General features: G+C 44.4%; 1 protein-coding gene and 1 long non-coding RNA gene across 2 annotated transcripts; one reads left to right on the top strand and one right to left on the bottom strand.

Moving 5' to 3' along the window:
* Positions 1-12,299: 12,299 nt before the first annotated feature.
* Positions 12,300-40,178, bottom strand: LOC122940075. Its single transcript, XR_006390239.1, has 5 exons — positions 40,111-40,178; positions 35,524-35,669; positions 35,264-35,420; positions 13,751-13,835; positions 12,300-12,606 (listed from the first exon to the last, which is right to left on the bottom strand). It is a non-coding gene; the product is annotated as an uncharacterized LOC122940075 (long non-coding RNA).
* Positions 40,150-50,440, top strand: LOC122940059 (oocyte zinc finger protein XlCOF8.4-like). Its single transcript, XM_044296378.1, has 8 exons — positions 40,150-40,285; positions 44,837-44,976; positions 45,324-45,515; positions 45,719-45,794; positions 45,875-45,984; positions 46,061-46,184; positions 47,930-48,039; positions 48,530-50,440. Exons 1-8 carry the CDS (start codon positions 40,231-40,233, stop codon positions 49,505-49,507), a joined length of 1,785 nt encoding a protein of 594 aa, XP_044152313.1. The 5' UTR covers positions 40,150-40,230; the 3' UTR covers positions 49,508-50,440.
* Positions 50,441-58,281: the final 7,841 nt, after the last annotated feature.

Raw genomic sequence — 58,281 nt, 5'->3', positions numbered from 1 at the left:
GCCATATTTGAACCCATTGCGGTTCCCCGCTGTTGTAAGTAATACCCATCCTGAAATGCAAAATAGTTGTACCTTAAGACTACACCGAGCAGGTCCAATATGAACTCCCTACATTCATCAGTGTATGGGGATTGAGCCAGAAACCTTCTGACTGCCTCCACACCTCTATCATGGTTGATAGAGGTGTAGAGGCTCACCACATCAAAAGAAACCAGCAGCGTATGTGTCGTCACTTGTACATTAGCAATCTTATTCAGAAAATCACCAGTGTCTCGTACATATGATTTTGCCCCAACAGCATAACATCTCAGTATCTTATCTAAGAAGATGGCCAAATTTGAGAACACTGACTCCCTCCCGGACACTATGGGTCTCCCAGGGGGATTCTGTAAGCTTTTATGAACTTTAGGTAACACATATATCAATGGTGTCTTTGGCTGTGTAATCAGTAGATATTTGTACAGGGCTTCATCAATCAGACACCTTGACAGGGCTCCATCCAGTAATCCTGTGATGACCTTAATAACCTCAAACTTGGGGTCATGATTGAGTTTCCTATATACCAGGGAGTCTCCTAATTGTCTCAATATCTCAGAGATGTACCATTGGGTGTCCATCACAACCACGGCTCCCCCCTTATCGGCCGGTTTGACCGTGAGGGAGCCGTTGTTGCAAAGTTCACCCAACGCACACATCTCCGCAGACGTCATGTTAGGATGTCTGAGGCCTCCCACAGTTATAGACTCCTTCAGTGCCTCAATGTCAGCCCTCACTGCATTGATATATGTGTCAATGGCTGGATTCTTAATCTGTGGTGTGAAGTCCCCCTTGGCGTATAAGCCTACACCGCGAAGGGAGAGTTCACACCCACGCTGGGTATCAACATTATTCATATGTCTATCGGTTTCAGAAAACCACACCTTTAACTTAAGACTTCTAAAAAATTTTTGCAGGTCTACTTCCAATTGGAACCAGTCCACTCCCACCGCGGGACAAAAAGATAGACCTTTAGATAGAAGATCGGTCTGTGCACTGGTCAGTTCATGGGAGGATATATTTACCACTATGGATTCTTTCTCCTTGCTGGCCGACTCCTTACACTCCGTTGTTCTTTTTCTCCATTTGAATTGTCTCCGCCCACCACGTCTGGTCCTTTTGGATCCATAGCAGGGCCTAAAAAATCATGCTGCTGTGTGACTTGAATGGCTCCTTCATCATTGGTAGGTACCATTTTCCTCCTAGGATTGGAGTTATTCCATTTGTTATTATTGGAATTACCAGAGAATGGTTGACGTCTCTGTACTTTAGGTTCCTGCCAGGTATAGACATTGCCTCGTCTATAGTCCTCTTCATCCCGCTGCCATTTGCGTCGTTTGATCGCTTCTTGTTCTTTCTTGTATTTATCCAAATAAGTGGAGCAACTGGTCAAATATGTGTCAAAGTCCTGTATAGGGAGGGCTTCCTTGAGCCTAATCAGAGCTCCTTCAAAGTGCTCACGTACCGTGCCCAATTCATATTGCAGAAACTCCAAATTCAATAGTATCACATCAAGGGCGTATTTGTTTGAAATTAGTGTAAATTTATGCGCAAACTTACTGTCCGCTGGAAACAGACTTGGTTTCAATTGGGAGCGCATACCCCTTGGGATTCTGTGCGACTTATAGTATTCCGCTAAAGTCGCCAGATGCAGCTCCATAGATGCCAGTCGTTTACCATCCGCCTCATAGCCTTTTTTCAGCTCTGTAACTGACGGGGTGGACAAAAACGTGCAGTCGCTCACCAAATCGTGGAGGATCCTCTCTTCATCCTGCCTGGTGTAGGAGAACACATCAGCGGGGTCTCTCTCAGTAGTTTCCATGTTCAGGTCAATACAGTGCTAAGCTGCCAAGTCCTTATATACAAAACACAAATAGTGCAGCAGCACAGTCAGAGCCAATGGACTGGGTGCAAATCCCCACAGAGGCAGGCCGCTCCTCCACGGTATATAGTAGACGAAATAACGAGGCAGCACTTCCAGCTTCTAGTGTACGGGTGAAGACCCCAAACTTTAATCCAAGCGACGTTTCGGCCTACTCAATGACGGCGGGGTCCCGCCTGCGACGTGACATGCGCTGAACCACATGGTCTGGCCTCCCTCCCCCAGCAGCTGCGGCTCCTGCGTGCGTGCCGGTGGATGACGCTGCGGTCCATTGGAACGTGACGTGGGGGCGTGGCGCCGTCGGGGGCGCGGCCAGAGCTGTCGGGTCCGGCGCATGCGCACTGCCGACTAGGGGACGCTAACGCTGAAGGCATGGCGATGTTGACAAGCATAATGTGCGTAGATGGTGAGCTCCCTCCAATTTTTAATATGGTTCAGCTGCAACTGCAGCATATGATTTTAACTCTGTGTGTACTGCACTGTATAATGGTCACTGTATAATAGGGGCTTGGATCCTCTATACATTACGTATTGTATATGCACTATAACTGCTGTACACATCACTTATGTTTTTATGAATAAGATGTACACTTTTGATGCACGTAAATGTGTGAAAGTATTATGTTTACTATATCTGGACAGCATGTGACTATGCAGTCCCAGGTCATGTGACTTGATTGTTAACAGGTGTAATCACTGAATGTCACTTATTTGTCTATGTAGTGTGGGTATATATACCCAGTCATTTGCACTGTTATGTAGCTTGATAAAGGCCTCATTGAGTAGGCCGAAACGTCGCTTGGATTAAAGTTTGGGGTCTTCACCCGTACACTAGAAGCTGGAAGTGCTGCCTCGTTATTTCGTCTACTATATACCGTGGAGGAGCGGCCTGCCTCTGTGGGGATTTGCACCCAGTCCATTGGCTCTGACTGTGCTGCTGCACTATTTGTGTTTTGTATATAAGGACTTGGCAGCTTAGCACTGTATTGACCTGAACATGGAAACTACTGAGAGAGACCCCGCTGATGTGTTCTCCTACACCAGGCAGGATGAAGAGAGGATCCTCCACGATTTGGTGAGCGACTGCACGTTTTTGTCCACCCCGTCAGTTACAGAGCTGAAAAAAGGCTATGAGGCGGATGGTAAACGACTGGCATCTATGGAGCTGCATCTGGCGACTTTAGCGGAATACTATAAGTCGCACAGAATCCCAAGGGGTATGCGCTCCCAATTGAAACCAAGTCTGTTTCCAGCGGACAGTAAGTTTGCGCATAAATTTACACTAATTTCAAACAAATACGCCCTTGATGTGATACTATTGAATTTGGAGTTTCTGCAATATGAATTGGGCACGGTACGTGAGCACTTTGAAGGAGCTCTGATTAGGCTCAAGGAAGCCCTCCCTATACAGGACTTTGACACATATTTGACCAGTTGCTCCACTTATTTGGATAAATACAAGAAAGAACAAGAAGCGATCAAACGACGCAAATGGCAGCGGGATGAAGAGGACTATAGACGAGGCAATGTCTATACCTGGCAGGAACCTAAAGTACAGAGACGTCAACCATTCTCTGGTAATTCCAATAATAACAAATGGAATAACTCCAATCCTAGGAGGAAAATGGTACCTACCAATGATGAAGGAGCCATTCAAGTCACACAGCAGCATGATTTTTTAGGCCCTGCTATGGATCCAAAAGGACCAGACGTGGTGGGCGGAGACAATTCAAATGGAGAAAAAGAACAACGGAGTGTAAGGAGTCGGCCAGCAAGGAGAAAGAATCCATAGTGGTAAATATATCCTCCCATGAACTGACCAGTGCACAGACCGATCTTCTATCTAAAGGTCTATCTTTTTGTCCCGCGGTGGGAGTGGACTGGTTCCAATTGGAAGTAGACCTGCAAAAAATTTTTAGAAGTCTTAAGTTAAAGGTGTGGTTTTCTGAAACCGATAGACATATGAATAATGTTGATACCCAGCGTGGGTGTGAACTCTCCCTTCGCGGTGTAGGCTTATACGCCAAGGGGGACTTCACACCACAGATTAAGAATCCAGCCATTGACACATATATCAATGCAGTGAGGGCTGACATTGAGGCACTGAAGGAGTCTATAACTGTGGGAGGCCTCAGACATCCTAACATGACGTCTGCGGAGATGTGTGCGTTGGGTGAACTTTGCAACAACGGCTCCCTCACGGTCAAACCGGCCGATAAGGGGGGAGCCGTGGTTGTGATGGACACCCAATGGTACATCTCTGAGATATTGAGACAATTAGGAGACTCCCTGGTATATAGGAAACTCAATCATGACCCCAAGTTTGAGGTTATTAAGGTCATCACAGGATTACTGGATGGAGCCCTGTCAAGGTGTCTGATTGATGAAGCCCTGTACAAATATCTACTGATTACACAGCCAAAGACACCATTGATATACAGACGTGGACAAAATTGTTGGTACCCTTTGGTCAATGAAAGAAAAAGTCACAATGGTCACAGAAATAACTTTAATCTGACAAAAGTAATAATAAATTAAAATTCTATAAATGTTAACCAATGAAAGTCAGACATTGTTTTTCAACCATGCTTCAACAGAATTATGTAAAAAAATAAACTCATGAAACAGGCATGGACAAAAATGATGGTACCCCTAACTTAATATTTTGTTGCGCAACCTTTTGAGGCAATCACTGCAATCAAACGCTTCCTGTAACTGTCAATGAGACATCTGCACCTCTCAGCAGGTATTTTGGCCCACTCCTCATGAGCAAACTGCTCCAGTTGTGTCCGGTTTGAAGGGTGCCTTTTCCAGACTGCATGTTTCAGCTCCTTCCAAAGATGCTCAATAGGATTGAGGTCAGGGCTCATAGAAGGCCACTTTAGAATAGTCCAATTTTTTCCTCTTAGCCATTCTTGGGTGTTTTTAGCGGTGTGTTTTGGGTCATTGTCCTGTTGCAAGACCCATGACCTGCGACTGAGACCAAGCTTTCTGACACTGGCTAGTACATTTCTCTCTAGAATTCCTTGATAGTCTTGAGATTTCATTGTACCCTGCACAGATTCAAGACACCCTGTGCCAGACGCAGCAAAGCAGCCCCAGAACATAACAGAGCCTCCTCCATGTTTCACAGTAGGGACAGTGTTCTTTTCTTGATATGCTTCATTTTTTCGTCTGTGAACATACAGCTGATGTGCCTTGGCAAAAACTTCGATTTTTGTCTCATCTGTCCACAGGACATTCTCCCAGAAGCTTTGTGGCTTGTCAACATGTAGTTTGGCATATTCCAGTCTTGCTTTTTTATGATTCGTTTTCAACAATGGTGTCCTCCTTGGTCGTCTCCCATGTAGTCCACTTTGGCTCAAACAACGACGGATGGTGCGATCTGACACTGATGTTCCTTGAGCATGAAGTTCACCTTGAATCTCTTTAGAAGTCTTTCTAGGCTCTTTTGTTACCATTCGGATTATCCGTCTCTTAGATTTGTCATCAATTTTCCTCCTGCGGCCACGTCCAGGGAGGTTGGCTACAGTCCCATGGATCTTAAACTTATGAATAATATGTGCAACTGTACTCACAGGAACATCTAGTTGCTTGGAGATGGTCTTATAGCCTTTACCTTTAACATGCTTGTCTATAATTTTCTTTCTGATCTCTTGAGACAGCTCTTTCCTTTGCTTCCTCTGGTCCATGTCGAGTGTGGTACACACCATATCACCAAACAACACAGTGATTACCTGGAGCCATATATATAGGCCCAATGGCTGATTACAAGGTTGTAGACACCTGTGATGCTAATTAGTGGACACACCTTGAATTAACATGTCCCTTTGGTCACATTATGTTCTGTGTTTTCTAGGGGTACCATCATTTTTGTCCATGCCTGTTTCATGAGTTTATTTTTTTACATAATTCTGTTGAAGCATGGTTGAAAAACAATGTCTGACTTTCATTGGTTAACATTTATAGAATTTTAATTTATTATTACTTTTGTCAGATTAAAGTTATTTCTGTGACCATTGTGACTTTTTCTTTCATTGACCAAAGGGTACCAACAATTTTGTCCACGTCTGTATGTGTTACCTAAAGTTCATAAAAGCTTACAGAATCCCCCTGGGAGACCCATAGTGTCCGGGAGGGAGTCAGTGTTCTCAAATTTGGCCATCTTCTTAGATAAGATACTGAGATGTTATGCTGTTGGGGCAAAATCATATGTACGAGACACTGGTGATTTTCTGAATAAGATTGCTAATGTACAAGTGACGACACATACGCTGCTGGTTTCTTTTGATGTGGTGAGCCTCTACACCTCTATCAACCATGATAGAGGTGTGGAGGCAGTCAGAAGGTTTCTGGCTCAATCCCCATACACTGATGAATGTAGGGAGTTCATATTGGACCTGCTCGGTGTAGTCTTAAGGTACAACTATTTTGCATTTCAGGATGGGTATTACTTACAACAGCGGGGAACCGCAATGGGTTCAAATATGGCGCCTACTTATGCCAACATGTTCATGTCTGCCCTAGAGGCTGAACACGTCTATGTATCCCACCACTACAGCCGAGTGCGGGGGTGGTGGAGATACATAGATGATGTTTTTGTCATCTGGGAGGGCACTGAGGATGAGTTGGCAGAGTTTCACACGTTTCTGAACAATATGGATCCTGAGATCCAGTTCACGCTTGTATACTCCACCGAGCAGGTCCAATTTTTGGATACCATGGTAAGAAAACAGGGTACCTCACTGGTCACTGACCTTTACATAAAGCCAACAGACCGTAACAAGCTATTGAGGTTTGAGAGCTGCCATCCGAGATCTATGGTTAAGACTTTGCCACGGAGTCAGTTTCTCCGTGTGCAACGCATAGTGAAAGATCCAACATTGTGTAAGATCAGGTTGTTGCAGATGGCAGACAAATTCACCCAGAGAGGATATCCGAGGAGTTTGGTATGTAGACAGTTGGATGGGATCGGAATTAGGAGGACTAGTGAGGTTACCAAACAGAGTAGGGTGCCTTTCATTTCCACATATAATGAGGGCAGCTACCAGATAGCAGGGAGCCATTAAGAAACATTGGCCGATATTGAACAATAGCTTCAAAAAGGTGAAGGAGTTTGCTGTGCCCCCCTTGATGTCGTACAGGAGAGCGGATAGTCTGAGGGACAAATTGGTGAGGGCTGATGTTATCGGGGGTAAGGCCCCAGTTCAAACCTACATAGGCCGCAAGAAAAATGGGTGCTACCCATGTTTAAATTGTGTTAACTGCAACTATATGTTGAAAGGGGATAAATTTGTACATCCGGTATTGAACACCCGGTTTGAAATCAGACATTTTCTGACCTGTGATAGTTCATTCGTGGTATACCTCCTGTCTTGCCCCTGCAATCTACTTTATGTGGGGGAGACAATTTGCGAGGTCAAGACCAGGATGAACTATCACAGGTATTCGATCCGACAGAAGAGGAGAGATCTTCCGGTGCCCAAACACTTTGTGGAAGCAGGACACAAAGAAAAGGACCTCAAATTCAGGGTCATAGACCACATCCCCCCACTTAAAAGGGGAGGCAATAGGGAGAAATTGTTGAAACAACGTGAGATCCTGTGGATACACAGACTACACACACTGAAGCCAGATGGCCTTAATGCGGAGTGTAGATGGGAATTATATGGATAAAGGAAATATGTGTATAGCTCATCAACGTGGGGGTTTCTTGTTCGTTCAGTCTGGTGTAGGAGAAACGTAACAGTGCACGCCCTTTTGAACATACTAATATGATATACTGACACTGTATTTTTTCTATTCCAGGATGTTTTGATTAACTTGATGAACTTTTATCTTGGTATTGGATGGAGCCACCCTAGTCCTTGGATAAGGATCTGATTTTGAAATTACATGTGGACGCATATGGGACGACGTCAGACGGCCTGGGATCAGTACATGATTGCACTATTTGTCCAACACTATTTTATATTGTACTTGTAGACTGCTGATGTATGCGCGTCTCTGACCACACATTTGATGGTCAGTGACTTGACATACACGCTATCTTGAATCTGTGTATGCTGATGGGATGAGTGTGTCCCATGACAGCCACACTATATGAAGTTATTGGTGATGGCAAAGGGAGACGATACAATCGCCTGAGCTAATGGCTGGGCTTGATTCTCCTCCCCCTTGGCCATCTCCAATTATACTGTTATTCTGGATTTGTGCGCATGTAGTTGCCCTGGCCGTGCTGGGCTCGTCCGCTGGTCTAGGCTTGTTTGCGTCGCCATGGTGACGGCGGGGTCCCGCCTGCGACGTGACATGCGCTGAACCACATGGTCTGGCCTCCCTCCCCCAGCAGCTGCGGCTCCTGCGTGCGTGCCGGTGGATGACGCTGCGGTCCATTGGAACGTGACGTGGGGGCGTGGCGCCGTCGGGGGCGCGGCCAGAGCTGTCGGGTCCGGCGCATGCGCACTGCCGACTAGGGGACGCTAACGCTGAAGGCATGGCGATGTTGACAAGCATAATGTGCGTAGATGGTGAGCTCCCTCCAATTTTTAATATGGTTCAGCTGCAACTGCAGCATATGATTTTAACTCTGTGTGTACTGCACTGTATAATGGTCACTGTATAATAGGGGCTTGGATCCTCTATACATTACGTATTGTATATGCACTATAACTGCTGTACACATCACTTATGTTTTTATGAATAAGATGTACACTTTTGATGCACGTAAATGTGTGAAAGTATTATGTTTACTATATCTGGACATCATGTGACTATGCAGTCCCAGGTCATGTGACTTGATTGTTAACAGGTGTAATCACTGAATGTCACTTATTTGTCTATGTAGTGTGGGTATATACCCAGTCATTTGCACTGTTATGTAGCTTGATAAAGGCCTCATTGAGTAGGCCGAAACGTCGCTTGGATTAAAGTTTGGGGTCTTCACCCGTACACTAGAAGCTGGAAGTGCTGCCTCGTTATTTCGTCTACTATATACCGTGGAGGAGCGGCCTGCCTCTGTGGGGATTTGCACCCAGTCCATTGGCTCTGACTGTGCTGCTGCACTATTTGTGTTTTGTATATATATATATATATATATATATGTACACACACACACACACATATATATACACATATATTACATTCAAATATCCACTACTATGGGTCTTGGAACACAGATGTCTTTCTTAAAAATTACCAATCAGGCCTTTTTATGTATTATGTGAACGATCTTATTGAGATTATTGTCCTGATGAAGAGGGTGCTCCGCCCTTGAAACGCGTCGACTGAAAATAAAAATTACTATCTGGTTTTACCAATACTCACCTGGTATCTGACTCCTGCTGACAGAACTGACATAAAGGTTCCTTTTTCTTCTTCTCCCTCCTCACAGATTAATTCATCCCGACGACCGCATCCACGGCACGGCTAGGAACCAAGGCAGCAGTGCAGCCATCCTGTTGGTTGATCTGGCAATATCAGCCGAGCTCAACATGGCCTTTGTGACTTTATCACAACAAAAGCTGGTAAGTGCAACTTATCTTATGTCATCTCTCTAAATCAAACAGCACCACACATGAGGCGCTGCCTCCTTCTTCTTTTTACATATGAACGATCTCACCACATACGGACACCAGGCAATGTCTCCCATTGAGCTTGAAATGCAGCACAGATTGCAAGCTGAAACACAGTCTTGGAATCTGTAAATGCATCGGGTCCAGGGCTCGAGTCCTGCAGGAACGTGTGGGAACAGCGTACAATGTTACAGGGATTAAGGTAGCAACTAGGCCAGGAAACCGGGATCAGGGAGCAGGTCACCTCCTATTGCGTCCCTAATCCTCTCCCTAACTCCTAACCGTATGAGCGGACCCTGATAGTGGGACGGCTCATACCCTGGATACCTAAAATCCTGAGTCGCCCTGGAAATCCCTCACTTAGAAGCGGGGGAGAGACCACCTGTTCATCCACAACATGGAGGAACAGGAGTCTCTAAAGGCCTAGAAGCCGGGAAAAGGGAAGCCCATACACAGCTAGAGGATCGGCAGGTAAGAAAGACTTACCTGCCGAAGCCTCCACAACTTCAACCCGTGCATCAGTACAGGAGCCCGAACACACAGCTGGTCACAGTACAAACAACCACACAGGAATCCAGCATACCAACTCTGCCAGAGCCCCCCATGCTCACACAGTGCATGGCAGCCCCAAGTAGCGCGGCAAGCAGGCTTCAACATACAGGGGAAACGTCAAACATACATGTAGGGACAAACACCAACAACAGCCCAGACATGTAACAACCATGAAGACGTACAACACACCCTGAACATAAACCCACACCTAACAAATAACAAGTGAGGTAAGGAACCAGGAGAAAACATAAGGAAAGACAATTTTTGTCCAATAATGTGGCCCTCAAGGACTGGGAAGAATCGCCCAGGCAAGGAGCAGAGCTCCATCACCAAACAAGGCTGTAGAACAACTGCCCCAGCCTGCAAGCCACAGGTATATAACAAGCTTGCGGCCACACCCAGGACACACCATAATCCCCACTAGCTAGAAGATTAACCCCTAGCACACAAAACAGCAGGGAGGCACACCTTAAGGGGGAATTGCATTTGCAAACCAAAAACTACACGTTGCCAACAGAAGCGAGTCTGCACAGCAACCGTGTCATGGTCAAACAGCAATATGGCCGTGACACAGGGCAATCTTTAACGCTAGGCAAAAGGACCAGGAAGCGGTGAAGGCTTTGTACTCATCGCTTCCAGGTCCTCGGCTGTGCAGGGCTGCGCACAGGCATGAGGGCTGAGGCGCTCTGTGACGTCACGCTGTGCGCAGCCTTCACAGCACAGCCGACAGCAGGATGCAGATCGCGTAGGAGGAGAGGAGTGGTGGCGTTCAGGAGCAGGAGAGGGTAAGTGGATTTTTTATTTTGTATTTTATGAGGCTGATGGAGAGGCACTGGGGGGCCACTGTTGATAGGCGCTGGGGGAGAGGCTCTGGGGCCTGATGGAGAGGCACTGGGGCCTGATGGAGAGGCACTGGGGCCTGATGGAGAGGCACTGGGGCCTGATGGAGAGGCACTGGGGCCTGATGGAGAGGCACTGGGGCCTGATGGAGAGGCACTGGGGCCTGATGGAGAGGCACTGGGGGCTGATGGAGAGGCACTGGGGGCTGATGGAGAGGCACTGGGGGCTGATGGAGAGGCACTGGGGGCTGGTGAGAGGCTACTAGGGGCTAGTGAGAGGCTACTAGGGGCTAGTGAGAGGCTACTAGGTGCTAGTGAGAGGCTACTAGGTGCTAGTGAGAGGCACTGGGGGCTGATGGAGAGGCACTAAGGGCTGATGGAGAGCCACTGGGGGCTAATGGAGAAGCTACTGGGGGCTGCTATAAGGCTAATGGGGGCTGCTATAAGGCTACTGGGGGCTACTATGAGGCTACTGGGGGCTACTATGAGGCTACTGGGGGCTGCTATGAGGTATGGGGCTCTTATCTGAGGTTTGATTGAGGGTCATTCATAATGGGGTCTGAGCTGAGGTGTGATCTGAGATCTTATTGGGGTCTTATTAACCTGGGGATTTTATTGGGGCTGTTAGCTGAGGTCTGATTAACATTAGGGGTCTGATTGGTGGTCTGACCTGAGGTGTAAAGAAAAATATTTTTTTTCCAGAGCAGCTTGGAGAAAAAAGGCCTCACAGTCTCCCACACTCCTTCTGCCCGGCTAAGCCTGTCAGCACCCCTGAGGCCAAGCCAACCACCACCCCTGAGTCTTCAGAACTGTAAGTAAATTATATATAAGGGGAGCTTATAATATGAAAGACACAAATTACGCCTCAACAAACATATAGCGCAAATTCCAGATTTTGTTTGTTTTGTTTCGGTCACAACGTGCACATTTGGCTCAGTCCTTAACCCTTTGAGGACCAAGGGACGTATTTGTCCCATTTTTTTCTTTGCCTGTATTGTCTGATTAAGACCTTAAAATACATTTTTTTTGTTTGAGTCAAAATATAAGTTCTTATCAACAAATGGATCTAGCTTTTTGCCAGTTATTTCATGAAATGGCTTAGTTACAGCAACTGAAGTGTACGAACTTCAGTTGCCGTAACAAAAAAATTTAGCTTCTTTTGGATTTCCATTAAAAGTAACCTAAATAGTCACATTTGTCCTGTGTCATAACTCCTCCCCCAAAAATGACACAAGTTTGGAAATGGTTTTATTTATTGTTCAAATACATTCTTAAATGGAAAAAAATATTATTTTTATATTGATGACGGTAGTCTTATGGTCCTCAAAGGGTTAAGGGGTTAAAAACACAGTCACTAAAGGGTGGCAAACAGAATCACAAACCATTTGTAATTAAAGGGAATAATGACGGATTTTTTATTTATTTTTTGGGTGGGGGGTCGGGGTGGCAGTGGATCTTGGGTGAGTTCCCACACTTCTTTTTCCCAGGACTTGACCCCTGGTCCGGTCGCCACATGGTTTCTATGCTCCCATAAATTCCATGTAGTTCCTTTGGACGGTGACTGATAACCTTATGGTGCACTTAGAAAGACAGACAATAAAAAGCACCCTTGCTAAGATCCACAAAACATAGGAAACAGCCCCCCTTACTCACTAAATAAAACGTCTTAAAAGGCATTAAAAGGTTTCTTTCTCTCTTGCATACCCAACCAGTTTCGCCTTCACGGCTTTCTCAAGAATATATTGGATAAATAAGAAGAAAAAGAAGAAGAAAAAAAAATCACTATATAAACTACACTTACCCGAAATACACACTGTATAGACTGCACTTACTCTACACACATAGACAGAATAGACTACAATTACCACTACACACACTATATAGACTACACTTATCCTACACAAACTATATGGACTACACTTACTGTCTATAAACCCACTATATAAACTACATTTGACCGATATACACACTATATAGAATACACTTACCCTATATACACACTATATAGAATACACTTATCCTATACACACTATACTTACTCTATACACAGCATAGACTACACTTACCCTATATACAAACTATATAGACTATACTTACCCTATATACACACTATATAGACTATACTTACTCTATACACACACACAATATATAGACTACATTTACCAAATACACACAATATATAGACTACACTTACCCTATATGCACACTATATAGACTATACTTACCGTATACACACTATATAGTCTACACTTACTCTATATGCACACTATATAGACTATACTTACCCTATATACACATTATATAGACTACAATTACCCTATACACACTATATAGACTATACTTACTCTATACACACACACAATATATAGACTACATTTACCAAATACACACAATATATAGACTACACTTACCCTATATGCACACTATATAGACTATACTTACTGTATACACACTATATAGTCTACACTTACTCTATATGCACACTATATAGACTATACTTACCCTATATACACATTATATAGACTATAATTACTCTACACACACTATATAGACTACAATTACCCTATACACACTATATAGACTATACTTACGCTATACATACACTATATAGACTACACTTACCCTATATACACACACTATATAGACTACGCTTACCCTATACACAAACTTTATAGACAACACCTACTCTATAGAAACAACATACAAACTATACTTAACCTTTACACACACTACATAGACTACATTTAACCTATACACACTACAAAGACTATACTTACTCTATACACACACTATATAGACTTCACTTACCCTATATACACACTATATAGACTACACTTACCCTATATACACACTATATAGACTATACTTACCCTATATACACACTTTCTTCTTCGTCCTACAGCAGCACAGAATGGATATTTTCCATCCCAGTTACTCCATTCTAGGACCGCCTACCTAGAAATAAATTAAACAATCAAACAATTAACAAAATTGAATACACATTAGGTAATCCTTTATGAGGAGCCAGAGTACTGCACCAATTGTGTTTTTTCCAGTCCTTTACTCTGGCAGGTGTTTTTTCACCTGACTGCCCACCTGGAAAAGGACTTGAGCCTTGTGTTGTTCAGGCTCCATCGGTTTGGCTAGTGTGTTCCTGGCCCAGACCTGCTATAGTGCATTGTGGCTTTGCCAACCAGTGCGTTTGCCTGGTAATGCCTGTAACGGATCGCCTGTCTGTGTTTAGTGCTTTTGCCTGGCTGACCTAGGTCCCAATATGCAGACTATTTTGACAGTGTTGGTAAGTATTTAAATGTGCTGTCTGCCAGTGCTTTGCCTGGCTCATGTGTGTTTCTGCCAGACCAAGTAGTAAGTAGGAGATGTACTCTTACATGTCCCCATTAGTTGAGGTGCTCTGCCGGCTCCTGTCAGTATGTTAATAGGGTGCGCGCAGCTTCTTATTCCCTCCGTGCCTACAGAGGTTCTTGCGCTTGCGCCCTCCTCTCCCCATCGCGGCGCGTGGAGGATGCGCATTACGTCACTACGTTGGGGGCATGGCTTACGCAGGAAATTCAAATTTATTATGTAAAGACTCAGTGGCTGTGTGCACACGGCTGTAGTGCCAGGCAGCTGAGTTCTGAGTTATTTAAGGTATTTCCTGCTCTAGTTGAGCTTTTTTGGGCTCTACTGCACTTGTTATTATGCTCAAATAAAAAAAAAAAATTCTTATTACAGATGTCGAGCCAAAAGAGCCACAAAAAGAGAAAACAGAAGTCTAAGCACCATGTTTGTGCAGGTTGTAAATTGCCGATTCCAGAGGATTTACAAGAGGACATCTGTGATCTGTGTGCAGAGAAGTTACGCACGTCTGTTCCGCAGCCTGCGAGATCTAATTTATGTATCACTTGTCTACAGCCCTTATCGCCGGAAGCGGTATCTAACATTTGTAATGATCGGAACCCGCAAGATGCATTAGCAGAAGAAGCGAAAATGTTTTTTTGCTTGGTTTCGAGAGAATATGCAGAATGTTGCCTCTACTTCTGGTAGCAAGAAAGAAAAGAGCCATCATCATCATCCAGAAACAGATGATATGTCACATTCCTCAGATACTTATTCTCAGTTAAGAGTTTTTCCTATTGAAAAAGGACTCCGCTGAGAAGCTCATAAGACGAGTGAAGCGTTGTCTTGAAACTAATGATGAAGAGGAATCGGTACAAGATAAAGGAAACTTGTATTACTTCCCCAAGAAGAAATCCAGAGTTTTTCCCGCTCATCCAGTTTTAAAAACTATTATGGAAAGAGAATGGAAGAGATGCAACAAACGCCTGGACTTAGGTCCTCGCCTCAATTCGCTGTAAAAGTTAGATCCAGCAGCTTCAGAAGAATGGAAATTGTCAGCAAAAGTTGATCCAGCTGTTACACGTCTGTCAAAAAGATCCGTCTTTCCCTCAGACGATTCTTCCCTATTAAAAGATCTGATGGATCGGAAAGCTGACACCTTCCTTAAAAGATCTCATTGTAATCTCGCTTCCCTGCAAAAAGGAGCAATGTCTTTGGTTCCAGTTGTGATTTCGTAGTAAAGAGATCACAGAGAGGCACGCAGCATTATCAGTCATGTTAATGCTCCGTGCCTCTGCAGTCTGCATCGGGTCTTGGCACTCGTTCACGGAGCGGATGTCACGCACGGCATCCGCTCGTGTGAAAAAGCCCTAAGAGTCTGGCTCAGTGAGCTATCAAGAGATATCCAGACGGGTGTATCAAGACATGAATTATTAGATCAAGTATCGAAGACAGCTGCAGAGTTTCTTTGAGATTTTCCTCTGGATGTTATAAAGATTTCCGCTAAAAACATGGCATTAGCAAATTCAACCAGAAGAGCAATATAGTTAAAGCCTTGGATGGGAGATTCTGCCTCCAAATCTAATTTTTGATCTCTTCCTTTTGAACCGGGTAAATTAATAGGTTCTTAATTGGATAACATCCTAGAAGAGAATAGAAAGGAGAAAGCTATATGAACCTACCATATCATTCCTACAATTGAAGAAATACTGCAAAGTCTATTAATATACGGGACTATAGGTGTTCTTATATATATGGAGTGACTCTGTGACTTTTTACTATATATTTTACTATATATCCTATTATACATCTGGGTAAACCCACCCACACACATGTTTTTAGTTTGTATATTTTAGTATTGTTTTAAAGTAGTTTTTTACATATATATATATATATATATATATATATATTAGATTTTTAATACTTTAATAAATATATGGTACATCCACAGTGTATCCATGTGAATCACCTATGTTAGAGTGCCAGTCCATTCAATATTTATATTACCTACCATTGGAAGGGTGATTCAATTGGACTAGAACACCAATCCTTGTATATGGGAAAGTGAGCCATTGCCTTATTCTAGCAAAAAGGGGAAAGCGTTGGCATTCCCGCAGACTTTTAGATCCAGATCTACAAGATTTAGAGCCCAAAGAGGAAGATCTTCCTTTCAGGGACATAATATGCAAGAGCAAGGAAGAAAGTTTTGTTCCCGCTACCAGAACAAAGGAAAGAAGAAACCCTCTGAGGCCCCTGTCTCCAGTTCAAAATTCTGACGTCATGCCTGCTCTCGCTGTAGGCGCAAGGTTAAGAAACTTTTATGCGATATGGGAAGGTGTCACTTCAGACAGTTGGGTTTTGAATCTCATCAAGAACGGTTACTCTCTCGAGTTCAATCATCATCCAAGAGAAAGGTTCATGTTAAACACTACAGAAGATCTAAGAATTATGCCTCTTCTTCCGAAGTTTCTATATATGGGCGCTCTACAGAAGAAGAGAAGTTTTCAGGAGTCTATATGAGAGTCTTTCCTGTACCAAAACCAGACGGCAAGTGGCGCCTCATCATAGACTTAAGGTTTCTAAACAACCATTTAAAGAAGGTGAAATTCAAAATGGACACCATAAAATCCGTCTTAAGCATCCTGCAACCCGGAGAAGTAATGGCATCTATAGATTTAAAGGATGCGTACCTCCATATACCAATCCACAGAGAATCAAGAAGATTTCTCAGAGTAGCAATCAAGGCACAGCATCAGACGTGGCATTATCAATTCAAAGACCTCCCATTCGGCCTATCTCCGGCCCCCCGTATTTTTACGAAGATTGTGGTTGTCCTGGTAGCGGCGCTGAGAGTTCAAGGTATAAGGATAGTTCCATATCTGGATGACTGGCTATTTATAGCAGCTTCCCCGCAGAGTCTGAAGTCAGATCTACACACTGCCTTGAGTTTACTTCAGCAAGCAGGATTTATTATCAACCTAAAGAAGTCTCAGCTTATCCCTACTACGAGAATCCAGTTCCTTGGCTTTTTAATAGACTCAGAATTGTTGAAGGTGTTTCTCCCTCCACTCAAAGTGGCTCAGATCATTCAAATAATTCAGTCATTGATCTCTACAATGAGAACATCTATCCGGACAGAGAAGAGCACCCTAGGATTGTTAACGGCTGCAATAGAAGCGGTTCCATGGGCAAAAGCTCATATGAGAGATCTGCAGAAAGAGATTCTCTACTGTTGGGACAGGAATCCCAAGTCCTTAACATCCATGATGAAAATATCTTATGCAACTCGCAGAAGTCTTCTTTGGTGGACAAAAGAAAATAATCTGGTAAAAGGAAGAGAATTTTGCTGTGTGGAAAAAGTGGTGATAACCACAGATGCTTCCCGCAAAGGTTGGGGTTCGCACATGGGAGAGCAGTGGATTCAAGGGGAGTGGTCGTCAGCCACAATGAAGAGATCCTTAAACTTCAGGGAACTGAAAGCTATCCAACTAGCCCTGCAGCATTTCAAACCTTATCTCTACAACAGAGCAGTTCTCTTGAAGACAGACAACGCAACGGAAGCATATTATGTGAACAAGCAAGGTGGACGCATTGTCACTCTCTACAGTTTATTTGCAGCAGAATGATGACTTGGGCAGAGCCAGTCCTACACAGTCTAGTAGCAGTTCACATCAAAGGTACCGAAAATGTTATGGCAGATTGTCTCAGTCGAGAGAAGGTGTGTCCGGGAGAATGGGAGTTAAACCCAAAATACTTCAGTCAAATAGTGGAGAAATGGGGTTGTCCAGAATGGGATCTGTTTGCAACGAGAAGCAACAAGAAAGTTTTGAAGTTTTGTTCACTCAGGGAAACAGACAGACCCGACTCTCAATTGGAGCCACAAGTTTGTGTACCTGTTTCCTCCCATACCATTATTGCCTCAGGTCATAACCAAACTGCTCACAGAAGCCCAGGAAGCAATACTAGTAGCCCCATTTTTATCCCTGCAGGGCTTTGTTTCCTGTCGTGTCTCAGCTATCGAAAAACGATAACTGGACTCTGCCTCTGTACCCGGATTTACTTCTACAGGGAGACCTCTACCATCCTCAACTGAACAAGCTACATTTAACAGTTTGGTACCTGAGAAGGAAATATTGAAAGAAAAAGGCCTATCAGATAAAGTCATTACCACATTGTTATCTTCCAGAAAGCAATCCACAAATTCAGTTTACAACAAGTTATGGAGAAAATTTTCATCATGGTTACAAGAGAAAGAATTACAGGTGTCTGTCAATTCGATTTTACAATTCTTTCAAAAAGGACACCAAAAGGGTCTAAAGCCTAATACTTTGAGAGTTCACATGACTGCTATTAATGCATGGGCAGATGGCCAATATGCAGGAGATGCTCTGATAGCGAGATTCTTTAAAGCCTTGAAGAGGTTGAGGCCATCCATTAGACCACCTTATACCCATCTGGGACTTTTCAATGGTTCTAGACTTACGGTTCCTCCCTTTGAACCTATTTCCAACATAGATCTCAGCTGGTTGTCCTACAAAATACTTTTTCTCATTGCCATCACTTGTGCAAAAAGACTAGGGGAGTTACAAGCATTGTCCTCTAGAGAACCGTATCTAAAAATGTTACCAAATGGTGTCCGAATTAGAACTGTACCATCATTCAGACCAAAAGTTGCTTCTTCTAGTAACATCAATAGAGAATTGGTTCTTCCAGTGTTCTACCCTGACCCAAAGTCAAACGAAGAAATAAGATTCCATACTCTGGATATTCGTAGAACATTAATTTGCTATCTTGAAAGAGTAAAAGACTTCTGAAAGGAAGAAACTGTATTCATTTTGTTTGCTGGCTCAAGGAAGGGCATAAAGGCTTCTAAAGATACTTTGGGTCTCGGAAGCCTATATATTAGAAGGTAAAGAACCACCTCAACCTTCAAGAGCGCATTCCACCAGCGTGGCTTCAACATCCTGGGCAGAAAGACAACAAGTTGACCTATTGGACATTTGCAATGCAGCCTCCTGGACATCATCTTCTACGTTTGTTCGACATTATAGGCTCGACAATGGAACTGAGAACTCAGCCTTCAGCACAGCAGTATTGTCAGCAGTAAAAGAAAGCGCCCCCAGCCCTTTGATTTCTATGTTATATCCCTTCTGTGCTGCTGTAGGACGAAGAAGAAAGTGGGAATTTTACTTACGTAATTGTACTGTCTTCGAGTCCGAAGGCAGCACACTAACCCTCCCAATAAATTTTACTTGCATGAGTTGGTCTATGTTATTACACAATTGGTGCAGTACTCTGGCTCCTCATATAGTTTGATTTATTTCTAGGTGGGCGGTCCTAGAATGGCGTAAGTGGGACGGGAAATATCCCTACTGTGCTGCCTGCCGACTCGAAGAAAGTACAATTACGTAAGTAAAATTCCCACTATATAGACTATTCTTACCCCATACACAAACGTTATAGACTAACCCTACTCTATAGAAACAATATATAGACTATACTTACTCTATACACACACTATATAGACTGCATTTACCAGATACACACAATATATAGACTACACTTACCCTAAATACACACTATACACACTAATACACACTATATAGTCTACATTACCTTATACACACTATATAGACTACACTTACCCTACACTACATTTTGCAGCATTGAGTGTTCACTGCGGCATGATCAAATGGTTGAGGTGAGTTTTATTTGTTTTTTGCACAAGAGTGGGAAAAGGTGCATTAACAATACTGGGACCACTGCTGGGGGCATTATTAATACTGGAAGCCACTAATGGAGGAAAAATAATACTAGGGGGCACTAAAGGGGGCATTACTTTCCTGGGAGACATGAATGGGGGCCTTATTAATACTGGGGGCCACTAATGGGAGCCTTATTTAAACTGGGGGCCACTAATTGGGCATTATTACTGGGGGATACTAATGGGGGCCTTATTAATACTTGGGGCTACTAATTGGGGCCTTAATATTGAGGGCCACTAATCGGCATTATTAATAATGTGAGCCAGTAATGGGGTGTTATTAATACTAGGGAAAACTAACAGAGGCTTTATTAAAAATGGGGGCCACTAATGGGGCATTATTATTATTAGGGGGTGCCAACGGGGGCATTCATTTTACTGGGTCCTGTCTTAAGCCACACCCCCACAGCTTAACTTAAATATTATTTGGCTAAATTGCTGTGTTGTCACTTTGGGCACTTGGTGTCTAAAGGTTTCGCCATCACTGCCCTATAAACACACTGAATGTATACTACACTTACTGTATACACTATACTTAACCTATAAACACAATAACTATACTACATTTACCCTATATACACACTGTATAGACTACACTTACTGTATACATACACAATGTAGACTACACTTACCCTATACACACACAATGTAAACTACACTTACCCTATACACACACTATATAGACTACACTTACCCTATACACACTATGTATACTACATTTACCCTATACATACACGTCTCACGTGACCTGACCTGGAGATGGTTTCCTGGTCGGTGATGTCATCCACCTGGGCTGATCGGAGTAGCGGAGATCGATGTACCCTCTCTCTACTCCGCAAATCCGCATAAGACCCATGAACCAGAGATTCATTTGCAATATTGACATCATTTTATTTTTCATATTTTATTTTTCATATTTTATTTTTTTTTACTTTTTTATTATTATTTTTTTGATATTATATTTACTGGTATGAAATTTTCATTTTATGTATTTTAATATTGTATATTGTATATCTATGGCCTACTAGTTATAGTATATGTATGCAATTACCTTTCTGGGTTTATGGAAAGGATCGGGTGAGTACAATTTACAAACGTTTTGCAATTGCAAAATCCGGAATCCAGACCGGATATTCCATTAAACCCAATAAGGGGATATAAAGACATGTTCAGCCTGTCTCCATTTAGCATTTCACATTTGCCTACTGAGGAAGGAACTACGGTTCCGAAACGCGTCTAGTGCGAACTAGTGTGAATTGGACCCAGCTAGTGGTGCGCTATTTCTGTCTCTGCTCAAAAAAGACTTTTGCTCATTTTCATTTGGAACCACTCTAAAAGAGTGAACACTGTACTGGCAGTGGTCTAATGCCATCAAAGTGGACTGATTTTACCACCGTTCAGCATCTCCATTGAAGGATAATTGAATCCTATACCGGCGTGGCTCTGCTACATCGATCTCCGCTACTCCGATCGGCCCAGGTGGACGACATCACTGACCAGGAAACCATCTCCAGGTCAGGTCACGTGAGACGCCGAGAAGGAGAAGCCAAGAGACTACCTCGTGGCAGGAGGTAGGAAACCAACGCCGATTCAAAAAGCACAAAGTATTCTTTGGACGTCAAGACCATGTAACGGTGACCACAAAGTGAACATTTCCGAACGACTCGTATGCAGATTATTGGTAAGTTAATACATAAGTATCTGAGCATTGGAAAAGTTTAAACATAATACGCTATAGACAGACACCGCGTAGCAAAATTAAGTGGTCATATTTTGGAGTACTCCTGTCATTTAGGTATATGCGTGAGCTCCGCATTTTAAGTACCTATATTATTATGCTAATGAGTTGACATGCAATCAGGAAATGTCTAATAATATTTAGTGGGCAATTTATTTTTATAATTTTTATAAATTGTCATTTTAATAACTGTAATTGTATTAATTGTAATAAATGCAAAAATACTGTGAGCCAGTCTGATTGTTTTTTTAATTCATTTGGTTTTCAGTTGGTACCTGAAAGACTGGGCTCCAGTAGGTTGCTGGTGAGCTTCTCTGAATTGTTTATTGTTACTTTGTATAAGGGACTTGTCTATGCAGATGTTTTGCTCAGGGGTATACAAATCTGCAAATTTGGTGTTAAAGTGGTCTATGAGGGGCCGAATTTTGTGGAGCCGGTCAAAAGCTGTGTGGCCTCTGGGACGAGAGGTGCTGTTGTGCAGGAAACGCAGGATGGTCTCAAATCGTTTCCTGGACATGGCAGCAGAGAACATGGGCATGTGATGAATTGGGTTTGTGGACCAATATGACCGCAATTTATTCTTTTTTGTTAGGCCCATGTTGAGGAGAAGGCCCAGAAAAGTTTTAAATTCGGAAACTTGGACAGGTTTCCACCGGAAAGACTGGGCATAAAAGCTTCCCGGGTTGGCGGCTATAAATTGAGTGGCATACCGATTTGTTTCTGCCATGACTAAGGCTACTTTCACACTAGCGTTCGTCGGTCCGCTCGTGAGCTCCGTTTGAAGGGGCTCACGAGCGGACCCGAACGCAGCCGTCCAGCCCTGATGCAGTCTGAATGGAGCGGATCCGCTCAGACTGCATCAGTCTGGCGGCGTTCAGCCTCCGCTCCGCTCGCCTCCGCACGGACAGGCGGACAGCTGAACGCTGCTTGCAGCGTTCGGGTGTCCGCCTGGCCGTGCGGATCCGTGCGGATCCGTCCAGACTTACAATGTAAGTCAATGGGGACGGATCCGTTTGAAGATGCCACAATGTGGCTCAATCTTCAAGCGGATCCGTCCCCCATTGACTTTACATTGAAAGTCTGGACGGATCCGTCCGAGGCTATTTTCACACTTAGCTTTTTTTTTGCCATTTTAATGCAGACGGATCCGTTCTGAACGGAGCCTCCGTCTGCATTATTATGAGCGGATCCGTTCAGAACGGATCCGCCCGAACGCTAGTGTGAAAGTAGCCTAAGTCCAAGAGCTCCGCACTCAAGAACAGCTAAAAAAAAAAACAGTGCCGATCCGATCTGAGCTGTCTCAACCCGAACTCCAGACTGGGCTGTGAAAGGGGGAACTACTGGTGCGGCTGAAGTTGGGGGCTGCCAATCAGGGTTTGCCAGCACCTCCGGGACTCTATGGGCCTGTCTGTGCGGTGGCTGCGACGGGGAAACTACTGCACGTGCCACCTTACCAGCTTCAACTGCCCTTCTGGTGCTCGCCACTTCACCATGTTGTACGGCAGTGCTGGTACTAGGTCCAGGATGGGCTGCACTGCTGGTGTATGCCTCACCACGTAATCCGACAGCGTCAGCCCCACTCTGCTGCCCTTGAAGCGGATCCTGCGCAATCTGTGGTCTAGCAACACGGGGCCGGGTACGCCTGGGGGTATCAGGGACCTCAACATCATCGTCCGAACTTTGGGTCAGACTGCCACTGCTTTCTACAGGTTTGTATTCTGACCCGCTGGATTCGTCAGATGAGGGTTCCCATTCCTTATCCAACTGGGTCAGAAGCCTGTAGGCCTCTTCAGAAGAATACCCCTTATTTGCCATTTGGTCAACTAAATTTAGGTGGTATTCCCTGAGACTACCCAAGAAAAAAAGCAAGCCTGTCTTACAAATGGGAGGCTAGCGAAGTACCGGAAGCCGCTGCGATTGATAAAAAATATCGCCGCATCACTTGTAAAATGATTGTGCAGTGATAAAAAAAAAATATATATTTTTTGTCACTGCGGCGGGGCGGGGCACGTGTGGGCGACCGATCAGGCCTGATCGGGCAAACACTGCGTTTTGGGTGGAGGGCGAGGTAAGGTGACACTAATACTATTATAGATCTGACTGTGACTTAGATACAGATCATTTATAAGCTGGGAATGTGATATTTTCTTACCGTCAGCTGTGGTGAAACCCCTATGTTGCCAGATTACCCCATGGTCCCACACAACCCCGTGTGCATATCTGCTGTCTGTGTATATTGTGACAGGTTTGTTTTTGTGTATGTGACATGCCCTTGTAAGTGCTATTAATTCTGCAGCTTGGGCTGATTGCACATGAACGGATCGTGATTCAAGGATAATATCTGGCAGCATCACTACTGCATATGCTGCACAGTAGACGGTGTCGAGTGGACGTGAACATGAACCGTCTACAAACACTTCTGGTGCATCTGGTATGGGGGTGGCTGACAAGTCTAGTCTGGGAGAGGTTTCGTATTCAAGTACTTTGAGACAGTCATGTTCGTCTGGTAAAAAGTCTTCTGTCCCTTTTAGTCCTAGTAATGCATTTAGTATAGGTGCTGGCCCTGCCGTATGTGAGGCATATTTAATCTGTAATGATGGATCACTGAGTAAAAGGACTTCATATCCTGACAATCTTTGTGCTGACATGTGCTGTGTATGAATACCTCTGAGTAGTCCCACTACGTCATGGGTAGTATGCAAGACAGTGTGGTGTCCCAGTGTAAAGGTTGTGGCCAAGTCCACCATCATTGCACAGGCCGCAAGAGTACGTAGACATGTCGGCATCCCTTGTACAGGGACAGGCATTACCTTTGAGAAAAAGGCACAAGGACATAACTTTCCCCCATGTTCTTGAGTGAGTACCCCCGCCATGGTTTTACAGTTTTGTCGTGCAAACATGTGGAATGGCAGGCTATAATCCTGGGCTACACATCAATGAACATTTCAGAGTATCGAAAGCATTTAACATTTCTTTTGACCATCTTATTAACTCTGGGGATTCTTCCACAGTGGCTTGCCTCAAAATATTGTCATAATAAGAACAGTCAGGGATCCATTGTCTACAGTAGTTTATCATACCAAGAAAGGACAACATTTCCTTCTTGGTGCGCGGGGTGACCATGCCCGCAATAGACTGGATTCTCCCGGGACTGATTCTTCTTTCCCCCTGTGTGAGGACAAAGCCCAAGTATTCAACTTGCTGTTTGCACCACTGTAGTTTCTTTAACGACACTTTATGACCACATTCTGACAACCATTTCAACAAGGATATACCATCATGTACACTTGCCTCCACTGACATGCTGCACAACAGTAAATCATCAACATACTGTATCAGGATGGAACCTTGGGGGGGGGGGGGGGTGCCAGGGTTTCAAAGTGGCTTGGAGGACAATGCTGTACACAACTGGTGAATCAGCATACCCCTGTGGCATTCAGCCCCAGGTCAGTTGGCGTCCCTCAAAGGAAAAAGCAAAAAGGAGTCGGGTACTCTTATTAACTGGGACTGAGAAGAAAGCATTCTTCAAATCAATCACGCTAAAACAGACGGCTTCTGCAGGGATGGAGGAAAGGAGAGTTGTGACATCAGGAACTACCGGGGCTATGGGCACAATGAGATTGTTGATTGCCCTTAAATCCTGGACAAAGCGGGTAGTACCATCTGCCTTTGTCACAGGATTGATAGGGGTGGAGTAAGGTGAAATCACCTCCTCGAGGATTCCCTTTTTTCAGAAATTCTTCTATCATTGGCTGTAGCCCCTCAATCTTTTCCTTGGACAATGGGTATTGCTTTTGATACACCGGTGTGACACCGGGTTTAAGATTGGCTTGATAAGGTGTGCAATCAACCAAGCCTGTGTCATAGTCGCCCTGTGACCATAGTGCAGGGTTTAGGTCTCCTAGCTCAGGGTGGTCCTGTAAACTAACAAAAGTACATATAGCCGGGGTCACTATGGGCATAGGGGCTGAGTGAATACTTAGTCCTTCATTTTTCACTGTCACCCCCAAGTCCAACCTCACAAACAGGTCCCTTCCTAATAAACCTTCAGGGCAATCCGGTATGATGCTGAAAGTATGGTCAGTGATGTATTCACCGTCCACTGTCTCTATCAGGAGGGCACTTGTTTTATATGTTTTGTGTCATGGGCTGTTGTTGGCTATGTGCTCCCCGATTCTGCGTGTCTCTCCTGGGCATTGTGCACTGTCTAGCCCAATGTCCCTCCTGTCCGCAGTTATAACAGCGGTTATTCATAGTTTGGAAGTCTTGGTTTCTATCATTTGATTTATGAAAGTTTCCTGCTGTCTTTCGCTTATTTCTCCCTCTCCCTCTGTTCCCTGCATACGCATGTGTGAGGGCAGTGGATCTACTAATGTCAAAACACCCTGCGGCTTCCTTTTCATAAAGGTGTTTTTCAAATTGATCTATGCTGTCTGAAGTCTATGTGGAGACGCTCTGTTTTACTGTATTAGTCTGTCAGATAGATTGTTAATAAATGTGGAAATAATTAAACTGTCATTCTGAAGAACCGGTAGCCCTGCCTCCAATTTCCAGCAATCCAGAAATCTCCTCCAGAAATCAGTAACGCTTTCTGGGGGTTTTTGCTTACATGCTACGGCTACTGGGAGTGAAGACTTTTGTTTAAATACCTCTATCATGTGTTCTTCTATCTCTTTCCATATTAACTGTTGTCCGTGCTCAGTGTTACAAATATAGTCCTTTGTGTTCGTATTAGGGTCTATTTCTGATACTGTTATTACCTTTTTCCAATCCCATGAACTGTGGGAACCCACTATTCCATCAATTATGAGTCTAAGGTCTTCTTGGGTAAAATTCCTCCCCTTACAGGCTTTTTTTAAATAAGCCACTGTGCCAGACGGAGCCACAGTAGGCTTGGGGCAGTTTTTTATAATTTTATTAAAGTCATCTATGTCCAAAGCCTTTTTTATTACGGTTGATTACCAACCGTCAAAAAAGGCATGGATGTCTCAGGTTCCCTGGTCTCACTATCTTTTTCCTCCTTTTCTTTCTTCCTTAAATTATATCTCGATACAAATGGGGGTGTGGGTTGTTTACCTGCTATTAAATCCTCTTCTTCATCATTTTTATATTGCTGTACGGACAGGTAGGCAGGGAGCGGTGTGTGTGTGTGTGGGGGGGGGGGGGGGTGGTAGGGGCGCTGAACAGTTCATTTTACGTACATACGATGGTGGGGGATATATCTGATGCTTTTTATCATTTTCCTTCTTAGTCTGTATCTCATGTAATTTTCTATCGTCTTTTGATCTTTTTAAACTTGTTGTCTTGCACATGTTGGGGTCATACCAGTGGGGAGCTATTTCTAGCCATTGTTCTCCTCCTTTCTGCATATAATCCATATCCCATGAAGGATCAGGTTCAAAATATGGCCAGGCGACTGTGTCGCCTAAGCATTGACCCTTGACCATGTCCATGTGATATATGCTATTGTCTCCTTCCCTGGGAAAGGGGTCTACCGCTTCCATTGCCTTCGTCCACCCTGCCAAATTATCTACCCATGAGTTAACAAGGTAATATTTTGTAGGACTGACTCGGGCAACATATTGTTTACATGTTTCTCCTGGTTCTGGTTTAGGGTACTCTGTCTTAGATGTTTGACTACCCATTATCAAAACTTATTTTCTTACAAAAAGAATTCAAAACAGTAATAGCAAAAAACAAAACAGAATGTTAGTCTTGGGACGACAGCTGTACACTTACGACCCAGCCTGTCACTTCCCCTTATATAACTGTGTTAGACAAAACAACTTATCATGCAAAACTTCTACAATTATCAAACTTATCATGCAAAACTTCTACAATTATATTTTTAAGAATCAAATCAAGCTGAAAAACCTTCTGTTCCCTGAACAGATCTTTTACGGGGCTCCCTGAACCCTCTGAAGTGCACTTTACTTATTACTGGACTCCCTGAGTCCTTTCTGTTCCTGGAACAGATCTTTTACGGGGCTCCCTGAGCCCTCTAAAGTGCACTTTTAGTTATGCTTACTGTATCCCTGACACAGTACATCGAAGTCTATCTAAGGGTCCCTTATTTACTTACTTGAATTGAGATGTGGCCAGTGCCCCCGGAATGGCCAGAGGACAAAAAATTGGTGTCTCTTCTTACCAAAACCTGGAGGATGACCTTCCCAATCCCGGACAAGAGCCCCCAAGTTGTTAGGAAATATTCTTTATGTTCCCCCCCTTATGTGTACCCCTGGTACAAGACTTCAGTATTCAGCTTGATTTGGTTCCTAAATCTGACGTCAGAGAGAGTGACAAGACACACTTCTGTGTAGTTCAAAATCACTCTGAGTTTTATTATTGATCTCATAAGACATATATAGTAGAACATGACATTATGTTTAAGTTAACCAGTAACAGGCGTCTTAGCCGGCTACACCTTTAAGTTATCTTATCGTTTATTAGAGTCCAAGGCTATATGTGACATGTGAGCAAAAAGAACTTTGACCGCTACGTGTTCGTGTGTGCGTAATGTATTAATGTATAGATGATGAAATATAAGCTTATATAAAAAATAGGCTTTGGACTGTAATAGAACCCTTCACTAGTGAAAAAAAAAAAGTGACAGTTTACACTGATCACTTTTTTCCCTTTCACTAGTGATTGACAGGGGTGATCAAGGGGTTAATTGGGGGGTGATGGGGGGTGATCTGGGGGCTAAGTGTAGTGTTTGGTGTGTACTTATAGTAATGTGTGCTCCTCTGCTGGGACCAACAGACGAAAAGGACCAGCAGAGGAGCACAGAAGCCATTTAACACCTTATATTTATAAATATAAAGTGTTAAATGGCTTCTGATTCGATTTTTTGAAAATCACCATTCTGCCAGCGATGATCATTGGCTGGCAGGCTGGTGACGAAATACTACTTGAACTTTTGCCGGCCCGCAATCCGCATGCGTGGGCCCGCTGTGTGCGCAATCTCGCGTCTCGTGAGATGACGCACAGATGCGTCGCCGAGGAATGAATCGACCGCCTCCGGACCGCGATCCTGCATTAGGCGGCCCGGAGGCGGTTAAAGGGGTTTTGCAGGTTTTTTAAACTAACGATCTATCCTCTGGATAGATAATCAGCATCTGATCGGCAGGGGTCCAACACCCGGGACCCCTGTCGATCAGCTGTTTGAGAAGGCAGCGGCGCTGACAGTAGCGCAGCGGCCTTCTCACTGTTTGCCTCAGGCCCAGTGACATCACGACTAGTATCAATGGCCTGGGCAGGGCTAAGCTCTGTTCACTTGAATGGAGCTTAGCCCCGCCCAGGCCATTGATACTAGTCGTGACGTCACTGGGCCTGCGGTAAACAGCGAGAAGGCCGCGGCACTACTGCCATCGCCGCTGCCTTCTCAAACAGGTGATCGGGTCCCGGGTATCGGACCCCTGCCGATCAGATGATCTATCCGGAGGATAAATCATCAGTTTAAAAAAACTGCCGAACCCCTTTAACTTTCCCTATTTATAGTTGTTTCTCCCACAATGCTATGCGGCTTATAGCTTCAGTTGGACCTGTGGATAGCTGGTGTTTGGATCTCAGCTGAGTTCCTGGTGCTGCCATAGCTGCTTGGAAATTAAGTGTTACCTTTCTCTTTTGTATTTTATTTAGACTTTTCTGTGTGTTGCATTTCCTTGTTGTTTTGTATTGGGCCTCAGGGAAACCAGGACTCCAGATGGCGACCAAAATGGTCGCCAATGCGACTTATAATTTACAAATGGCGATAGTTCTTTGCCCCGACGCCGATGTTCTTCTCAGCAGTGCAGTCGCCGCCAATAAGAAAAGTGACAGGAGGAGGAGGGGAGGGGCTGTGGCCACTGCGCCACCAATGAAGATAACTGACCTATTAATACAAATACAACACCCCAGTATGATAAACATTGGTGGCGCAGTGCCCCCCCCCCCCCCCACCCCAGTGTAATAAACATTGGTGGTGCAGTGCCAATGAGGGTTAAAAAATAAAAAATTAATTAACTCACCTCCTCCAATTGATCGCGTAGCTGCCGGTCTCCTGTTCTTTCTTCAAGACCTGTCAAAGGACCTGTGGTGACGTCACTGAGCTCATCACATGGTCCATTACCATGGTGATGGATCATGTGATGTACCATGTGATGAGCACAGTGATGTCACCACAGTGAATAGACTTTCATTCTAGCAACCATGCGTGAAAATCGCACCGCATGCGCACTTGCTTGCAGATGCTTGCTATTTTCACACAGTGAAAAACGCACAACATAGAGCACGCTGCGATTTTGAAAAATCACTGCTCATGTGCACAGCCACACAGAAGTGAATGGGTCCGGATTCAGTGCGGGTGCAATGCGTTCACCTCACGCATTGCACCCGTGCAGAAATCTTGCCCATGTGAAAGGGGCCTAAGGGTGAATGGGACAAGGGTTCCAGCCCCTAAGGGGGCTAACGGTAAGTAAAAACAAAAAACAAAAAAAACACTAAGGCTACTTTCACACTTGCGGCAGTGTGATCCGGAGGGCAGTTCCGTTGTCGTAACTGCCTGCCGGATCCGCCGATCTTGACGGATCTGGCATTCCGGTATTTTGAATGCCGGATCTGGCACTAATACATTCCTATGGGGAAAAATGACAGATCCGGCATTCAGGCAAGTCTTCCGTTTTTTTCGCCGGAGATAAAACCGTAGCATGCTACGGTTTTATCTTTTGCCTGATCAGTCAAAAAGACTGAACTGAAATTATTCTGATGCATCCTGAATGGATAACTCTCCATTTAGAATGCATGGGGATATGCCTGATCAGTTCTTTTCCAGTATAGAGCCCCTGTGACGGAACTCTATGCCGGAAATGAAAAACTCTAGTGTGAAAATACCCTAAAATATTAAGTTTAAATCCCTCCTTTCCCAATTTTACATATAAGATATATAAACAATAAATAAATATATTACATAGCACTGCGTCCAAAAAGTCCAAACTATTAAATTATAAAAAAATCTCTCCTATGCGGTGAGCGCTGTAACCGAAATAAATAAAAACCATGCGATTCGCCATTTTTTTGTCACCCCAAAAAATAGTATAGAACTGTTCTACTATGGGCCGAACGTTTCATGAAATGCACGCAGCTTTTTTTGGTGTTTTTTTTTTTTTTTTTGCGTGGTATTGAGTATCGTAATACTTTTTTATGGTGACGAAAGCGAATCAAAATTTTGGTATAGAAGCAACCCTACGCCGATCTGATCGGCGTAGCGTTGTCACGATACCAAAATTTTGATTCGGTTTCGATTTGGCGACTAAAAATTTAACTTGGCTCCTAAATTTTTCAGTTCAGGAACCAATGGCTACTAGGTATTTTTTTTAGTCTGGAGCACTGGAGACTCTTGTTCATCCTTCCTTTTGGAGGAACAGGTTGTCTTATTCCTGTCATTAGTACTAGGGTCCTTTAGGGCCGCTTCACACGAGCGGATGCCGTGCGTGGCATCCGCTCCGTGAAAGAGTGCCAAGACCCGCTGCAGACTGCAGAGGCACGGAGCAGTAACATGACTGTTACTGCTCCGTGCCTCCGCAGTCTGCAGCGGGTCTTGGCACTCTTTCACGGAGCGGATGCCACGCACGGCATCCGCTCGTGTGAAGCGGCCCTTAGGGTTAGATAGGACTTTAGGTATTCCTGTGTATGAACTAACCTACCTCTGGGGTCTGTTCATACTGGTAGTCAGTCAGGGCTTTGGTTAGGGTTTTTACTAGGAGGTGTCCATCTTCTTTCCCTAGTTTTCAGGCTTTTTTTCACTTTCCCCTTTCCCTCCTATGTTCGGTGTGGGGTTTCCCTCCCACACTAGAGCGTGACAATACATCCCCTACACCTATTTCAGTGCTGCCCCTATGCCCTATGCAGGAGTCCAGTTTGCCATATGGGTTTGTTTTGTAAAACTAATTGAATACTATCATTTATGGTGACAGTTCATGGGCATAAATGTACTTTCTGAGTGACAGAAACATTCTCCATCTGTCAGAAAAATATTAATGATAATGATTATCAATATCGCTGTAGCTTACCTGGTATCAGGTATGGACAGGAAAGTGTGAAATAGAAATTTTAGAGGTATTTGGCAAAACTAATTTGATGCTGTGATCGGATAGTGGTAAACATTTGGGTCGTGGTGCCAAAAAGACAGCCGAGTTAGATGCAAAGGAGTGATTAGATGGGCGAGTGATCATATTCTCACTTCTTTTCTGAACCCCCTACAGAGGTGAGAGAGTAAGTATGCTATGACTGATGAGAGGATTGATTAGGCTACGTTCACATCTACATTGACTTTTCCATTCTGTCCCGTCAGAGGAAAAAAAAATAAAAAAATTGGTAAAGGGAATAAATAACTGATCCAAACAGAACACCTTCCACCTCTGTCATTCATTAACTTCAATGAATGAAAAGCTTCTTTCTGTCTTGCAGATGGTACTTTTTCTTCAGTCAAAAATAATGGAAACATGAAGTTTCTTTTCTTTCTGTTCCTTAACCGTTTTCGTTATACATGGTGTTCGCCCGCGAGTGCAGTGGGGAAGTCAAGACATCCAGGTTTCTTTTGTTTTCAACAGCAGAGGCCCAGGACTAATATCTGTGATCAGGCTGTACCTGGTTCAATCCCGGGTTTTGGCATCTAGAATTAAAAAAAAAAATTATATCTGTGTCACCTCTAACCCCTCAGATGCCATGGTCAAATGTCACCACATCATCTGCTGGCCTATAGGTGGCAATACAGATATCCATTACAGAATACAAGACAGTGCTCCAGAAAAAAATACCTAGTAGCCATTGGTTCCTGAACTGAAAAATTTAGGAGCCAAATAAAAAATGTTGTCGACAAATCGAAACCAAATCAAAATTTTGATATCGTGACAACGCTACGCCGATCAGATCGGCGTAGGGTTGTTTCGATACCAAAATTTTGATTTGCTTTTGTCACCATAAAAAAGTATTGCGATACTCAATACCACGCAAACAAAACAAACAAAAAAAAACACCAAAAAAAGCAGCATGCATTTCGCATTTTATGAAACGTTCGGCCCATAATACAACAGTCCTATCCTATTTTTTGGGGTGACAAGGTGACAAAAAAAATGGCGAATCACATGGTATTTATTTATTTCTGCTACGGCGCTCACCGCATAGGAAATATTTTTTTATAGTTTAATAGCTTGGACTTTTCGGACGCAGTGCTATGTAATATATTTATTTATTTATTGTTTATATATTTTCTATGAAAAATTGGGAAAGGGGGGGATTTAAACTTAATATTTCAGGGTACTTTCACACTAGCGTTTTTCATTTCCGGCATAGAGTTCCGTCACAGGGGCGCTATATCGGAAAAGAACTGATCAGGCATATCCCCATGCATTCTGAATGGAGAGTAATCTGTTCAGGATGCATCAGGATGTCTTCATTTCAGTCTTTTTGACTGATCAGGCAAAAGATAAAACCGTAGCATGCTACGGTTTTATCTCCGGCAAAAAAAACTGAAGACTTTCCCCATAGGAATGTATTAGTGCCAGATCCGGCATTCAAAATACCGGAATGCCGGATCCGTCCTTCCGGTCTGCGCATGCGCAGACCGGTGAAAATGTGTAAAAAGATACAAGACGGATCCGTCTGTCCGCATGACAAGTGGAGAGATGGATTCGTTCTTGCAATGCACAAATGCTTTCGTTCTCACAAATGCTCACACAAATGCTTTCAGTCACATCCAGATCGGCGGATCCGGCAGGCAGTTCCGACGACGGAACTGCCCGCCAGATCACACTGCCACAAGTGTAAAAGTAGCCTTAGGCCCCTTTCACACGGGCGAGTTTTCCGCATGGGTGCAATGCGTGAGGTGAACGCATTGCACTCGCACTAAATCCGGACCCATTTACTTCTATGGGGCTGTGCACATGATCGGTGATTTTCACGCATCACTTGTGCGTTGCATGAAAATCGCAGCATGCTCTATGTTGTGCGTTTTTCAAGCAACGCAGGCCCCATAGAAGTTAATGGGGCTGCGTGAAAATCGCATGCATCCGCAAGCAAGTGCAGATGTGGTACGATTTTCACGCATGGTTGCTAGGATGAAAGTCTATTCACTGTGTTATTTTCCCTTATAACATGGTTATAAGGGAAAATAATAGCATTCTTTAATACAGAATGCTTAGTAGAAGGTCAATTGAGGGTTAAAATAAAAAATATATGAACTCACCTCCTCCAATTGATCACGTAGCTGCCGGTCTCCTGTTCTTTCTTCAGGACCTGTCAATGGACCATGTGATGAGATCAGTGATGTTAATACAAATACAGGAGGCGGGTGCCGGAATCAAATAAGCTGGCACCCGACCTCTATGACAGGGAGCTGCAATCGCCTGCAGTTAACCCCTCAGGTACCGCACCTGAAGGGTTAAGTGCCGCTGATCGCAGCTCCCTGTCAGAGGTCGGGTGCTGGCTATTTGATTGCAGCATCCGCCTCCTGTATTTGTATTAACAGGTCAGTTATCTTCATTGGTGGCGCAGTTGCCACAGCCCCTCCCGTCTCTCTTCTTATTGGCAGCGGCGCTGCTGAGAAAAACATCGGCGGCGGGGCAGAGAACTATCATCTCCTGTGCCCCGCCGCTGTATTCAACTGCAGAGCTGCGGCGGCGGATCTAGTCGCAAATGGCGACAAGACTAAAAAATCTTGTCGCCATTTGTAAATTCTTTTTGGTTGCCATCTGGAGCCCTGCAAGATGCAATTTAATGACTGTATGTTGTAATCATTTAGGCTGACTCAAAAAAGTAAAAAAAAAGGTTTTAAAAATATTTTAAAAAATTAGATTTTTTTGTGCTGACCTGTAAAATACTTTTCTTGCCGAGTTCATTGGGGACACATAAGACCATGGGTATAGCTGCTGCCACTAGGAGACGACACTAAGCTAAAAAGTGTTAGCTCCTCCTCTCAGCTATACCCCTCCTGCAGACACTGAGCTAGTCAATTTGTACGAGAGCAGTAGGAGCAGCCAACAGAAATGAATAGTAAGGCCCCATGCACACGGCCGTGTTTCACGGCCGTGTGCGGGCCGTGGAACCGCGGCCTGGATCCCTCCTGAGAGCAGGAGCGCACGGCGTCACTGGTTGCTAGGACGCCGTGCGCTCCCTGCTGCCGGCACAGTACAGTAATACACTGGTATAGATCATACCAGTGTATTACTGTATTGCGGCGGCAGCAGGGAGCGCACGGCGTCATAGCAACCAGTGACGCCGTGCGCTCCTGCTCTCAGGAGGGATCCAGGCCGCGGTTCCACAGCCCGCACACGGCCGTGAAACACGGCCGTGTGCATGGGGCCTAAGAAAGAGAGCTGGAGATGGGTCAGAACCAAGAAAAGGTGGGACCCATCAGGAAGAGCCAGCAATGTGTCCCCTGATGAACTAGTCGAGAAAAGAATTTTACAGAAGTTCAAAAAATAAATACAATTCTCTTGTTTGTATCATTGGGGGACACAGAAGACCATGGGGTGTTCAAGAGTTGCACCATGGGGAGGGACTCCTTACCAATGTGTAATACCAGAAAGGGATATAGTATAAACTTGGCATATCTGGAAGGAATCAATTAGGTAGATTGCTGTGGGCCAGTCCTGGAGTAACCTCCCAGTAAGAAAAATATTTGAGCCGATTCATAAAAGATAAACGCCCTTGTGAAAGACCCGGTCTGAGAAGAGAATAAAAAATTATGGAATATAGTCACAAATCAAGAGAGATATGTACCCAGGGGAGATGAAAAACCACAATGGGAACAAATCAGCTGTACTAACCTAAAAACTATAAGAAAATGGGGAGTATCCTGGTAGGGAACGGTGGTACACTTTGTCTTCTTGGGGTAGGTTGAGCGATGAGGGGGACCAACACCGGCCTTCCTCCCTGGGTAAATAGAGAGGCCAGGCGTCTCTGTTTTCCGTACCTAGAGAGAAAAAAGGCAAAATAACAAACTAAAATAATAAAAAAAAATGGCAGATAGGTGTCCTGCAAAGCAGGAAGGTCAGCCTCCTACGGACACTAAGTGAAAAATGGATTAGCTCAGTGTCTGCAGGAGGGGTATAGCTGAGAGGAGGAGCTAACACCATACACCCTGTGACCACTGTTGTCAGGCTTGGTGCAGGCACAATGTAGTGATGTCATCCTACTTGTTGCAGGCCCGCAGACAGCACAGGCTAGAAGAGTGGTGAGCTCCGTCCATTGTGGTAACGCCATGGCTAGGTATTAAATTTGGAGGCACTGAGGGGGAATAATACTGTAGGACAGTGTCACGGTGCGGTTCATGGTAACGTTTTCCGTGTAGGCTGGCTGCATGCACCATTGCGTACTGGCTGCGGGCCGAAATCCTGTAAAGGCTGGTTGCTAGGGGCTGCGTGCTGGCTGCAGGGTCTGTTGTGAACAGCCTGTGTATGTTTGTTCTCCCTGTCTCTGCGGTGTCACGGGAAGTTGTTTCCCTGTAATGCTTCTGATTGTCTGTGGTGCCGAGTTAGTTGTGCTCTGGCGTACTGGCTGCAGGTGTCTCCGCGTATGCCGGTTGCCAGGGGCAACGCCCATTTCTGTACCTGTGTATCCTGTTGTTCTGAGCTCCGGTTCTGATGGGGTTAACTCTCCCTGTCTGTTGTGCCTGGGTGTGGCTTTCCAGGTGCCTCCTTACCCAGCTATATAGACCTGTGAGCTGTGGTTCTGATGGTCAGTCTGTCCTGGCTGCAGCACCTTGCTTCTGTTCCTGGGGGTTTTTCATCTACCCTTCTGCGTGGTGTCACCTGGTTTTGCATCATATGCCATGTTCTGATCTGTATCTGCCCTGTCTGATGTATCATGTTTTGGTCTGTTATGCTGTTCTGTGTATCACCTAGCAGTGTGTAACTGCATCTGATCGCCTAGCAGTGCTTAAGGGAACCTGTCCCCTGGATTTTGGGTATAGAGCTGAGGACATGGGCTGCTAGATTGCCGTTAGCACATCCGCAATACTCCGTCCCCAGAGCTCTGTGTGCTTTTATTGTGTAAAAAAAAAAAAGATTTTATGTAAATTACCTTAGATGAGTCCTGTCTCCTCCATTCTTAAGAGATGCGTCCAGCGTTCTCTGACTCTGAGCCCAGCCATGCCCACTGTGAAGGAGCCCAGCACCGCCCGCATCCTCCGAATCTCCTCCTTGCTCCCTGACATCACAAAGCTAGAGCCCCGTAATCTCGCGATGCATGAGCTAGTGCATGCGCAGCTCGTTCCCTTAATCTGATGCCAGCACAGGGAAGGAACACTATGCAGACACTGCGCATGTGCTAGCTCGCGCATCACGAGATTCTGGCGCTCTAGCTTTGTGACGTCTGAGAGCAAGGAGGAGATTCGGAGTATGCGGGGTAGTGCTGGGCTCCTTCATATATATATATATATAATTTATTTTTATTTTTTGACACAATAAAAGCACAGAGAGCTATGGGGAATGGATATTGCGGAAGTCCTAGCGGCGATCTCAGCCTCTCCTCAGTTCTATACCCAAAATCCAGGTGACAGGTTCCCTTTAACTGCTTCTGATGTATCCTGTCCCATGTCTGTCCTGTAGTGCCTTTGGCTTCTGTCCCTGTTCTGTTCATGTCTGCCTGTTGTTCTGTCCTGCCTTCGGAAGAGGGTTCCTGCCCATTCTCTGTTCTGTGCAGCTCTGCCTGGGGCCACTTAGATTCTATTGTTTGCGGCGCAGGTAACTGCTTCCGTCTCTGCTCTGCCTGTTCTGTGCCTTGTATCTCTAATCTGTGCCAGTATGTTTATGCTTCCTGACTGTGCCTAATTCAGGTACCTCCTGGTCTGTCTGGACCAGCTGCCACTGACTCTGTTTACGCTCTGGAGTAGCCCCTGGCAACCTATCCTCACCATATGAGGCTCTAGTGATTACCAGGTGTTGCTTAGTCATGCCCCGCCAGAATATTGCCAATCAGTGGCACAGTGGGTCCTCACCTGCTGTTACATGTAGTGCGCCTGTGCGTACGTCTGTATCCTTGGCCTATTTTACCTGTATCCCGGCTCCCTGACCTCCAGAAGGTCTGCCAGCACGTGACAGACAGGCTCTTTTCACACGACCGTATCCGTTCTCTACATTTGCGGGTCAGATGAAGACCCACCTATATCAATGGGACCGCAAAAGATGCAGACAACATATGATGTGGTGTCTGCATCCGTACTTCCGTCCCAAAGCCCTGCAAAAAAGATAGAATATGTCCAATTCCGGACAAGAATACTAATTTCTATTATTGGCAGGGGCGTGGTTAGGTCAAAACATTCGGGGCTTGAGCCCCGGATGTTTTGACCAGTGCCCTGAATGTTATGCTGGCAGGGCAGGCCGGCGCTCTGTCTCTCCTGCGCTACACCGGCCCTGCCGCTTTAACTCTAAAAACCTGAAAACCTAATCCCCCTGGCGCCTGCCCTGCAGACTTAACTTTTAACTTGAAGACAGCCGCACGCTCATCTCTCACTAGATTTTACCGCAGCTCCAGTAACAGCAGGCAGTGAGGGCGGCACTTGCTCACTGACGGCAGGCACCTGCTCCTCCCACTAGGCGGCACAGGCGCGTGATGTCAGTGAGTGAGCACCGCCCACACTGCCTGTTACTGGAGCTGACTAGCTGAGACTGAGTAAGATTAGAGATGAGCGCTGAATCTGATTTATAAAGTTAAAGCTGCACTTTTAGGATACGGATGGATTACAGTTTAAAATGTTAATGTACAGTTGTACACTCCTGTGAGCAGCGGGGAGGGGGATCTATGGTGGATGGCACTGTTATGGGGAGGGGGATCTGTGGTGGATGGCACTGTTATGGATGATCTGTGGGGTTGCCCAGATGGCTAGGCCATTCACCTTCACTGTAGTTATTAACCCCATTCAGCAGTCCCCCATTCACTGAAGGGGGACTGCTGAAAGGGGTTAATAAATACTGTGAAGGCCCCCCCCCCTTTAGTGGTGATGAGGGCTCATTGGGGGTGTGGCTTCACGTGGGCTTATGCCCCGGATGTCTTCAGACCCTAGCAACGCCCCTGATTATTGGGCTGGCCGTTGCACAAAATGTAGAATACACATAGCTGGTATCCATGTCTTGCGGAATCACAATCTGCAGACGGTAAAAACGCATACGGTTGTTTGAATGAGCCCTAATGGAGCAACATACTGCATGGGGGACACCACTGGGGCATAATACAGCATGAGGAGGCACTAAGGGAGCATCATATTGTTTGGGGAGGGTGTACTAAGGGGGCAACATGATGCATGGGGGGGCATTAATGGGGCATAATACTACATGGGGCATATTCTAAATGGGAAGGCACTATGGGGACACCATACTATGTCAGGGAACTAATGAGGAATCATTAGTATCTGAGAGGCGCTAAGGAAGCATTGCTACTGACTGGGGGCATCTTTACAGCATAGTGGGCACAAAGAGGCACTATTATTAGGTGGGGATACAATAGGGACTGGATGTGTATGGATATGAGTTAGGTGAGGTTAGAAGCGGGGCTTAAAGGAGTTGGCCATATTTTGGGGAGCTACAGGAACACCCACCCCCTGGCAAACCTGCAAGGGGAAACATACTTACCTACTCCGTATTGCTGGGTCTTGGCTCCTTCGCTCTGGTCCCCCATTGTAAACATTGCTTAATACAGCTGCAGCCAATCAGCGGCTGCAGAGGTGTCAATGCAGATGTCAAAAGTGGAGGACCTCAGCAAGGCAGCCAAGGCTGTGGAGAGAAGAAGCCAGGGCTCAGAGGCAGGGAGCAGGTAAGGACGCTATATGACGAGTATATTATCGCTCCATGACGAAAAACTGCAGCAAACCACATTCTTGTATCCTGCAGAATCCATTTAAAAAAAGTATATCTTAAAATATATGTATATATATATATATTTTTTTTTTTATGTAACTTTAAAATGGAACTGTATGGCAAAAGTCTGAGGCCTCCGTTAACGTATATATACACTGCTCAAAAAACTGCTCAAAAAAATAAGGGGAACACTTAAACAACACAATGTAACTCCAAGTCAATCACACTTCTGTGAAATCAAGCTGTCCACTTAGGAAGCGACACTGAGTGACAATCAATGTCACATGCTGTTGTGCAAATGGGATAGACAACAGGTGGAAATCGTAGGCAATTAGCAAGACAGGGGGGGGGGGGGGTCGTACAGTAAATTGTCCAGCAGCTCATTTGACCATGACAGACATCAATCTGGTTTTCGTAGGCACAAAACTGCGGCGGCCATTTTGATGTGGACCTGAAAAGGTCTGTGTCGCTGACTCTATTTCCCTTCTCCCTGGTTTCGGTTAGATAAGTAGAGCTCGAGATGCTGACTAAAAGCAGATTAAAAAAAAAAAACACACACACCTCCTCATAAAATCGGTGTATATTCCAGAGATAACCAGCAAAACAGGAGAGCGGCGGCCATATTGTTGTAGTCATTTGTTGATTGGCTGCAGTCACGTGACTTTCGGTCCATCCTGGATTATGCTGCCTGCTGCTTCCAGTTCCTCGTCAGAGAGCCGGGTGTCTGCTGCTAGAGGTAATGACAGACATTATTATCAGTGTCCTGTGGTTGATGTATGCAGGGAATGCAGGCCTGCGGTCATATCCTACATTGCACCATATGCAGCTCCATCCATTATACACACAGCAGTGTACGAGGTGACAAGTCTACCTGATTGGTTAATTTATTATCCCACTCCCTTCCCAAAAAAAGTCCTATGCACTCATATAGTCTTGCCAGGTGTCTGGGCCCCCCAGCTGTCATATCAAATGGCAGTCCATCAGTGCCCCACTAGCAGGCTGACGATGGGGTGTCAGAGGGAGTCCCCCTCCTTACTACCTAAATGATAGTGGCATATATGAAGTAAAAGGGGTATTCTGGTTGTGAGAAGTTATCACCTGTCCACAGGATATGGGATAACGGTATGGTCCTACCGCTGGGACCACCACTGATCATGAAACTGGGAATAAGATCAGGCGTGGACACTATTTCTTATAAATGAATGGAGCTGCACAGCGAATGCTACTTTCATTTTGGCGGACTCCGAAGGGTATGGAGTTACCGTTCTCATAATTGGTGGGGCTCCCAGCATTAGGATCTCCATCAATCTAATAGTTATCCCCTATCTGATGGAGAGGGGGTAACTCCCTAAAACCGGAACACCCTGTTAAGTTGGGATCGCCACCATTGCAGCTGGATGTAGGGTTTATATTACAGCTGTGGTGCAGGCACTTCTCAAAAACAACTTTATATGAATATACTGCCCTGCAGAGTGTCTCAGGCTCTGTGGGGGAATCCACATGGGATGTAAAATGCTGCAGGAACACTGCAGGACAACTTACACTGAAGTGGAATGGGATTTCTTGATATCTCGCCCACATTGCTGGTATCCGACCTGTGCAGAAGTCCCCCTATACCACGAATGCCCAATCTACGGCCCTCCAGCTGTTGCAAAACTACAAGTTCCATCGTGCCTGGACAGCCTACTACAGCTATTAGGGCATGATGGGAGTTGTTGTTTTTGCAACAACTGGAGGGCCGCAGGTTGGGCATCCCAGCCCTACACTATTATCATACCTGCAGAGGCAGTAAAATATTGGGTTTATTGTGAGATACTCTGCAGGACAGTAAAAATAAGGGGATTGTACATTGTGTTGCTGCAGAGCGTGTCACAGGGTGTGGGATATATTGGACACTATACTGGAAAACGACTGGGACTTTTTAGAGGGAAATGCAGGTAAGGCTACTTTCACACTGGCGTTTTGGCTTCTGTTTGTGAGATCCATTCAGGGCTCTCACAAGTGTCCAAAATGGATCAGCTTGCATTCTAATGGATTCTGAATGGAAAAGGATCCGCTCAGAATGCATCAGTTCAGTCTCCATTCCGCTTTGGAGACAGAAACCAAAACCCGAGTGTGAAAGTAGCCTAAGGCTCTTTTGTATACCTTTCCCGAGCTGTGTCCAAAGCACCACTGGCATGGAGTAGGTGGCCAGGTGGGGGCGAAGTTATATGTAGACAGGACTTACATCTCTACTCACCCAATGTTCCTGTTCATGATCTGTCACCTAAATCACTCCACTTGGTCCTGACCCTGGAAGTCCAGTGCATCTGCTGAAACCTCCTGACCATTTGTGAATGTAGTGCAGGCCACATTCCCGGGAAGCATGGTAAGATAACAGTAGGTCCAAGTGCTACTCCGCATCTGGACCAACATCCAGGTGCTGACTAGCATCTGGACCTACCTACAATGTGTACGCAGACCTGCACTAGTTTCACAAATGGTCAGGAGGTTTCATTGTATTCCATACCATGGTTCCCTAAGGGTGCAGGCCTGGGAAAGTTTCACAAATGGTTAGGAGGTTTCATTGTATTCTACACCATGGTTCCCTAAGGGTGCAGGCCTGGGAACGTTTCACAAATTATCAGGAGGTTTCACTGTTATTCAACACCAAGCACCCTGGGCCCCCTAGGAGGGCAGGCCATGTAGCAGCCACTGTGACTACATAGGAGCAGTTCTGCCAGTGCATATGGTACCAAGCGCTACTTCCTGGGTGATCTCCCTTTCAGAAATTGTAATTTAGCAAAGTGATGGGTGAGAGAAGCTTGGTACAGTTACATACCTAGCAGTTGTCTAATGCCTTTTCATACCACGGCCTTTCCATATTAATGCAAACCATTGGGTATACGGGGCACATGGGGCAGGATCCTGGTCACTGGCATGTACAGATGGAGTTGAAGATGGACTGCTGAGTGGAGGACCAGCCTATTAGCAGATGGCTATGCCCTGTAGATACCTTATTCAAGGACAGGTTTGCCATCTTCCGCTTCTGTGATTGAATACACATTGTCATTGACTTGTATGTATGTATGTATGCATGTACCTCCTTCATTATCTCTAACTCTTCTGATGCGATCTCTTGTACCAGACATGGCAATGCCTTAGGAGCCGCAAAAGTGCTGGCACAGGTAACCCAGGATGACAGAGCTAGAGGTCACCTCAATAAGTTCCCAGGCAGGCTGACAGGAAATAGGGGCACCATGGAGTATCCACAGGAGAGGGCAAATTATGCTGTTGGAGATTTTCAGGGACAGGAGGGTAGGCATATACGGATGAATCCGAAACCTAATCTTATTGACTGTCCTTGAATTTGAGGAAAGTTGGCAAGAACGTTTTATATGTGGAGCAACCCAACTTCTTCAATTCTCAGCCTGGTAACGAACGTTAAAATAAATCCAAAACTAACTTTATTGCGGATTCAATAATAAAATCTGGGGCAGTACAGCCCACCTAAAGTGTCAAATGCAGGCTAGGGTGCAATAGTTAATCAGAGGTATGTCTATAAATATTCCCCTCAATCCTATTGCTCCCCATAAGGTGTAAGGATACACGAAGGACTGTTTCACACGAGCGAATGCCGTGCGGGTCATCCACTGCGTGAAAGATTGCCAAACCCCGCTCCGTACAGCAGAGACTCCCTGATGCACCCCTAGAGTAGAAACTCCCAAAAAATGACCCCATTTTGGAAACTATGAGATAAGTTGGCAGTTTTGTTGGTGCTATTTTAGGGTACATATGATTTTTTAGTTGCTCTATATTACGCTTTTTGTCAGGCAAGGTAATAAAAAATTGCTATTTTCACATCGTTTTTATTTTTTGTTATTTACAATGTCATCCGACAGGTTAGATCATGTGCTATTTTTATAGAGCAGGTTGTTATGAACGTGACAATACCAAAAATAACTCCTTTTTTTGGTTGTGTGTTTCAGTTTTACATAATAAAATAATTTTTTAAGTGTCTTCATATTCTGAAAGCCATAGTTTTTTTGAGGGTGACTGTCTTATGTAGGGGCTCTGTTTTTTTGGTATGAGATGACGGTTTGATTAGTACTATTTTACGGTGCATATGACTTTTTTATCGCTTGGGATTACACTTTTTGTGATGTAAGGTGACAAAAAATGTCTTTTTATACTGTTTATATTTTTATGGTGTTCACCTGAGAGGTTAGGTCATGTGGTATTTTATAGAGCAGGTTGTTACGGACGCGGCGATACCTAATATGTCTATTTTTTTTATATATATTTTTTTGTTACACTTAACACAATAAAAGCATTTTTAAAACAAAAAAAAATCTTGTTTTAGTGTCTCCATAGTCTGAGAGACATATTTTTTTATTTTTTGGGCGATTGTCTTAGGTAGGGGCTCATTTTTTGTGGGATGAGGTGACTGTTAGATTAGTACTATTTTGGGGGGCATACGCCTTTTTTATCGCTTGATTTTGCACTTTTAGTGATGTAAGGTGACATGTTTTTTTTAGCACTGTTTTTATTTTTTATTTTTATGGTGTTCACCTGAGGGGTTAGGTCATATGATGTTTTTATATAGCTGGTTGTTACGGACGTGGCGATACCAAATATGTCTGTTTTTCTAATTTTTTTTTCTTTTTTCTTTGCAATTTTATGTGTTTTATTTTGGGAAAGGGGTGTTTTTTTTTTACTTGAAACTTTATTTATTCTATTATGGAAAACAATGTTTTTTTTATTTTTGTCCTATGCTGGGACTTCAACTTCTGGGGGTCTGATCCCCTTTACAATGCATTACAATACTCCTGTATTGTAATGCATTGGCTGTAAGCTTACTGCTTCCTGCCTGTGAGATCCAGGGGGCTGGATCTCACAGGCTCTCACGGAAGGCAGCCACGATGCCTAAGGAAGGCTGCCTTCCCTGCCATCGGGTGCCCGTCACAGCAGCGTGGGGACCCGATGGCCACCGTGGACCCGGCAGGATACCGCACATGTCGCAGTCAGTGGTGATCGCGGCAGTGCAGGGGGTTAATGCGCCGGCATCGGTGAAAATACTGATGCTGGCGCATACAGCAGGTGTGACTGCCGGACCCCTGCCGCTGATCGGGCGGGTGCAGCACCTGCACCCGCCCGATCAGCCCACCGTACATGAACGGCGCAGGTCCTTAAGAGGTTAAAGCAATTTCTTTCATAGAATGTATACCAGAGGTGAGGTGGTTGTGACTTCTCCCTGACCCTCTATAAAATAATCTATAGTCTTCTATGTCCATTTGTCTTCCTGCAGTATATAGTTCTCATAGTCAGATCCACAAGACCAGAGCCCACTACCCGACAGAATCTCCAAGGATGGACAAAAGCAGGAAAAAGATGACCGAGAGGATATTAAACCTCACCCTGGAGATCATCTGCCTGCTGACTGGAGAGGTCAGGGATTCTGGGATATATACGTCAAATGGCACACCTACAAAAGACATTTAACATTTTACGCCCTAGCACACAATTGCATTTAAGCTTTCTCAGCTAATCAATTGTGCCGAGGTAGCTTATGTGGCGATAACTTACTCCTGTAGAGACCCAGTTATTTTAGAAAGTGGATACAAAAACATTGCCACCTTGATGGCCTTCTTGATGCATCTGGATGTGTGGGAAGGCGCAAAATGCCGTAACTAACCATGAATTGCAGTCCCTGATTAGCGCATCGAGTGGATGCAGATATACCAAGTAAGATATTATTCGGCTATATCATATAGATGGTCTCTCTCCATACACAGGATTACACAGTAGTAAAGAAGACATCTGGAGAGTGTTTGACGCCAAGCAGCCACCCCTATGTGTCAGGACACAGGAGTCACACCAAGAACCCCACCTCAGTACCTCCACCGAAGTCCTTGAAGGATGAAAGAAACAATGAGCAGAAGATCCTAGAACTCACCAACAAGATCATTGAGCTGCTGACTGGAGAGGTGAGCGCTGCTGGGAATGCTAGGACATTATACAGTAATATAATATAGGACATTCTGTGTGTCAGGTTCCTATAAGGCGTCGGGATGTGTCTTTCTATTTCTCCATGGAGGAGTGGGAGTATTTAAAAGAACACAAGGATATCTACAGGAACATCATGATGGAGAACCACCTGCCTCTCACACATCACTTTTTTTTTGTGCAGGATTGGGACTATTTAGAAGGAGAGGATCTGTACAAAAAGGTCAATATGGAGGACCACCAGCCTCTCACATCACCAGGTATGGAGGGAGCATAAATCCTTGTAGAGGATCTTTGTAATAACATACTGTATAATTTATGTTTTCTGACTATATTCCAGTACTTTCTGCAGGGGGGTCTATGAAGAGGAATTCACCAGAGAGGTATCACACACTTTTGCCTTCTCAGGATAGTTCAGAGGAAGATCTTGATGTCCCAGATGATACTCAGGTATTTCATAGCTGATTAAAATCTGATGAGAAAGCAAGGTGTGGCAGTTATTTCTAATGACTTTTCATTTCTTTAGGACGAAGATTTGATTGATATTAAAGTAGAGGTTATAGAAGAAGAGGAGGAAGAAGAAGAAGAGATGTATATGATGGGTGACCAGCAGTGTAAGGAAGAGCAAAGTCCTGTAGAGATCAGCCCAAGTGAGTGATAATTACTGTATACAGAAGTTACATATTCTCTATATTCTGTGATTACTACAGTCCATTATCCTACATACTGCTTTGATAGAAAAAGATCCAGGAAAGCTTTCTGCTGAGTAGGGGGTCTTAGGAGCCTTAGTCACTGCTCTCCTAAAATCAGGTGATAGTGCTTGCAGCAGGATTGTCCAACATCCGGGCCGAAATTAAAGGGTTATCCAGCCAATAATATTGATGACTGATCCACAGGATAGGTCATCAATATTACATTGGTGTGGGTCTGAGTTACAGTACCTTCGCCGATCCACTGTTTCAGGAAGCTGCGGCGCTAACCGGAGTTCTGGTTAGTGTGACAGCCTTCTAGGCGCTTACCAAGCACCGTGCCGCATAGTGACTGTGTTTGGGATTGCAGCTCAGCCCCATTAACTTGAATAGGACTGAGCTGCAACTAGGCAACATGATCAATGACATTACATGGCCTAGGAATAGGACATTACATGGCCTAGGAATAGGCCATGGCGCTCACAGAGTGCTTGATCTTATCTAACAGCTGGTTGGCGGGGGTCCCAGGTATCAGACCTCTGTAGATATAATATTGATGATGTATCTTGAGTATAGGTCATCAGTATTAATTTCCAGATAACAGCTTTTAATTAAATGGGCTTTCTGGGATTTAAATATTGATCCTTAGAATAGGCTATCAACATCTCAGTGGGGATCTGGCACACCACACCACTGGCGATCAGTTGTTTCAGAGTAGCTCCAATGTTTCAACTGCACAGCACTGCTCCCTTTCACTTGAAGTGGGAACACCGCAGCAGTAATCACTATCTGTCTGTTACACAATGGAAAGAGCTGTGTTGTTCTAGAGCTGCCCTGAAACATTTGACCGTCATGGTGCTGGACCTCCACCAATAGGACATTAATGGCTTATTCTGAGGATAGACTATCAATATTAAACACCCAGAAAACCCCTTTAAAGGCTTTAAAGTGTTTAAAATAAAGAAAGAAACCCACTCGCCTATTTGCTGATGCTCCCTTCATAGTTCATCAGTATTTAAGTTTCTTATTAACCCCTTTAGGACTTCTGCTTCCTAATGATTTTCAGTGATATTTTCAATGCCAGTTAATGACACCTAACAATGTTGACTACTGGGACCATTACAAAATATAGTCCCCCATTTATCGTTGAACGTCACTACTTTTGTGGTGTAAGCATGTTGCAAACTGCATGCTTGAGACTTTTTTTATGGCATTTGCAGCAAAACTTATGTGCAAGTGCAGTTTTTTTCCTCCAGCCTTGCCATTTTCCCGAAAAGGAGGCATGGCAAGGATGGGGGGCAAGCATAGATTTCAGGTCAGACGCAGACTGCCGAATTATATGCCTAATTTATTGCAAGGCGTAAATTAGCCCCTGGGCTATGGTAAATCTGCCCCATAGTGTATAATGTATTTTTTTTAATAACAGCTCAGCCAATCAGTGGCCACAGCGGTGACCTATCTCAGCCACTGATTGGTTGAGTGGTTATTTCATGTGTCAAGACAGATCATTAATATAGTGACGAGCAGATGACACCGATACTGTCTAAACAGAGGCTGGGAGGTGAGCAAATATCATCCAGACAACCCTTTAACGTGTGACACGTGTCTCTGATACAGTAGCATCTTTTATCAACTTACATAATTTCACTCTGAGACCATCTTTGATGGTCACCTAAAAACACTCACAGTTACTGTGTTTCATGTAGGTGGATCCACAAGGAGAAAAAAAGTGCTCCAAGAGATCTGTCCAAGTCCTGTTAATTCTCCAGGTGTTCCAGAAGAGGAGGAAGATCTTGATGTCCAACCGGGCCATCAGGTACCATTAATGAAGTCTTAAAAAATAAGTTATTCAAATCCAAACATTTTTTTGCCTACGTTGTTTATAGGAAGACAGATAAATATATGAAATGACGTGGTAATGAAGATACCCATACACATAAGAGTAAAGTCGGTCAAACTCACTGAATTATTTTAGGATGGTCAACCAACTATGTGTATAAGGGTGTCCTGACTTTTGTCCACAAGATGATGTTGGGGAAGAAATGGTGGAGTATGTTTAGTTTCATCATACCCAACCCTTTGATTTCACAGAAGGCAACTCAGTTTACTCCCCTCTCCCCATTAACAACACATGTACGCTCAGCTTCCCGTAGCATTCATGTGTATGGGGATTTCTAGTAGCTGGTGACTTGTGTGCATGTTCAGTCAGCCACTATGGAAGGTGTATGGTCTGTAAGTACTAGTATGTTTAAGTCTTTTCCACACATTAGCATTGCCCTATAACCTATGATTATTTGTCTGTTCAGGATGAAGATTTGCTTGATATTAAAGTTAAAGTTATTGAAGAGGAAGAAGAAGAGGAGATAAGTATGTCACGTGACAGACAGTTTAAGGAGGAGGAGGTTCCAGTGGCAATCAGCGCAAATATGCCCAGTGCTCTTCACAGTAAAGATCCACAATGTAATCCCTCAAATAGTGAGGAACACTCAGTTGATACAAGTGCAGATCACATTGGTGGAAACTTATATCCATGTTCTGAATGCGGGAAGTATTTTAAAAAGAAGGCAAATCTTATTCGACATCAAAGAATTCACACAGGGGAGAAGCCATTTCCATGTTCTGAGTGTGGGAAGTGTTTTACCCAGAAATGTGACTATATTCAACACCAGAGAATTCACACCGGTGAGAAGCCATTTTCATGTGCTGATTGTGGAAAATCATTTACAAAGAAGTCCAATCTGGTTGAGCATCAGAGAATTCACACAGGGGAGAAGCCTTTTTCTTGTTTTGAGTGTGAAAAATGTTTCGCAAGGAAGTCTGAACTTTTTAGGCATGAAAGGAGTCATCACACAGGGAAGAGGCTTTTTTCATGCTCTGTGTGTGGGAACCGTTTCACTCAGAAATCTGATTTAATGCAGCATCAGAGTCTTCACACAGCACAGAAGTGGTATTCATGTACTGAATGCGGGAAATGTTTCACATGGAAGTATAACCTTGTTAAACACCAGAGAGTTCACACAGGGGAAAAGCCGTTTCCTTGTAGTGAGTGTGGTAAATGTTTTACCAAGAAGTGTAACCTCGATGAACATCAAAAAATTCATGCTGGCGAGAAACCATTTTCCTGTTCGAATTGTGGGAAATGCTTCACATCAAAATCTAACCTTGTCACACATTTGCGAATTCACACAGGGGAGAAGCCATTTTCCTGTTCTCAGTGTGGAAAATGTTATACAAGAAAGGCTAACCTTGTTGAACATCAGAGAGTTTGTGAGAAGCCACTGTAGATCTCTACATGTGGCAGTCACTACTTCAAAGATCTCACGAATGCTATGGATAATTGCTGTAGCATGCTTTATGCATTTCATGTTCCTTGAAAGACTGAAGATGTGAGACTGGTCTTGCTGAACATTACCTAAATTGCACAAACGAGAGGCCTGTTTAATGTCATTAGACTTAAACCCTGCTATTAATTGATTCTTGAACATTAAAGGGAAATGGTTATCACTTACCACTATGTCAAAGGGTCAGCAGCTGTCCATCCGAGCTTGTAAGCAAAGTCCCCTGATGTCTCTGGCATCGTCATATGTTTTGTCAGTCCTCCAAATAAATACTTTTTATAATATGCAAATTACCCCCTAGGTGCAACAAGGTTGGTGCCTTTGTACCCAGAGGCTCCCCTCCCTGTCTTCTATGCTGTGCCTCCACTGTTGTGACTGAAGTCTTGCAAGATCGCATTCTGTACATGCACGGTAAAGAGATGGAGACTCCTGAGCAGATGGGCAATCTTAATCCCTTTACTGCACATGTACAGAATGCAATCCCGCAAGACTTCAGGGACTGCCTGGCTTATCCATCAAAGCGATGGGGGTGCAAGATAGAAGACAGGGAAGGGAGACTCTGGGTGCAACTGCACCATCCTTTTTGCACCTTGTGGCTAAATTGCATATTATAAACTATGCAATCTGTCAATCCTTTTCAGAGGATTGACAGAACATTTGGAAATGCCAGCGATATCATGGCACTTTGCTTACAAGCGTGGATGGACAGCTGTTGCCATTTGACATAATGGTATGTGGTGACAGATGCTCTTTAAAAGGAGTCTGTCAGCAGTTTTACTGCTCAATACTGCTTACGGAGAGTTCACATCTCCATTTAATTGTCCATTCTTCTGATCTGTCAGAAAAGAACAGGATCCTGAAAAAAAAACAGATCCTATGCATTAGGCCTCTTTCACACTACAGTATTTTGCGTTCCGTATACGGTCCGTTTTTTGCGTTCCGTATACGGTCCGTATACGGAACCATTCATTTCAATGGTTCCGCAAAAAAACGGAATGTGTTCCGTATGCATTCCGTTTCCGTATTTCCGTTTTTCCGTTCCGTTGGAAAGATAGAACATGTCCTATATTTGGCCGAGAATCACAGTCCGTGGCTCCATTCAAGTCAATGGGGCCGCAAAAAAAACGGAACACATACGGAAATGCATCCGTATGTCTTCCGTATCCGTTCCGTTTTTTGCGGAACCATCAATTGAAAATGTTATGCCCAGCCCAATTTTTAATATGAAATTACTGTATACTGTATTTGCCATACGGAAAAACGGAACGGAACAACGGAACGGAAACGGAACCACAACGGAAGCAAAAAACGGAACAACGGATCCGTGAAAAACGGAACGCAAAACACTGAATGCAACATACTGTAGTGTGAAAGAGGCCTTAGTTATACACATTTGGCATCTGTTTGAGCCATTTCCGTCTGAGATCAGTTTTTTTACTGCAAGTAGGACTTTTTTTCCGTCTGAAAAAATGGATCTCAGGTGGAAATGGCTCAAACAGATGCAGAATGTGTAACAGGATCAGTTTTTTATTTATTTTGTAGGATCCTGTGCATAACGGGTGTGCTCCATATCACAGATGCGGACCCACTCGCTTGAATGGGTCCGCAATCCGCAAGATATGGAGTGGAGCAGAGGCATGGAGCGCTTCCGCAGTGCAAAAAAATAGAACTTTTTTTTTTTTTTTTTTTTTTTTTTTTTTTTTAGTGCGGACTGAATGTTACAGATCACGGACCCATACAAGTAAATAGGTCCGCAGCATTGAGCTGTCTCCACCCATATGGCCGTTTTGTAAATGATAGAATATGTCCTATTCTTGTCTGTTTTTTGCGGACAGGGATAGCCAGTTCTAGTGAAGGGATGAGAAAACTGTGGCATGCACACCACTGTATCCATTTTGCGGTCTGCAAACTACAGATACCTTCCATGTGCAGGCCTAATGTGAAGCGTCCTGGGCTCTCCGCTCTGCGGTTTAAAACTGCTGTCAGGCTCCCTTGAAGTGTGCAAAGAATTTGAATAAAGCTGCAATAAAGCATAAATGATGTCATATTTTTTGTATTTATAAATTTCCAATATCTGAGGTTATATTTTTTCTCTAATGGATATCAGTCTATCAATCAATTTACCGTTTTAAAGCATACCTATGATAACAGGCGAATCTACAGAATGAGCTGGGGTGCTAATCATATTTCCGACCACAATGTTACCTGTATGATTCAGCAGAATTGCGGAACGGATGCTGACGTGTGAATGGACCCTAATTCAGGAGTTGTCTAATTTTTGAAACTTTTTTTTAAAATCTATTTATGTAGGTACGCCTTTTTTTTAACGCATGAATAAGGGTCCATTCAGACGTCCGTAAGTGTTTTGTGGTCCGCAAAACACAGATACTGGCCATGTGCGTTCCGCATTTTGCAGACCGCACATGGCCGGCCCTATGATAGAAATGCCTTTTCTTGTCCGCGATTGGTGTCCTGTCCGCAGGTTTTGAAATTAATCGGTGCGGAACAGATGCAGAGCCAGAAATACATGAGTCTAATTTTTTCTCCACTTCAGGGCAGGCTTATTTTTTATTTGACAGCTTTTAGTAGTGCACCTTTTTTTTTGCATTAAAGGTCACTTTTCTCTACACAGATGCAACTATTTTTCATGCGCAAATAAATTAGACCTGTCTAAGGGAATATGAACCTGTCTAACTAAAAAACCACCAGAGGTCAGACTAATAACAATATGTTGAGTCTAATTCATCAATTATTGTGCGACTTTTAATAAATACTAGGCAAAAGACTGACAGCTGAATCAAATACGCCAGTCTAATTTTGTACCTGTTGATTTTAATGTTAGTTCACACATCAGTAGTTTTTATTTTTTTAATTACCATGGGTGAGTGAAAAAATTACATAAATGTGGAGCAAACACACCCATTGAAGTCTATGTGTTAGGTTAGTTTTTCATCGATTCACTGATAGGAGAAGCTTTTGAAATTAATTTTCAGCTGAGCAGTGTCTGTGGAATAGGGATGACACACGGACCAAACGCAGATCCTTCAAGGACGTCTTCACAGATGAAACACAAACTGATTAAAAAATTTTTTTTCCCAATGAACGAGGTACTGGAGAGAACCGCGGACAACACCAGAATCCACAATCCTAGAGACCTGAAATTCAAGATTACCATCAACCACAATTGGAGGAGGAGGCAAAGACGAGGGTACAATGGGTTGGACATAAGGTTTTAATAAGGACTTATGAAAAACATTATGGATCTTCCAAGTCTGAGGAAAATCAAGACGGTAGGCAACAGGATTGATGACGGACAAGATTTTGTAAGGCCCAATAAACTTAGGACCCAACTTCCAGGAGGGAACCTTCAATTTGATATTCTTAGTAGACAACCACACCAGATCACCAACATTCAGGTCCGGACCAGGCACACGTCTCTTATCCGCCACACGCTTATATCTCTCACTCATGCTCTTTAGATTATCCTGAATCTTTTGCCAAATAGATGACAACGACGAGGAGAATCTGTCCTCATCAGGTAAACCAGAAGACCCCTCTCCCGAGAATGTTCCAAACTGCGGATGAAACCCATATGCACCAAAAAATGGTGACTTATCAGAGGACTCCTGACAACGGTTATTTAAAGCAAACTCAGCAAGAGACAAAAAAGAACACTGATTCTCCGCCACAAAACAGCGCAGGTATGTTTCCAGATTCTGATTGACGCGCTCTGTCTGGCCATTCGACTGCGGGTGGAAAGCAGAAGAGAATGACAACCGAACCCCCGAGCGAGAACAGAAAGCCTTCCAGAATCTGGAAACAAACTGCGTGCCCCTATCAGAGACTATGTCTGAAGGAATACCATGCAATTTGACAATGTGATCAATAAATGCCTGCGCCAGCGTCTTAGCATTGGGCAAGCCAGGAAAAGGGATGAAATGCACCATTTTGCTAAAACGGTCCACCACCACCAGAATCACAGTCTTCCCCGAGGAACGAGGCAGGTCTGTAATGAAGTCCATGGACAGATGTGTCCAAGGACGGGAAGGAATGGGTAAGGGAAGGAGAGGACCTGATGGCCATGAATGAGGGACTTTGGCACGAGCGCAGGTCTCACAGGCTGCCACAAAACCCTCAACCGACTTACGGAGCGCCGACCACCAGAATCTCTGAGCGATGAGATCCACTGTGGCTCTTGCCCCCGGGTGCCCAGCAATGACAGTATCGTGGTGTTCCTTAAAAATCTTGTGTCTTAAAGCTAGAGGCACAAAGATCAGGAGCCTCTGACTGGGCTACCTGAACCTCTGCCTCTAATTCAGGATAAAGAGCAGAGACCACCACACCTTCAGCCAAAATAGGACCCGGGTCTTCAAAATTCCCACCTCCCGGAAAACAACGTGACAGGGCAACCGCCTTCACATTCTTAACCCCAGGGCGGAACGTGACAAAATTAAACCTGGAAAAGAACAAAGACCATCTGGCCTGTCTCGGGTTCAGACGCTTGGCTGACTCCAAGTAGGCCAGATTCTTATGGTCAGTAAACACGGTAATAGGGTGTCTGGCTCCCTCTAGCCAATGGCGCCATTCCTCAAAAGCCAATTTGATGGCCAACAACTCCCTATCTCCCACATCGTAATTTCTCTCTGCGGAGGAGAGTTTCTTCGAGAAAAAGGCACACGGTCGCCATTTGGCAGGAGAGGGACCCTGAGACAAGACCGCACCCACACCCACCTCAGAAGCATCAACCTCAACTATGAAGGGTAGAGAAATATCAGGTTGTACTAAGATGGGAGCGGAAGCAAAACTCTCCTTGATATTAGAAAAGGCCTTACGCGCCTCTACCGACCAGGAGGAAAAATCTACCCCCTTTCTAGTCATATCAGTGAGTGGTTTAACAACAGAGGAATAATTCAAAATAAACTTCCTGTAATAATTGGCAAAGCCCAAAAAATGCATCAGCGCCTTCTGATTCTCAGGAAGCTCCCACTTAAGCACAGCGCGGACCTTCTCGGGGCCCATGCGAAAACCAGAAGCGGAGAGAAGAAACCCCAGAAATTGAATTTCTGGAACTGCAAACACACATTTCTCCAGTTTAGCGTACAATTTATTCTCCCGCAGGATGAGCAAGACCTGACGTAAGTGTTTCCTATGAGTTTTGAAATCGGGAGAAAAAATCTAAATGTCATCCAGATACACTAATACAAATTTCCCCATTAAATGATAAAAAATGCTGTTCACAAAATGCTGAAAGACGGCTGGAGCATTCATCAAACCAAAAGGCATAACCAAATTCTCAAAATGGCCCTCAGGGGTATTGAAGGCCGTCTTCCATTCATCTCCTTCTCTGACTCTGACAGGTTGTATGCCCCTCTTAGATCCAACTTGGAAAAAACTTTAGCCCCAACAATCTGGTTAAACAGGTCCGGGATCAGAGGAAGCGGATAAGGGTCACGAATTGTGATACTGTTCAGCTCCCTGAAATCCAGACATGGTCTTAAAGAACCATCTTTTTTCTTAACAAAGAAAAAAACAGCGGCAACAGGTGACTTCGAGGGTCGTATGTGTGCCTTTCTCAGACTCTCAGAGATATAAGCACGCATAGCGACCCTTTCAGGTTGGGAGAGATTGTATAAACGAGATTTAGGCAGCTTGGCGCCTGGGATGAGATTAATAGGGCAATCGTACTCCCTGTGCGGGGGCAAGTCCTGAACACCACTCTCAGAGAAGACATCCGAAAATTCAGAGAGAAAAGATGGTACAGTCTTAGTAGAAACCTCAGAAACAGATGTCGTGAGGCAATTCTCTCTGCAAAAGTCACTCCAACCATTTATTTGCCTTGCTTGCCAATCAATGGTGGGGTTATGTTTAGTGAGCCAGGGTAGCCCCAACACTAGAGGAGTAGGCAACCCGCTAAGGACGAAACATGACACATCCTCAACATGAGCATCACTCACAATCAAACGGATATTGTGAACTATGCCCTTTAATGATTTCTGAGAAAGTGGAGCGGAATCAATAGCAAAAACAGGTATATCCTTTCCCAAAGTGCATACCTGGAAACCATGAGTTATAGCAAATTGATTATCAATGAGATTGACAGCTGCTCCACTATCTACAAAAATCTCACAAAAAATGTTGCTCTCTAGCGCCACCCTGGCAGGTAGGACAAAACGGGAACTACAAGCAAACGGAAAACCTTCAATTTCCGCATCAACCTTGCCAATGGTAACAGATGGAACATTTTTAAAGGATTTTTTCCTTTTTGTTTCTTTATTACTCTCAAAAACTGCCTGAATCTCCTAGAAGGACAAACATTTGCCAAATGATTTATACCTCCACAACAGAAACAAACCTTCCCATGAGGGCTAAATCTTCTATTGTTAGAGGCAATCAAACCGAGCTGCATGGGCTCCTGCTCAGAAGGGGTTCACAGCGACTGAGACCCCTGTGCACAGAATGAGACCGCCGCACTGTCCTGGGATTGAGTATGACAGGAAGGAGTGATCTCTCCTCTTTCTCTAAGATGCCTGTCAATACGAACGGCCCGAGACATGGCAGAGTCCAAGGAGGTAGGCCTCTCATGAAAGGCAAATGCATCTTTCAATCCCTCTGAAAGACCATGGCAAAATTGACTTCGGAGTGCAGCATCATTCCAACCAGTATCAGCTGCCCATCTCCGAAATTCTGAAAAGTATATCTCTGCAGATTGTTTACCCTGACATAAAAGACGTAGTCTAGACTCAGCCAGAGCAACATGATCCGGATCATCATATATCTGACCCAGGGCTAAAATAATTCATCCACTGAACGGAAGGGCCGTGCCCCCACCGGCAGCGAAAAGGCCCAGGACTGAGCGTTATCCCTGAGCAGCGATATGATGATCCCCACCCTCCGTTCCTCATCACCAGAGGAATGGGGAAGTAGGCGAAAATGGAGTTTGCAAGCCTCTCTAAAACGCACAAAATTCTCACTACCCCCGGAGAACGTATCCGGGAGCGAGATCTTAGGCTCAGAACAAGCTCCATGAACGCAAGCTGAACCGGTCACTTGAAACTGAGAAAGAGTCTTACGGAGATCTGCTACCTCCAATGAAAGACCCTGCATGCGTTCAGTCAAAAGTGAAACCGGATCCATGCTTGAGACGGTTTTGGCGGTTTATAATATCACGGAAGGTGTACAGGAAACTAGAAAACACAAAATGAATATACGATTGACTGGATCCAAAACTAAGGAACAAAAAGGGAGAGCCCTGCATCAGACCTGGCTCTCTCCCTGACTGCTCAGCCTATGCGAAAATCCCAATGGTAGATGATCGCATATCCTCGTAACTCGACTGTATAACACCTGAACACCCTATAATAGTAAGGGGACACGACCACCGGCTCCCTACTCTAGATACGGAGGGAGTCAGGGTCACCTAGGATCCAGAAAACAGAAAGACACAAATAAATGAACAAAACTTATCTTGTAGAAGACTCAGAAGTAGGAGCAGCATGCACACACTCCAGGAAGCTGTATAAACCGCAAAGTGATGCACTATGGGAAAAGGATTTAAAGGGATGCAATCAGTGCAACTACATGACAGCTGAGAGAGGCTAACGAGATGAGAAAATGAAAGCAAAACAAAGGAACCTTAAGGAGGAGGTTCTAGACGTCTGTCAGAGCTTCTCAGATGTCTGGTGGTGACACCTTCCTTTTATCTCTCCCCATAAAGGGGTTTTCCGAGATTTTGATACTGATGACCTATCCAGTAGCGCTGCGAGGGGAGTGCAGGCCGCACTAGGGTTGGGCGATATACCGGTGTTCACAATATACCGCGGTATAAAAAAAGGCGATATCGCTGTTTCCTAATTACCGCTGTATTTTGTGACGTCATCGCTTCAAAAACTGTGTCCGCGGCCACCCACCCCTGCATCATTATCTACTAATTGCTTCACACAGCAGCCGACCAGGCTCCGCCTCGCTTGCTCCCATGGTGCAGTCTCCACCCACCGACGGCTAACGTCGGAATCCGATGACGCCCAGGTTGAGTTCAGCAGCGCACTACAGCAGCGAATAGCGGGAAAGTCAGTCAGAAGAACTTAGTCCCACACTCCGTCCGACCCCCACAGAATTCACGCCTGTGGAGAGAAGAGACCCTATATATCACAGCTGCCAGACGGGCAGCTATTAACCACCTCAGCTCCCCTAGCTTAAACACCCTTAATTACCAGACCACTTTTTACAATTCTGCACTACACTACTTTCAAAGTTTATTGCTCGGTCATGCAACTTACCACCCAAATGAATTTTACCTCGTTTTCTTCTCACTAATAGAGCTTTCATTTTGTGGTATTTCATGTCTTTTTACACATGCCCATGCTGGGTGAGATAAATATCTCTGTCAAATGACAACTTTGGGAAAAGTTGTCTTTTAGAGAGATATTTCTCTCACCCAGCATGGGTATATGTAAAAAGACACCCCAAAACATGTTGCCCAACTTTTCCTGAGTACGGCGATACCACATTTGTGACACTTTTTTGCAGCCTAGGTGGGCAATGGGCACATTCCAAAGAGCACTTTTAGGATTTCACAGGGCAATTTTTACACATTTTGATTTTAAACTACTTCTCACGCATTAGGGCCCCTAAAATGCCAGTGCAGTATAACTACCCCACAAGTGACCCCATTTTGAAAAGAAGACACCCCAAGGTATTTCATGATGGGCATATTGAGTTCA

The sequence above is a fragment of the Bufo gargarizans genome, chromosome 6, assembly GCF_014858855.1.
Source record: "Bufo gargarizans isolate SCDJY-AF-19 chromosome 6, ASM1485885v1, whole genome shotgun sequence".
Taxonomy (NCBI): domain Eukaryota; kingdom Metazoa; phylum Chordata; class Amphibia; order Anura; family Bufonidae; genus Bufo; species Bufo gargarizans.
The sequence above is the reverse complement of the archived record's forward strand: the minus strand, read 5'-3'. Positions and strand labels throughout refer to the sequence as shown.

Coding starts and splice junctions, on each gene's coding strand:
- LOC122940059 (XM_044296378.1), top strand. CDS start 40,231: ATGCTGCCTGCTGCTTCCAGTTCCTCGTCAGAGAGCCGGGTGTCTGCT. Junction 45,516..45,718: donor TTGAGCTGCTGACTGGAGAG/GTGAGCGCTGCT, acceptor TTTTTTGTGCAG/GATTGGGACTATTTAGAAGG. Junction 48,040..48,529: donor ATGTCCAACCGGGCCATCAG/GTACCATTAATG, acceptor TTGTCTGTTCAG/GATGAAGATTTGCTTGATAT.